At 40.2% G+C, this 72089-nt stretch overlaps 1 protein-coding gene across 1 annotated transcript; it reads left to right on the top strand.

The window, feature by feature from the left end:
- The first annotated feature begins 15218 nt into the window (after positions 1-15218).
- On the top strand, positions 15219-55646 carry LOC124141683 (PR domain zinc finger protein 14-like). The gene is made up of 10 exons (XM_046509731.2): positions 15219-15343; positions 43806-44074; positions 44678-44791; positions 45268-45428; positions 46516-46792; positions 51182-51311; positions 52256-52382; positions 52723-52833; positions 53420-53573; positions 54977-55646. The coding sequence occupies exons 1-10, from the start codon at positions 15285-15287 to the stop codon at positions 55054-55056; spliced, it is 1482 nt and encodes a 493-aa protein (XP_046365687.1). The 5' UTR covers positions 15219-15284; the 3' UTR covers positions 55057-55646.
- The last annotated feature ends 16443 nt before the right edge of the window (positions 55647-72089 follow it).

Below are 72089 nucleotides of genomic sequence, written 5' to 3'. Positions count from 1 at the left end.
CTGCAACGCAGCAAACGCCAGGCCCTATTCAGGTATGTCAATGAGGTCTGCAGCTCAATAATTAATACGAATCTCTAGCTAATAGATGATGCCCGCATACCAAAATACGGAAAAACACTTTCAGGCGATTATAGTTGCAGTTTGGTATCAAAACATGTGGATTGTATTTCGACTAGATTTTCTATGTTTTATATAGCTTTTGATATCAAATATATGAACACGAGTCGATAAAAGTTTAAAACTGCGAGATTTTAAAACTTTTATCAATGAGCGTTGATGTATACTACTCAAAAGAAGTTAAGGATCACCTGATTCTTTCATATAACAATAGTTAATCTCTCATGCCATGACAGATTAACATTACCAATATGAAAGAATCGGGTGAGAAGAGAAGATCCGAGTGTGAGATTCTATTTATCACCCAACACCATCCCTCAAACCTGTTCAGTTTGCAAACAGCATCAGTCTCACTTTCGGCTATTTACGTCAAGTCTGGTTGTGCCAGCGCCCTCTGTTGGCTGACTGGAACACTGCTTGTTTTCGATTTCCTAACCCTGGACGACCAAGGTGAACCCAAGTTAACCCTGGTTCATCAACGTAAGCTTATATTAACTGAGTAACGTCAGACTTCGGTTGACCTAAGATGCTCATTTGTGACCAACTCGTGTTATTCCGGGACAAGCCGATAGTGACTCGTGCCCATCACGTGGCCATTTTTGCGACCGGGACTCGTCTAAGCGCAAATGGCCATAACTAAAAGAATTGTGACCTCATTGCGTAATGATTCACGTATATTCCCCCATATATTAAATATATTTCAGATGCAATTTAAAGCACATCGGGACATGCGGTATTATACAGTATGGCTGAACACATTTAACTGTATCTTGGGTATATTTTTAGATGCAAGACATATGTAGAATTAACATTATACCTGAGTGATTCTTTGACCGAAGAACTTGAAGTCAAACGCGCATTTGGATTGGTTTGTCGTATTTTCACACATAACATTTATCGATAGATCGATAGGGGGACGGGACGTCTTGTAGGTTACGGAAAGGGGCGAGTGGTGACGAATGCTAAGTTGCTCATACCGACTGAACCCTTGGGGTGCGATACTCTGGTTAGGAGCCTCCAAGTGACTTCATCGTGACGTCATCGTTAAAACTAATTAAATTCATAATTTTATACTGATTCAATCATGAATATAAACATTTTAATGAATAAAATTAACCAGGTATTGATAGCATGTATGTTTTCTGATATGCGTCCGGAAGGTTAACTTTCGATTGTTGATATAAATACTTTAAAATCAATAACAGAAGATAGGTGACTATTTTGCATCTCGTTTTACATCTGTTTAATTGAAATGGTACAAATGACAGCTTTGTCAAGCAATGAAACACGTTTTAACGTCCCTGCTATGTTATAGTAGGGAAACTGTACAAAGATACATCTTGTCTACGCAGACTCCTTTGTTGACATTATCATAACCAAGGTTGCATTTTATGCGTTTTATTTCTGGTACTGCCATAAGTTATCCTTGATTATGACTGGTCAACTCAGGTCACACAAAAATTAAATAATCGAACGCATGTATCCCCCCTTCCCCCTCCCCCATGTATTGAATATGTTACATATCACCCTTCCCCTCTACCCCGTGTTTTGAATATGTTACATATCACCCTTCGCTTCTCCATCGTGTATTGAATATGTTACATATCACCCTTCCCCTCTACCCCATGTTTTGAATATGTTACATATCACCCTTCACTTCTCCATCATGTATTGAATATGTTACATATCACCCTTCCCCCCTCCCCCATGTATTGAATATGTTACATATCACCCTTCCCCTCTACCCCGTGTTTTGAATATGTTACATATCACCCTTCACTTCTCCATCATGTATTGAATATGTTACATATCACCCTTCCCCTCTACCCCGTGTTTTGAATATGTTACATATCACCCTTCACTTCTCCATCGTGTATTGAATATGTTACATATCACCCTTCCCCTCTCCCCCATGTATTGAATATGTTACATATCACCCTTCCCCTCTCCCCCGTGTATTGAATATGTTACACATCACCCTTCCCCTCTCTCCCGTGTATTGAATATGTTACATATCACCCTTCCCCTCTCCCCCGTGTATTGAATATGTTACATATCACCCTTCCCCTCTCCCCCCGTGTATTGAATATGTTACATATCACCCTTCCCCTCTCCCTCGTGTATTGAATATGTTACATATCACCCTTCCCCTCTCCCCCGTGTATTGAATATGTTACATATCACCCTTCCCCTCTCCCCCGTGTATTGAATATGTTACATACTATAATAATAATAATAATGATGATGATGATGATGATGATGATGATAATAATAATAATAATAATACAAGGTTTTTTGCATCTTTACTTCTTCAGCGTCTACTACTCCAACCGCACCCACTTCAACTACGTGTACTGCATCTACCACCCCACCTACAACTACAACAAAACTACCACACATCTTTGATCTGAATCAGATCTTATTTCCATATCATATCCATAATTGCATTCCAACTAAAGTTAAGAATGTTTTTAAATTCTTCAAATTCTTGAATACTTTTACAAAAACAATCTTTGCAACGAAAGAATGTATAACCCATATTTTCACGCCTGTTTTAAGCTAAAAATGCCTATCAGCAGACCTGTTTTATCTTATTTGCATCTATTAGTCGCTATTTCTATTATATTTCCTTGTACATTCTACTACCTATTCACGTTATCTCTGTACGCGTCTTAATATTGAGGGGGACATATACATAACTCTCCTGAAATATGGCTCTTACACTTTGATTCAGTACTGATATAGTTAACAAGCTTAGTGAATATTTAACAAATCATTCAAAATTCAGTTCTTAATGTTTGTCACTATCAATTCCCCCCCAAAAAAACTAAATAATATCTAGAACTGTCAGAACTATATGTTGTAAATATAGTTGATCTAAGGATGGACCTATTTAAATAAATATTGACAACTTTCAGATATTTGATATTAATCCATTGATTAGAACCTGCCTGGAGATAAGGGAATATAGTTTGCAATTGTTGTTTTGTTAAATAAAAAAATCTATTAAGATATATTTAGGGTGATGTACATGATTGTCATGCCGCACCGAGGAGGGGGGGGGGGGGGGGGGGGGGGGGGTTGGGCTAGTGATTCCTAACGCGTTATTATGACATCGTCGAACTCGTATTGAAACGATTATTGAAAGGGTTTTGACTTTTTTATATTATGCCTGGTTAAGTGTTTTAGACGGGTTTAATTTTAAGAGGGTCTACGGTTCATATCAGTGTACGCCGCAGGGGTATCATGTCACAACAGGGCAGCCAGGCTTTGAAGTCATGTCATTAAGATTAACATCAGTATTCATTATAGAATTGCAGTTTTCCGCCATTTCTGTTGGCGGTCATGTGTCATTCGACAGATAGTCTTTAAAAATAGAATGGAAATTACCCAACCTTAGCCTCAGCCAAACCTCCTTCCGTTATGGTAGCTAACAAAGATTGATATGCTGAATCTGAGTGAGTGAGTGAGTCAGCCAGTTAGTGAGCTGTGATTAACGCCGTTTTGAACATTAATCCTGTTCTATCACGACAGCGTGATGTGGGAGGAACGCAAGAAGTGATACAGGTCTCAGACGTCGGTCAAACCCACGATAACGGTATGGTGCTGACCAAGCAATAATCATAATCAACCCTAATCCAGGATTCGAACCCACGTTCATAGGATCCGGGCACGCTGTAATGACGCAAATTAAGGCTTCATGGACTACTTCATACCACGGCAGCCTTGGGTCGGTGACTTGGCTGTCTGCGAGTCGTTCTACCCTGGCGGCGTGGGAGGTTGATCATTATCACTGGATTGTCTGGTCCAGACGGGAGGCACGGGTGGCCCAGTCGTCTAAGGCGCCGCGATTCGCTGTGCAGAGTTGCGTCCCTTGTTCACACCAGAAACATATGATTGTGGGTTCGAATCCCGGTTCGCCCCGATTATGTTTCTAGGTTTGTCAGCACCATACCCGAGTGGTAAACGTCTGACCTGCATCACTTCGGGCTTTCCTCCCACATTAAGCTAACACGCCCTGATATAACTGGAATACTGTTAAAAGCGGCGTTAAACCCAACGCACTCACTCACTCTGGTCCAGACTTACAGACCGCCGTCATATACCTGGACCATTGCTGAGTGAACATAAAATACTATTGAAGTCTATGCAACTTTTAGGTATAAATATGGAACATATTTTTTCTGCAAGGCCCTTGTAGCCGTACATACACCAGCAGAAATATACACATGAATAACACACACAGAGAATCTCAACCTCGTGTTTACTTCAAACATCTGAACGTTTTAAACTCCGAGGCTTACCGACAAAAATTGATAAATGTGATCTCGGAAGACAAGAGGATGAGATTATATTCATCTTCTAAAATCATTCTTCCATTTTTCAAGTTTTCATTTTGTTATCAGTAATAACTAGTGTCTTGGGAGTAAAAAGTAGAGTTTTATCAAACTGTATTGACGAGTGCTGGTATATTTTGAGTGAGCAAATAGTGCGTAAAGCACATCAACTATTCGCGGCTATGATATATTTGATATCAAACGACACGAGGGTAAGATTCTATTTATCATCCAAAATCATCTTTTCGACAAATTCCGAAATAAACGACGACTGAGAGTTATTTGTCGTACAATAAAACACTGCAGGGAGAATAAACCATGAGGGGCGTGGTTTTCACGAAATGATTTCTAAAAACGAAACAAAGATTTGACAAGGAATCGACACCTATAGAAAAATCTAAATTTAAGTTTACATCTACTATATGGACTGCAATAAAGCTAATGCGTTGCAAGCAATTCAGCTACAACTAAACTGTATGATACTATCGATTTATACTACTCAAAAGAAATTTGTTTTTTCATGTGACTATTGTTCATTTGTCATGCCATAAAGAGTTAACTATAATTATGTGAAAGTATCGATGTCCTTTAACTCTTTTGAGTAGTATACATATAGTGTTGAAGTAAGATCACTAAAAGTAAAACACATAATATAGACAAAAAAGTTAAATTTGAAGATGCTTTGCATAAAAATTAACGAAAATCGAAAATAACACAAACAATGTTTTATCTCCAAATAAAGGGCTTCTCAATCACATTATCATTAAGTGGGGTTCAGTCCGTTTCTTTCTGTTCTCACTTATCACCTTTCCCGAATATCAATTGTGTACAATTAGTAAATAAAGGTAGTAAACATCCCAAAGCCTTTTGCATATTCCAGCAAGAACATTTCTTAATGACTTCATCAATCTAATGACCAACCTCTCACGAGAATAAGCCATCAAGGCGAGATTTGTATCGTCTGTTCTTCGCCCGATCTGTCATCGTCTAGTTGGTTCAGCAGTCACGTGACCATGGCTGCGCCTTTCGGCGCCTCGTTATTACGTTTATACTAACTTTATGGGCAAACAAGGAAATTAAGTAGGATTTAATAGAGTCAAGTGGCCAAATACTGAGACCGTACACTCTTATCGGGGTGATATCAGTTACCATGTTTGATAGCGTTCCATGCTCGTTGTTGTTGAGAGCTCACCACACGGTGATATGCTGATAATATTGTTATGCGCCACGCTATGATATTAGTCCATATGCTTCCAAATATGGCCCAGAGAAGGCGTTATCTCCCCTTTTCGAGTTAACTTGGTGCACGTTTGATCCCTCGATGTCGATTCAACGATGTCAGTTATGCGATCTAAGTGTTGAATTACAACACCTCAGGTGAGGTGACGTTAAACAGGGGCTTAACGTCGTGCTCAAGATTATAATGCAACGTTCATGCACAATTGAAAGAGTGTTGCTTGTTTACAGTGCTAGCCCACTGAGATACCCTCGCGCAGGTTTAAACGCATTGGGAAAAAACAAGTACTATCTTTTAACGTATTTTGGGATGACTCGGCCGGGGATCGAACTCCGGCCTTCCGCTCTCGTGGCACACATTCTGTCCACTAGACCACGGAGGCCGCCAAACAACATTTTAGTCTACCGTCTACAGGAAGATGGTGGCATAAATTCACTAACTCAGTCTAATATCTAGGAGTTAATTACCGACGGGGCGGATTGGGCCGAGCGACACCCATCATGTCTTTTCGCCTGTGTGCTTGATCTTTGTTGAAGCGTGTGATGCAACTTCAGGTTCAGCTGAAAATCGTCTTAAAATTATCTCCCCTTTCTCGAACCAACCTAATATTAATATATGTCTCTTCCCCTCACCTCACCTATCTCGAATCCGTGAAGATCTGGGTTAGAATAGAACTCCAGCAACCAGTGTTTGTCCAAAGTGTCGACTAACGGGATCGGTGGTCAGGCTCGCTGACTTGGTTGATGCATGTCATCGTAGTCCGATCGCGTAGATCGATGCTCATGATGTCAATCAGTGACTTGTCTGATCCAGACCAGATTATTTACAAACCGCCGTCATATATGCTGAATATTGCTGAGGGTGGCGTTAAACAACAAACAAACAAACAAACAAATCACCTCGAACCCACATCGTGATTCACTCTGTGTTTTCACCTTACCCGTAAGTCAACCGGAGACGGGGTTCACGTCTTATGCTCCGGGAATCGAACCGGAGTAGGAGGTGCTACTGGCGAACACAGCAACCACTCGCCTTCCTCGCTGCCGATACCAACCCTGTTAACAATGAGTCATGTTTTGTCACACAAAAAGTCAATATATTTCAAACTAAATTTGTTTTTCCAAGTATTTTCATTATTTACAACATATTCCCTGTTCACTTTTCGTCTTTTATGACCTTTGTGTAGTTTCATGCAAACTGCATACATCTTCTGGGCCAGTAACTCAAAATTAAATATTTATTTTTGGTAGATTGTTAAGTTTACACACGGGTAAAAGTGTAGCTGCAGTGTATGTATTCTGGAAGCACGTTATAATGTCCACCAGACTGTAACGATCTTCTTCCTCCGGCGAGATATATTCGAGTACTTACTCAGAATAGCACAGAAAAAGATAACATGAATCTTATCAAAGTGTCACGCTTTGCGTGTTCATGAATAAAAAACAATTCTGGTCTTGGAAGGCTTAGGAAACACATATTAAAAGAGGTAACGAAGAAAAGATTTCAATAAAAATAATAAAGCAATTGGATTCGGGGGTTGTACATCTTCTAGACTTTACATTGTGCAAGAGACCTTTTATTGATATTAATTCTTATGTCACGAAATTTAATTGGCTGAATATGCATACATTACATGTGATTAATATTTATGAGACAAGTTTGTATTCACATGTACATGTAGTAGTTTTTTGTTTGCATAATTCTGTTTAACATTCTGATGCTATCTTTATGGCAGTTGTACCAGTCAGATTGACGTCACGGATGTTGAACAGTTATTTGAATACACGTACACATTTTTATCATATAATGGGTAGGTTTCTCGACAGGATAAAGCCAACGGATAAAAACGATATCGTTTGGGGGTCACATGCGGATAGAGATGCAAATATCAAAGGTCAAGTAGGGACTGCTTTCAGTGTTTGTAAACAAACATGGCGTCGCCCTTGTCATTCGACGATCGAGTCAGAAATAGCCATCGGGAATTTGGATAAACTACAGGGATAATTGCTATCATCATTAAAAGAACAGTATAATATACTGAAAATCAGTGTCTAACTGTGACGTAGCTAAGGCATTTTATAAATTTTGGCAACTTTGGAGATATAAATTTCGAAACAATTTTGCGAGGGCACTGGGCCTAGCTTCGCGGGATCAGTAACAATATCTGTGCTTGTAGACCTCTACGGCTTGAAGCATTTTCCACAAATTAAAATCGTTGAATTCTTACCTTGTTTCGTTTTGTCGCTGTGTGTACATCTTACTGCATTTCTAAACGTTATGACAGGACAGGCCGATTGTCAACAACGTCTGAACGTGGCTGTGACGTTTCATAGACTAGGGTTAGAGTAGCTTCCCTTCGACAAAGGACAGTTACTCTAGCAGACAGACCGAAGGATTGCCGCGAGAGGCAAGTAAAAACAATTCGTGTTGGCAATTGTTGTTTTGCGTATATGTTGCTTCCCCACTGTATGAGAAACAGATTTCAGTTGGATCTATATTGGCTACTGTCACTGCCCGACTGACACATCACTTACCCTGTGACGTAATAAATATTAATGCGCGCATTCCAGGAAAACTCGCAATGTTTAGGTAATGTTTGTGAGAGAGGGAAAGCGATTTTCAAGCACAGAATCAAAGCATGACATTATATCATAAAGAGGTTATCACGCTTGTGTGTTTGGGGATGGTAAATATCCTGTATTAGGAATAAACGCTATGTATTTAGCTCGCCAAGGCTCGCTAAATACAGTGTTAATTCCTAATGCAGGATATTTACCATCCCCAAATTTACTCGTGTGGTAACCCCTATCGACGTGTTTAAATACATCATATTCATTACACTGTGGGGGGCACGGGTGGCCCAGTCGTCTAAGGCGCCGCGATTCGCTGTGCACAGTTGCGTCCCTTGGGCACGCCAGAAACCTATGATTGTGGGTTCGAATCCCGGTTCGCCCCGATTATGTTTCTAGGGTTGTCAGCACCATACCCGTGCTCGTGGGTTTCGCCGAAGTGGTAAACGTCTTAGACCTGCATCACTTCGGGCTTTCCTCCCACATTAAGCTGACACGCCGTGATATAACTGGAATACTGTTAAAAGCGGCGTTAAACCCAACTAACTCACTCACTCACTCATTACACTGTGACTAAGACACCGCTTGTGTAAGATCTTGCGAGTTTCCCAATTGTCGTCGATTGTCTCGACTCGCAATGCGGTCAGTGTTGTATATATTACATACGCTATATAAGACACATGGTTATCTCGAACACCTTTGTTCGATATATCGTTATGCAATGTAACCACGAGCCGTCTAAGACAATGCAAGTCTGATCCTAGCCAAATTCGTATCGATACTAATTTCATCATTCCGTTTATCTCGAACTTCTGATAACTCGATAAAGTTAAATTACGAATGTGTATGTGGTGTAACATTGGCTTTAGTTCAAGTGTCTATGAGTCGAAACTGATTCCAACCCTGAATAATACATGTATATAATACGCAGCGTGACTTATGCCCCTGGAAACAGAATCATCATTATGAAAATCAGAGTTAATTTTTTTACTAAGGCGAAACATAAGAAGTTTCTGCAAGTGACATATTCACTATATAAGGCCTCACAATGTGATCAATCGGTGCCATCCTAAACAAACCTCAACAGAAGATAGTGATTGGGTGAAATGAAATTACCTCACTATGCTTCTCTACGTTTGTGACGTCATCGCTGCTACGAAAGCTGGTTAGACGGAAAGTTTAGGAATTTTTTTCAAATTTGGTGTTGGAATTCCCTTGAATGATTCAATACAATACATGACTGCCTGTGTATTATATCCGACTAGCAACACGTAGAGAGGCAGGTGCCTGTTGACGCTGGGATTAGGGATAAGAATATAGTGTATTTGTTAGTATTTAGTATATGTTTTTATGTATGTTCAACTAGTCTTCTTAGATTCTGAGGCACAATAAAAATTACTATTCACATGTTTTTTTCCCTTTCAAGTGCTATACACAACAAGATAATTCACAACAACATTGCATAAGAGTCAAAACCTGTTCGACAGAGTTTGGGTTTGAGATTTTGAATTTATATTTTCCCTTAACCTTTACACACAGGACTACAATATTCCCTGAACCGGTCACACCAAGACCAATATTCCCTGAACAGGTCACACCAAGACCAATATTCCCTGAACTGGCCACACCAAGGCCAATATTCCCTGAACTGGCCACACCAAGACCAATATTCCCTGAACCGGTCACACCAAGACCAATATTCCCTGAACCGGTCACACCAAGACCAATATTCCCTGAACCGGTCACACCAAGACCAATTTTCCCCGAACCGGTCAAACCAACACCAAAATTCCCTGAACCGGTCACACCAAGACCAATATTCCCTGAACTGGTCACACCAAGACCAATATTCCGTGGAACCAATATCTAGCACAGTGTTGTGACACTGTAATGAGATACACCACCTTTTAGTCGATACTTGACCGCCGTCATATAGCTGGCATATTGCTGAGTGCGACGTTAAACAACAAACAAACAAACAAAACGTCTTCGTGTGTGAGTGAATGTAATTTTACGCCGCTTTCAGCAGTATTCCAGCCCTATTGAGGTGACATGGACACACTCGCGTCAAAACGGGCAAACATGTCGTTGGGGGCTCGAGGGACGCCCCACGCCATTGAGGGACGAAGACACGCAGCGTCTGACCCCCCGATCCATTTTAGCCGTCGTTTACAAGCAGAGACTAATGGTGATCCTCACATACCGGAATTTAGATGGAGGTTCAACAACCGTTGATGTGCCAATGTTATATAATTACTCAATTAATAATCATTAGGAGATCGTATCATTTTAAAAGTGAAAATACAATTTTTTTTTAAAAGCATGTAACATTTGGTACGTGTAATGATTTAATTGTAAACCAGAACGTGTTTTTAAAACCACATTGATATTTCTTTCGCATATTTTAATCACGCTTATTATTACAAGAACTAAACAGCTATTATTTATGTCGTTTTGAATAACCTATTCGGTATTTAATAAATGAGAGCATTAAAAAGGTCATTAATATGATAATTTTTATTTTTTCTTAAATATTATAGGACTCCATAACAATTAAATTATCATTTTAAAACTGATATATACTTTAGACTGCCGCACACATCCCTTGTCATGATAGGAAATATATTCCTCATAAGGATTTGTACCTCATGCGTGACTTATTGACTGTACCTGACGTCCCCTTATATCAAAGGGGGGTCGCCATGCCTCAGTAAAGACGCCATGTTTGAAGCAGGTTGGGGATTAATTTGGTCACAGGTGAGTGGTTTCAGGAACAATACTGATATACTACCGGCCGACAACTCCTTGACCTTAGATGGCTGGGTAGACTGGGCACCTATCTCACAGCTGGACTGGTTTTGGTTCATTGCGCCAAAAGTGTCCAATTATGATTGTTATTGGTTAAAGCCTTGTGGTCAGTATTGACCATGACGCATTTACTTAGGCGTGTACTTTAAAACACGTTTGAGGAAAAAAAGAAGAGCGAGATATAGTCATACGTACATTTTACCTGGACTAGAACGCAAGGCACATGCAATGACACGCGAGTTTCAATCGTTCAGGTGAGTAAAGCATGTCCTAAGTGTCTAAGCTTGACCAGTGCCTTAGGTATACTCGTGGTATTCTATACAGGGTTTTTTATAAGCTAGAGTCCGTTTATAGTTTTTTCTCTTCATGCTACTCAATGTTTTTATGAGGGTATTCCATGAAACCCCAGTGAATACTTCTAACATACTCATGAAATATCCCAATGAACAGTGAGTAGTATATCCCTTTCTATACATTAGGTATGACCTCAACGTTATATATCTATTTTAAAGTTTATATATATAAAGTTAGAGTTTAGTACTAGTTGAAATATCCTTTTGAACAGTGTCTCTTGGCGAATAGGTTTTTTTATCTGTAAATGGTTGTGTGTTTTACATTTACGATGCTTGATGAGGGGGCACCAGATATGGGCTTCACACATTGTACCCACGCAAAAATCGAACCCGTCTTCGGCGTGGGGACATTGTGTGTGTAATATATATAATAATATCTCTTGTTAGTGTTAGTGTTAGTCCAGATAAACGGATAACTTTCTACCAGTACGACAGTTGCCCTTGTAAGTACCTACACCGGCCTGCATTTGAACCCTCTGCCACTTAGCAGGAGGTGACAGACAGACATATACAGTGTGTTTCTCCAAGCACAAACAATATATATTTAAATAGTACTGCAAAAGAAAGTATACACTTGAAAATTGCATTTGACCAAAAATTACAAACGTTATCAAAATGTTACCAGGCTGAAAACAGTTGTGGAATCCTTGCAACCGTGAGGTCCAAAATACAACTGTGATACCCATATCAAATACATCACCATCGAATAACCATTTCTTGCGGGGGCACGGGTGGCCCAGTCGTCTAGGGCGCCGCGATTCGCTGTGCACAGTTGCGTCCCTTGGGCACGCCAGAAACCTATGATTGTGGGTTCAAATCCCGGTTCGCCCCGATTATGTTTCTAGGTTTGTCAGCACCATACCCGTGCTCGTGGGTTTCACCGAAGTGGTAAACGTCTGAGACCTACATCACTTAGGGCTTTCCTCCCACATTAAGCTGACACGCCGCGATATAACTGGAATATTGTTAAAAGCGGCGTTAAACCCAACTCACTCCCTCACTCACACCATTTCTTGTTTGTTTCATTTTAAGCCACCATCAAACATGGATGTATAGTTTCAAGTGTCCGGCAGTTTATATCATATATTCTTAGTATAGTTTCATTCATTACATGCAAATTCACATTTAAACAGAATTATGTAAATTTCAAATAATATTTATACACATTTATATAATTAAGATGATACCGTTTATAGGCTAGTAAACGTTTCATGATACAGTACGCAATGTGTTGTTATTCATATATCTTAGCATGGCCACAAGATGACTGTGAGATATATTAGTTCAATTATTTTCCAACTGATTATATTCTAATGCAGCGGGCACGGATGGCCACGTGGTCTTTGGTGTCAGCTCCGGGGGCTGTCTCGTCCTGGGTTTGAATCCAAGGTTCTCCCCATTACGTCCTTGGGACTGTAGGCACAACAATAGATAGTTTTGTTGCATTTTATCAAAATAATCAGACGTTTTATAACACTTCAAGGTATAACCGTGATCTTATACACAAACGCTAACGTCAGATATAGTTTGATTTCTAGTTTATTATATGCTCTCCAAGAAAGATTCCATATTGCACTGCTGCATTGTACTGTCACAATATAGTCTTCATTACTGATGCCATGCTCCCCAACAAGTTGTATTGATTTTGAGAGAGTTGGCGTCGAGTATCTTGGACATTTGCATTATTTCTTTGCTTGGAAAACTGAAAACCAGTGAAATTTGTTTCTTGGGCAAGTTTGTGACACATGTCGTTTTACAAATCATTCAGTTTTGGATCTTGAAAATCGTCATGTCAAGACTCAATAAGAACGCGAGAGAGGACGCTGCCCAGAGCACAATTTCCCGACTCGCTGAATGAGATAGTGATTTAACGCCGCTTTCAACACTATTTCAATTACATCACGGAGAAAAGTTTCCTATATAACGACAAAGTGTCTACTGCCCATATAACACTTCAGTGTCTAACTCCCATATACAATCACAGTGTCTAACTCCCATATAAAATCACAGTTTCTAACTCCCATAAAGACACAATCACAGGACCCGTGAAGATCCGGGTAGGAATATGACTTCAGCAACCCATGCTTGCCGTAAAAGGCGATTATGCTTGTCGTAAGAGGCGACTAACAGGATTGGGTGGTCAGGCTCGCTGATTTGGTTGCATGTCATCGTATCCCAATTGAGTAGATCGATGCTCATGATATCAATCACTGGATTGTCTGGTCCGGATTCAATTATTATTGCTATTGTATTCCTGAGTGCGGCGTTAAACTACAAACAAACACAGTCACATATTTGACTTAACACAGTAGAGACAAGGGATGGTATTTCAAAGGAAAGAAATAACTTTAATACAAACTTTAAAAGTGCTAAAATAATTCCATTGGTACCAAACATAGAAAACGCATAAAAACCAACAAACTGTAAAGTAACATACTATAAAATATGATGTTTTGTTGAGAGACATTCAGAAAACGGTACATTTCGATTGGACTATTTTCTCCAATGAATATTTCTCCTGATATTTGATACAAGCCCGGCAAGATTACGGTTACTGTCCCAGCAGCCGTCGCCTGTTATCAGATGTCAAATCCAGATTACACAGCCCTTTGTGTTAGATATGTTTCCTCAATAAATAAGAAATGTACAAGTTACAAAACGCAGTCAAGCGGAACCTGCGTGTACAAAAAATCTTGTATTTTAATAATTGAACTGACGTACGTTGTATATGTTCTCCCAGGGCTGTCGCGTACTAGACGAGTATTCTTCCATGATGGTGATTTACGAGTTTAAAAACAACACATTTAAAAAAAACTAAACCTAAAACTAAAACATGCAACAGTAAAACAGTAAAACAACACTAGCCTGACTTGTAAACTTCTGATATTCTTATTTTAGTATCAATAAAACCGTTGTAATTGCATTATTTTCAAAACCGAAAATTGTTTTATCATTTACACTAAATGGAATCTGTTTCGGCAGATAATCGAGACTGGTGATACTCTGGCGTTGCCGTTTTATATTAAAGTTTGGTTATCAGTATATAACGGATATAAATGTTAATAATTCCTGGACAGAATAGACCCCAAGTACCGATGTTATATCATACAATAAAAGCTATTCCAGTGTGTAACCATGTGTCTATATCATACGCCTATTAATCTATATTTGGAAAATCCCTTTGAAGATATATAATATTACAATAAACTCTTATCAATTACGTACACTTTGTCTGTGAGTTTATTCCAGATTGTATCTCTGCATTCGAACTAGAACAAAAATACTGATATTTCTCTCGTGTTTGAATTATGAAATCTTACCAAACAATTCCATATCTTCCCCGTTTCTACTAAGCTAATCTCTATCGTAAAAAAATACCACCGTAATCGCAGAAAAAATCCTATCTTAAACTAACCATCGATTTTTCCTTTATCTATTATTCTGTGAATTTACTTCTATCAACTTTCTTCTACCACAAGATAAGCATAAAGGACTGATATGACGCTATCAAAATTAAATTATCACCTCTGTTCTTCGAAACGCTATCTAGTCATGAAAGGATTGAATAATTCTTCTTAAAGGTGATACCCGTACGTCAACACATAATCCTACACCCATACCGCGCTGCTGTGGGGCGGCTCCAGTGTCGATATCATCACCAGATATGCCTCAACGGCAGCTACTGTCCTGTGGCTCTCAGCTCCTCCCCTTGAAAAATGTAACCAATATCAAAGAGGCATTGCGCATGCGCGTGGCGAGGAACGGGCGCGATATAAACATGGGAAGTTAATTTTTGATTCGATGTCGCTTAAAGCAGTGCCATTTGTGATCAGTGGCGCTACTGAGTATTTCATCGCACAGCATGGAAACTTGGCGACCGACCCTCGTACCCCGACCCCCTCCATTCGTAGGCTTCCAGGGGTAAGTGAATTTACATCTTTAATTTAAAATATGTATTATTGATTTTTTTAAACAATCGTGTAAAAACAGATTTATTAGCCATAATCATGATTGAGCTTTGTTATTATAATTTTCAAATTTTCACGCGCGTTTTTTTTATAATTTAAATTGAGGAGGGATAAAATCTAGACGTTTAGCTTATGTTGAGATGGTGAAGCGGTAGCGCTAACACCGACGGCACGTGCATGGCACGCGACAATCCGCGCGCAGCATGACTGAGAAGAGGCGTGGAGGGGGCTGTGTGCTGTGCGATTGTCACAACCAACAGCTATCAAAACGTCACATACTCATTTCCAAAACATTTTTTTACCCTGTAATATCCTGAATAATTACGAATCAAGGAGAATATTTGATGTGTATTCTCTTGATAAACACCCTATTCAATAACCGTATTTAACAGGTATATATGCTGCTGGATCATGTGCTGCCCTGATAACTACAGAAATACCGCATTGTGTTCTGGAGATTATGTCCTATTTTTTATATTTTTAATAATAGTAATAATAATAACCCTTTTGACAGTAATGTGATTGACATGATTGAGGAAAAAACATGGCAAATCGCTTCTGAAATGTCACGCTTGCATCCCAAGTACCAAGTTGTCCGACTCCCCATTGTTCTTGGTGCCTTAGGTTTGGTACCTCCCACTCTGTTGACTGACATTGGGAGACTACCCGGGTTTGCTACCAGGAATACAGCCCTTATGACAATCTGGGTAATGCAGACGGCTGCAGTGTTGGGGAGTCTTTACATTCTTCGAAAAGTTCTGGGTGGGTTTGACAAGGCAGCGCTTCCTGGGAGAAGTCCAATTCACTGCCTGGGCTGCGTGTAGAGGGGGCGAGGACCCTGAGCTGATGATGAGCCTAACCAGCCTGACTGTGCCAGGATCACCCAAACCCTCTTTGCTGCATATGTTTTTTTTATCTGTAAATAATAATAATGATAATAATAATAGGACCATTTATATTGCGCTTAATCCATGGTTTTGAAACATCCATTGTCAATTAGCGATGTATGTGTGAACATGTTTTTGTGTCGACATTATTTAAAACGGTTGTCATCGTGTGTATATCAAAGAAATTAACATCTACAACAGTTAAATGTTCATAGTAGTTTTTGTAGTAGTAGTAGCAGCAGCAGTAGTACTAATAACAGTAGTAGTAGTAGTAGTTCTGGTGGTGGTGGTGGTAGTAGTAGTAGTAGTAGTAGTAGTAGTAGTAGTGGTTATTCCATCTCTAACAACCGCACACATACTTCATACTTGTGAATGTACGGCAACTGTGCAGCTGTTGAAGCATAAGTTGTGGTTGTAGTTCTATATTTGTTCAATCTGCAGCAGAAGGTACTTTAACTTTTAACTTACACATATCCCCACGATTCTTCGTGAATTACGTTCAAACTATTAAAAGGAGACATCTTGGTGTGAAGTTATACATGATAAACGCTCAGCGTTTGTGTTAGTTCAACATCCTGCTTCCATCAACGCCGGCCGAGAAATGTCCTCTCTGGGAATACGTGGTACTCTTTAACAGAAGATAAATTCATGTATTGTTCCATGAGGCGTTATTGGTTCTTTAGCATGATCAATATGCTTCAAGATATAACCGGCCCACAAGTTGCGACTTTGTGATATTATTACGTATATATGATATGTTTTGTGAGGGTTAGGACGTGAACAAACTTTGCTAATCATCACAAATATTGTTGCTGGAATTCTGCTGATTTAAAATCAACACAGCAAAAATGAGAAATATAATGTTATATTTGTTACAACCTTAATTTTTTAGGTGAAATAATCGAATTCACTGATTATTCCTATTCCTATTACAATTAAATCAAGATTAATATGTTTTATTAGATACAAAATCGTTTATGATTTGATAAAATGATATATCATAACATTGAAGTAAATACGTTCCACGTCATTATATTGAGAAGTATACGGTACATTATTTTTTTTCAAATAAAAAGATTTATATAACAAGATTCGAAATGAAATACAATAAAATAATAATTATATCTAAATAACAATACTGTCAGAAGACAAAATATGTATGTATGAAACGTTTTATGTGATTAGAATGGAATTGAAATACAAAAATATAATAAATATATTCTATATAATAATAGCGAAAGAATACAAGATATTTATGTTGCAATAAAAAGGTCCAAATGAAATAAACCGAGAATACATGGCACTGTACAAACATTGAAGAATACATATCCAAATGCTATTAATGATGGAATAGTGGAGAGGTTTATCTTGTTAAAGAGTGGGGAGAAGTGTTTAATACCTTGCCCCAGCTGCTGCGGGTGTTTGTAATGCCTTCATGCATAATACATCCTTGTATCCCCACGTTACACGCGAGTACCTGGTCCTCGTATCCCAGTGTTACACGCGAGTACTCTACAGCACATGCAGTAGGGGCTTTGTGCTTCTCTAAATTGCCATCATATCAAGTTTCATGTTAGGCCCACTATTGTCAAACAAGAATTGTATTACATTACCTAAGTGCATTTGATCGTGGTTAAAAGTCGTACATTGACATATCGGAAAACAAGTATTCAGATAATCTTAAATTCTCAAAGCAAACAATGGGGGTATTACATGTATAGAGGAGATAGAGACACGAGATGTTTGTGCCGGTATGTCACTGAGATAGAGACACGAGATGTTTGTGCTGGTATGTCACTGAGATGGAGACACGAGATGTTTGTGCTGGGTATGTCACTGAGATGGAGACACGAGATGTTTGTGCAGGGCATGTCACTCAGATGGAGACACGAGATGTTTGTGCTGGGCATGTCACTGAGATGGAGACACGAGATGTTTGTGCTGGGCATGTCACTGAGATGGAGACACGAGATGTTTGTGCTGGGCATGTCACTCAGATGGAGACACGAGATGTTTGTGCTGGGCATGTCACTGAGATAGAGACACGAGATGTTTGTGCTGGGTATGTCACTCAGATGGAGACACGAGATGTTTGTGCTGGGTATGTCACTGAGATAGAGACATGCGATTGTGTGCTGGGTATGTCACTGAGATAGAGACACGAGACGTTTGTGCTGGGTATGTCACTGAGATAGAGACACGAGACGTTTGTGCTGGGTATGTCACTGAGATAGAGACACGAGATGTTTGTGCTGGGTATGTCACTGAGATAGAGACATGCGATTGTGTGCTGGGTATGTCACTGAGATAGAGACACGAGATGTTTGTGCTGGGTATGTCACTGAGATAGAGACATGCGATTGTGTGCTGGGTATGTCACTGAGATAGAGACACGAGATGTTTGTGCTGGGTATGTCACTGAGATAGAGACACGAGATGTTTGTGCTGGGTATGTCACTGAGATAGAGACACGACATGTTTGTGCTGGGCAAGTCACTCAGATGGAGACACGAGATGTTTGTGCTTGGTATGTCACTGAGATAGAGACACGAGATTATGTGCTTGGTATGTCACTGAGATAGAGGAGATAGAGACATGAGATGTTTGTTCTGGGTATGTCACTGAGATAGAGACACGAGACGTTTGTGCTGGGTATGTCACTGAGATAGAGACACGAGATTGTGTGCTTGGTATGTCACTGAGATAGAGGAGATAGAGACACGAGATTGTGTCCTGGGTATGTCACTGAGATAGAGACACGAGATGTTTGTGCTGGGTATGTAACTGAGATAGAGTCACAAGATATTTGTTCAGGGTATGTCACTGAGATAGATACACGAGACGTTTGTGCTGGGTATGTCCCTGAGATAGAGACACGAGATGTTTGTGCTGGGTATGTCACTGAGATAGGGGAGATAGAGACACGAGATATTTTTACTGGGTATGTCACTGAGATAGAGGATATAGAGACACGAGATGTTTGTGCTGGGTATGTCACTGAGATAGTGAAACGAGATATTTGTGCAGGGTATGTCACTGAGATAGAGACACGAGATGTTTATGCTGGGTATGTCACTGAGATAGAGACATGCGATTGTGTGCTGGGTATGTCACTGAGATAGAGACACGAGACGTTTGTGCTGGGTATGTCACTGAGATAGATACACGAGATGTTTGTGCTGGGTATGTCACTGAGATGGAGACACGAGATGTTTGTGCTGGGTATGTCACTGAGATAGAGACATGCGATTGTGTGCTGGGTATGTCACTGAGATAGAGACACGAGACGTTTGTGCTGGGTATGTCACTGAGATAGAGACACGAGATGTTTGTGCTGGGTATGTCACTGAGATAGAGACATGCGATTGTGTGCTGGGTATGTCACTGAGATAGAGACACGAGATTGTGTGCTGGGTTTGTCACTGAGATAGAGGAGATAGAGACACGAGATGTTTGTGCTAGGTAAGTCACTGAGATAGAGGAGATATTTCGTCTCAATAGGTATGCATCCTGTGATGAATGTGTAGGAGAGATTGATTTCCTGATATATCGTGAACATACATACATTTATATCTGATAATTTCTGTAAACAGTAACATCTATATATATACATAAAATGTGCATCGTAGCGTAAATTGTTTAGATGATTTCAAAGTGTTTTGACCTTAGAGGTATTTTAACTCTCTCATGCAAACCCGAGAGCATATATATTTCTTAATAAGAAACGTCACCACTATTCCTTCTTGTCAGCTCTAGCGTCCCATTCTAACCCCCTTGTCTTCTCTAGAGTCCCATTCCAACCCCCTTGTCTTCTCTAGCGTCCCATTCCAACCCCCTTGTCTTCTCTGACATCCCATTCTAACCCCCTTGTCTTCTCTAGCGTCCAATTCTAACCCCCTTGTCTTCTCTAGCGTCCCATTCTAACCCCCTTGTCTTCTCTGACATCCCATTCTAACCCCCTTGTCTTCTCTAGCGTCCCATTCTAACCCCCTTGTCTTCTCTAGCGTCCTATTCTAACCCCCTTGTCTTCTCTAGCGTCCCATTCTAACCCCCTTGTCTTCTCTAGCGTCCCATTCTAACCCCCTTGTCTTCTCTAGCGTCCCATTCTAACCCCCTTGACTTTCTTTGGGAGACTTAAGGATCCTTTATACTCCAGGGATCCTGTATCGAACTATTTATATTTTATACAAGATTTTGATTTCGGGGGTGATCTGTTACACCGATTGGTTCCCCCGCCATAAGAAATGATGACTCAGCTTAATGAGGCCGACATTTAATTACAATTGTCTAGAAAAACCCGGTTTAAATGTGTTTGTGATTTTTCTTAACGTGTGTTTGTGAATTTGACCTAAAACTTTCTAAAAGAAATAGTTTATTTCGTGTCTACATATATTTGAACTCTTATTTCAATGTGTCATTTGTAAAGGAAAAGATGTCATGTTTATCAACACACCTTTTAAATGGTTCTTTTCGAGCGGCATGTCGACATATGAAGACAACAGATTGGATTTCTGTAAATACCAAAACAAATTCTGTCAAATTGGTACAATTTACAAATTTAACTACGCGTAACGGTCCCTAATTGATGACCTTTCATACACTTCACACTCGTAAGGTCGGTGATTAAATCATTCATCTCCCCGCTAGTTACAAGTCAACTCAAGTCAGTTGAAAACACCGCTGAAGCCAGTGTTCATTATGTGCAATGGCGACGGTCGTTGATGCTCGCAAGGAAGGCAGTGAAACAAACGGGCTCCTGTTTAAGGGGATAATGTGAAATGTAACGTAGCATGCATAATCCCATTTATATCTTCATATCTTCTCGAAATAGGCATTTAATATTATAACAATTGGATAATTATTCACAGTTTTCGTGATTTTTGTCAGATACATTGTATATCATTTCTTTATTTATACTAATATAATGAGAATTGTTTCATATGACGTTTATCAAACATTTCATAAATGATATAAACTACGCGCTGTTTTCAATGAAGATTTGATATTGTTTAAAACATGCTTCAAGTACAGTAAGAACTATCATCTAGAATGGAGACTGAATATCATCGTGTTCAATTATATCCTGAATATGTGGGCTTGAGGATACTTTATTAATTATATTAATCACATTTTATTTAGGCAATGGCGTCTGAACTGCGTAGATTTTTGGTGACAAGTCACTATTCCTTTCTCTTTAAATACTTTCTGCAGAAAAGGGCTGACAGATGAATTAATCAGTAAAGATTACATGTTGCGAGACGTAAAACCAGCGACACAATAAAATCTGACAAATGCTACCAAATAGAGAATGACTTGAAAAGCAGACATTAATTTGGTCTCGTTATGTACCTAATCATAAGCCTAAAATACAGTACCGTACAGTTGGGAGGTTCAAGCATCGCTGATGTTGGGACAGATGCTAGGGATGCTTATATTCATGCTTCAGTTATTGCGTCATCGACCATATCTAATACCTTGTGTTTGGTTAAGCTGCATCAAGAACAAATATGACCCTCTTGCTTTTGATAACAGTTTCAGAAGGTGCTGCGTTAGTATAATATTTTAATGGGACTAAACTGTATAAACAAACGCTATAAAACCCTTCAAAAAAAGCAACGTGATATCAAGTGCAAGGGGAATCGTTGCAAAACGTTGTCATGACAACCTAATTTTTTATTCCACAAAAAGGGCAATAGTTGTCATGATGGTTTATCGGATGCGTGACTTGGTCCAATGTTCCATTAGGTATAGTGTTTATCATGAAATATAATACTCACACTTGAGTAAATGTTTAAACTTTTATACTTTGAATTACCGGTTTGTAAAATTCACTAACTTTAAATGTCGCTTTTTACAAAGTTTCATACATACACCGCCCTTGTCAGCTCAGTTAAACAATCAAATACCACTTTTCATTTTATTTTATCATAATCAGCACCATTAGTGTGTTTGAATTCTCTCACATCATATATTTGTGGTTTGTTTATGCTAAACGATTCATTGAAGACCTACGGGTACATCTGCCTCTGCTATGTAGTCTTTAAACTTCCAACCAGTGGCCGTCTACTCGATGTTCTCTCCTTTACTTAGGCCAATGTCGCATTAATTATCTATCAGTGACGTATATAATTCAGTACATTACAAACCTGTTTCATTTTGAAATTAATTTATAGTGACCACATTCCATTTTAAAATGTTCTTATTTTGTTAAGTAATCTATACCCCTGATCAGATTCTATTTGAAATCGTCCTTATTTTGTAAAGTTATTTATACCACTGATCACATTGCATTTGAAATCGTCCTTATTTTGTAAAGTTATTTATACCACTGATCACATTGCATTTGAAATCGTCCTTATTTTGTAAAGTTATTTATACCACTGCTAATATTCCATTTGAAATCGTCCTTATTTTGTAAATTTATTTTTCCCCTGCCCATATTCCATTTGAAATCGTCCTTTTCTAAAAAAGATTATTTATACTGACCACATTTTTTAAGTAATTTATACCACTGATCACATTGCATTTGAAATCGTCCTTTGGACTTTGGACTTTAATATTCCTTACTCTTTACAGCCATTATACCACTGACCAAAATCCATTTGAAATCGTCTTTATTTTGTAAAGTAATTTATACCACTGATCACATTGCATTTGAAATTGTCCTTATTTTGTAAAGTTATTTATACCCCTAATCACATTGCATTTGAAATTGTCCTTTTTTTGTAAAGTTGTTATGGTATACACTGCCTATATTCCATTTGAAATCGTCCTTTTCTAAAAAAGATTATTTATGTAAAGTAATTTATACCACTGATCACATTGCATTTGAAATTGTCCTTATTTTGTAAAGTTAATTATACCCTTACTCACATTGGATTTGAAATTGTCCTTTTTTTGTAAAGTTGTTATGGTATACACTGATCACTTTGGATTTTAATTGCCCTTACTCTTAATGCCACTATACTACTTACCAAAATGCATTTGAAATCGTCCTTATTTTTTAAAGTAATTTAACCCACTGAAAACATTCCATTTGCAATTGTCCTTATTTTTTAAAGTCGTTTGCAAATCGAATATGATCAGTCGTATAACTTATTTTCTAGAATGTATTTCATTTTATTACAAAAAATAAACTTGTATGGCTTGTTTAAAGGAATTTATGATTTATTATGTCTGTTTTGCCATCAGAACACCGCCGTAGAATTTTCTTCATTCCTTAACATCATTATATTAGCTGTCCATGTGCTTTACATAACGCTGAATATTTCTCTGCCTTTGACTTCTGTGATGAGTGACTTAGCAGGCTGCTAATGGCAACAGCATCGCCATAACCCGCGGGAGCACACCAGAATCGAACCCCGGACTTGAGAGTACATTTGTAACTAGCCAACGCTTTAACACTAAGCTACCCCGTCCTTCCCTACCCTTGACCATATGGTTTGTCCACACAATAACCAATTCTAACTGTTCTCAAGTTTATAACTCACAATTCACTCAAGCCGAGATACACACCTAGTTGACGCTCCTTTGATCCTATTGTTCTATTAAGTTTGTGGTTAGCATAGTTGGCCAAAATCATCAATATTTGAGACCAAGAAACAACTTGGGCGTTCATTCAGGTACATCCCCCATATTACAACCCCCTCTACTTTAGCCGGTCGTACATTAAACACCTGTAATGAATGATGCGTTTTAACACCTGGAATATATAATAATGAAAGGGGTAGTATTTTCATAGTCACCCGGTCTCACCCCTACCTTTACTGTTAGGGTATCGGGGATGAGAAGCGAATGAATAATTCTATCAGATTAAGATTTTCGGATATTGTTCGGGTGTGTCCAAAGTTAACACAAAGATATTATTCTGATCGTCTCGAGCCACGCGAGTTGGTCACGTGTTCACAACGCGCAACGCAGATCCCTATTACCCACCTGCGATGCGCTTCACATGAACGCGCGCGAACCTCGCCACGCTGAGTGAGTCCATTTGTCCACATTGATGTGGTTTACACGCTGTGTCTAAGACTTTGACAAATCCTTGCGTTATTCATAATCTTTGTATAACTGACCCACCACTTAGATCTACCCCCCTGATCGATGTATTACGAGATAACGCATGACTATATTCGTAAACTCTGCCTTTCTTTTGTCGGAAACAGAAACAGGCAGTTCTCTTTAAACCACGAGAGTACGGATAAATATTTCATTGCAAATTTAGTAAACTAAAATGACAGTTTGACATGTCACTTTGTCGTCCTCCACAGAGAGCACTGAATATCGTTAATACGATTTTAGATATTTTAAACCCTTTGTATAATGAGTCGTTTTAGACTGAAAAGATTAAGCTATATGTGCCATCGCCAATATATATATATTTTGTCAACTTTGCATTGCGTAATTACATAAAGATAGGTATTACTTCTTTAACGAAGGGCAAACTCGGTATAAATATTTCAGGAACGTTTAAGCAACAATGCTACAAAAAAAATCGCCACTGAGCAAAACTCCATGCACTGACATTGGAGAACAGATATGCTTGAAATTTGAGCTCATATTTTCCCAAACAGCGGTACTTTCGTAAAATGAAGACGGAAAGTATAATAAAGATAATAATAACGTGCATCTAAATGGTTACACTTTATTGGTAAGTTGAACTATGAAACGTGTAATTTTTTTCAAGTCTCCATTTTTGTTAAAAGATAACGCTTAATTTTATTCAAACAGTTTTAGACACTTATGATATATATTCGGTTCACATTTACTTTTCTTCTGGAGAAGAGCTGCACATAATCGTCTCCTTCACAGTGTGCGTTTGCCATTGACCAATCAGAAAAGGCCGCCGTGCGATAGATGAAATATTCTTGACTGCGGCGTTAAACAATATTCACCAACTCATTGACTATTCATGTTACGAAATTTTGATGTACAATGTAACCTCGTTTGTCCGGACTGTAATAAATGTCCGGATAAGCGATTCACATGATTATGGGTATTGTTTTATTAAACATATAGTTTTTACACCGTGTCCGGGTATACGGGGCGTGCGGTTTAACGGGGTCGGGGTCCGGAATAATGAGGTTTCATTGTATTGCGACAGAGAGATATTGTTTTCTAATAAAAGTATTTAATCCAAACGCAAAAAAAATGTTATCAAACTAAATATCGATCAGACATGTGTACAGAAACAGTTTTTCCCCCAAACCACAAATGAGTACAAGGGAGAGTATAATACTAAACTTACAAAACAGACCAGAATGACAACGCTATAGGTGTGTTAATTATATTAAACGATGTCTGTTTGCCCACTGCTTTATGCCTATCAATAACATGCGCCAACGCGAGCGTAAGACCGCAATCATTTCATCCGTTCTGATCGAACGAATTTCTATTGTGACGATATACATGATATTAAATGTATAATCACCTGCTGATGTAATTTAACTTATAGATTATTTTGATGTTGTAACGTCACAGCTGACGGAAGGTATTTCATCCAGAAACAACACCAGTTACAATTGTTTTAACATTTTTATATGTACTAAAAACGCCTAAAGCACGACAATATGATACGTTACACGCTTTTAATGAGCGCTGGTGTGTCACGCGTGCCTTCCGCCAACAAGCGCCGCACAAGACTGCTGGACAGCAATGTTTCACGCTTAACGCAACAGTCTCCGCTAGTTAATTGAAATATTATAATTTTAAACCCGCAGTATTCATAACTAACACATGTTGCATTGCAATGTTCATACTACGATTTAATAGAAATCCTTTATATTAAAATAAATGTTTAATCTCTGAGTGATAGTCAGTAAATTAAAAAATACATGCAAACTTGGCCACAGCGTGAAACATCACGGTACATTTAGCCTAACTTCTATCTTTCATTGGTGGCCATTGAGTCGTGTCTAGCGCATTATAACATATATTACAAACTAATTATTTTACATGTTAACAATTAGAAAAAAATGTAAACAAACCGCGTTCTTTTAACGATTTGTTCAGGAGTAGCAGCGATGAAATATATAGCTGCAAAGTTTGCACGGGGCGGATTGTGATGATCTCTTTTGTAACAATATAAAAAAATTCTCAAATTGTCGATACTGTGTTATTGTTGTGTGCATGATATATGATTTTATTCCCCAGTTTGATTAGCATACAATTGCAAATATTCTAATTTTGCCCACAAAGTAAAATATTTCTCATTATTAGAATACCTTATAATGTTTGAATACATTAAAATTTAAACAAAGCACATAATTTTACATCTCCGCGATCAGCTGTCGATGGTCGTGGTGATATGTAATAAGCGGCAGAGTCCGAGGTATTTCAGGCGAGCACCTTCATGCTAGTTGACTGTGCACGGACTTCGCAGTGAGAAGTTTGATTTAAATCAAAACAGTTTTCATGAATTAATAACCGGATTGTATCCATATTTGAAGAGGTATTGGTAAAACAATATTCCTTTATAGAAAACTTCTTCAATTTTTTAAGTAACACGAATGTTTGTTCCTCCTAATTAATAGGATATCAATAGGTGGTCGCGAGAAACATGGCGCCTTGCATCGTGGCTAAATCCCCAGCTACTGGGTGTCGAGTTGATGTATAGGCATACTGGCTGGATACGCGAAAACTTTGGCATTAGACTGAATGCACGCAACTCTTTAAAACCCATATTGGCCGATTGGTCCGTGCGTTATGCTCCCATAATGCATATTTAAAATTTTGTTTCTTAAATGCGACAGGTAATGCCTCTAAGGAAAGGATCACATTTATTAAGGAAATATCCGAAAAACACAAATTGTTCTTTCATCTGTTGCTGTGGGTAGAAGCACAGATGGGATATGTTAGATGGATAATATTAACGACCTTTCCATGAAATATTTGGCTACCGATGTTCAACATATTTCTTAGTTATATACTGATGGCCAGGGTATATCATGGCTTTGCGCATTAAAAAAATGTCATCATTTTCAACCAATACTGCATATTTTACAAAGTCTCTGGTGTCTTGGAATAAATACGTACTTCTGTCTATCAGTCTCAAAAGTTTGAGCTGTAGCGAAATAATGACATAGCATATTTGAAAAACGTTTTTAAAATGATGGTATTGGATATTTATGACTTTGCTCCGTCGGTTCCATTTGGAAGGTCCAGCAGCGAATACTCACTAGTGGTCGACAATCTGAAACCATGTACTGTTGCTTTAAGTTAAATGTTTACATGAAAACATTCAGACATATATTCAATATATACCTTGTCCGTTATTCTCAACGCATATCGCGCTCCTGAGGTAAATGCAAAAATGTGAAATAGTTTAATTTATCATCCAAAACTGTGGATTCCACGAGAGTTATCGCTTGGGTGAGCGTTCAGAGAAATTGATCACAATGCTTTGCAGACCATTGTGACGTCATCGCTACCATGACGTCACAATCTAATGTCATCACTAATCACTCTGCCACTGAAGATGGTTAGCTGTACGTTTTGCTCTAATGGCACCGATTATTGCTGTATGTAAGATGGTTTAAAGTGTGGTTTATTTCACGATAAAACATTGTTCTATCATGACGTCATTTCTGGAGGTTCGAAAATGCGGCCGCAACTTGATGATGTCATATATTGGACGACGTTATTTTTTAGAGGGAAGTGTCTAATGAGTTGTTCCCCAAAGATGTAGCTAGGCAACGCAGATAAACGCAATAGCCGAACGATCACATCCATAAGTGGGAGAGATATGACAATCGGTATTAGGAGAAAAGGTACAGGTAATCGACGTGAGGATTGTGAGAATATGCGGGAAATACCCTACTTCACCCACCTGTTTGTAAAATGGACTTGTCCGACATTTCGGAGGTCGGATCCTTTTCAGGGAGTCATCCTTATTAAAATTTAGGTATATATTTTTAAATGCTTGTTCATTTTATCATCATCCTCAAAGATGCTCTGCAGGGAGAATAAACCACTCGGAGCTGCACCCCTCAAAGTTTATTCTCCCTGAAGTGATTTATTGTACGATAACAACTCCCAATCGTCGTTTATTTCGTAATTACAAACAGAAAAACAGTAGGAAGAATGATTTTGGACGATAAATAGAATCTCACTCTGCCTCGGAGTTTCAAACATTTATCGACTCGTGTTGATATACTTAGGTGAGATAATATATAAAGGTAGTATATATTGAATACGATTTGGAGGAACCATGGCTAAACATTCAGCTATTGGGAATATATTGTGTTATATTCATATATAGGAAGGGAATTCTAATGTTGCCAAAAGCGTCGCAAAACCCATCTCACTCACAAAGTCTAACACTTTGAACAGCCATTGGAATTCGGAATTGCCATTGGAAATATATGTCATTGGGAAAAAATAAAATATATTTTGTACGGGTACCGAATGGTTAATGGGATTTTTTTTGGAGAGTGAATGCCTGGAACTAAACATGTTTAGTATCTCTGATATTCTCTTATTGAATAATACTGTTTCGATGACACGGAAGTAATAAACTGGTTCGGATGTTACACGATCACAGTACTATATTATATAGCGTGTGATATGTACGACGGACCATCTCTCTCTCTCTCTCTCTCTCTCTCTCTCTCTCTCTCTCTCTCTCTCTCTCTCTGTATGACATCCCAAGTAAGATTACTTCAAACTTTTTTTCTGTAACCTCTAATTTGTGTATGTATCAAACTGGCAGTAAATGAGCATCCTAATTAGACATTTTCCTCAGTGTGACACAAGTCCGTACTACCTAAATTGACGACGGACCGTGGAGAATAGACAGAATCTGGGTCGAGAAGGAAGCAAAGATATTTGCTTTGATGGTTTGTCCGGCACTCTGTGGATGCGCTTGAGTTGTTTTCCTACTGATGAGGCGCGCGTTGTGCCAAGGGTTGGATTACTATGTCCTTCGTACAGTTTACGCGATTCAACAATCATGTCGGGACGGGAAGTTGGCGAGGGGTGGCAGGCAGCACACTAAATGGGCCTTTAATTCGATTATAGGCGAGAAGAGGACCATTTGTATTGTATAATAGCTCTTAATCCGAACACCGACTGAGAGGGCTGCAGCGCTGATGGCAATTACAACGCAGGCATTGCGAATTGCAATACAATTTATGATTCCACTTGGCGCAAATGTTGCGCTGCAGGCACGGAAATTGCTTTATCTTCGATGAGGGCCCTATTACCTGTACACGGACCCTGAACAGGGATTTTCATCACGTAGGGCGGGGACTTTTAAGCTGAGAGATCCATTCGCCAACAGGTGCAGTATGGAGTAGATTTGATAGCATGAATAAAAGATGAGGCACGAACTAAATAATACTCATCTGAATTCAGAACGGAACGCGATATTTTCAAGAAAAATATAAAAAATCAGAAATTCAGAATCTATGAGATATACGATTTTTATAAAAGGTTCATTCAATTATGATGTTTGGAATGTTATTTTATTCATAATGAGAAAATCCCCGTTTATAATTCACCACCTACTAATATCTTTTATATGCAATCGTCTTAAAATTAATATATTTGTTCATTGCCACAGACTGTTGAAAATAACATGATTTCACAACTATCGTCCCTACTATTAATTTATGATAACATGAAATTGTTTCAATATAAGTATAAGTATAATTAACGTATGGCGTCATGAATACAACACATAAATGATAATATTCGACATGACATTTCCTTGTTTCTCACAATCCAGCTGTCCGGATTTTATTTCAATTTTATTACCTGGATCAAATAGCCAGGTCATGACCAGTTATGATCAGATGTGGCCTATCCAATATTGACTGATAATTTCTATTATATATCAACTCATATCCACGACATTCCTACTATATATCAACTTATATCCACGACATTCCTACTATATATCAACTTATATCCACGACATTCCTACTATATATCAACTTATATCCACGACATTCCTACTATATATCAACTTATATCCACGACATTCCTACTATATATCAACTTATATCCACGACATTCCTACTATATATCAACTTATATCCACGACATTCCTACTATAAATCAACTTATATCCACGACATTCCTACTATATATCAACTCATATCCACGACATTCCTACTATATATCAACTTATATCCACGACATTCCTACTATATATCAACTTATATCCACGACATTCCTACTATTTCAGCATTGCAATCTGCCATCAGACTAGTCACGCCTGTCTCAGACTAACACACGCCTTTGCCAGAATTATCAGGAATCTTAGCGAACATTCTCGAAGCCCCAATAATGTAACAGGAGAACACGTCAGAAATCAACAACTAAATCAGCTGATATCGCCCTCGTGAAATAAGGCGCCTTTAGTGAGCGGATGATATATACAGGCAATCCTTATCTCCTAGTTAGTCGATAAAGACTGATAAGATGTTTTCGAAAAGATAAGCTTGATGTGAATGTTTTTTTAAGAAATACATCAGAGAGTATTTATAATGAATTCATCGAATGTAGATATGATTTGATGAAATTCTTATGATTATTTCTGAAATAGTTATATTCCACTAATACAGATTTAATGTGGTATACATTGTGCAAACCAGACACGACATTTTCGAGTGTTGCTGATGCTGACGATAGTGATAGTCAAAGATAAGTGAAATTGTATTACCATCAAATAGAAATTATTTTACACGATTTGTATTTCATAAAATGACGATAGAAAGGTTTGATTTTAAAGTTATTCTTACAAAGAAAACATTCACCCTTGACATATGTCATGTTTATGGATTAAAGATATGTACACTAATCTTTTAAGTGAAGGTTGGAAGGTTATGAAGCAAACTATGAATGCTTCGCGTATAGAAATACTTTGATTATTGTTCAACGCAAATATAGATACGTATATATGCCTATCTGTAAGACTGCCCTCCCCATCATATAGACCAGTATCTCTTAGCACTCTAAAGGAAATAGTAAATAAATTACGCCCGTTTGTGTATGAAGCATAAAAGGTGTTGACAGTGAGCTTCTAATATAACCAGTCGACTCATATTTATTGAAAATAGTTTCTTTCGACTTAAATACCATTGGCGGGTAGGTTTCACTTCAAATGTTAAATTGGAAAACGAGCCAGTGTATAAACTATTGGCCTGGTAATGACAACAGTGTCCGATTTCCTTTAACTCGGTTATGTGCATAATTTTGCAATGAGTATTATGATGAAGAATAGGCTGAGAGGAGATATAAAATAATAATGAACATCATTTGTGTTGTGAACGTGCTGCGGGTATGCCGAGGATCGCGTGCGGAGGGGGAGTAAAACAGTTTTGGGGGTGCGTGCTAACAGACAGCATTTACCACGTAAAGAGATCCGTCAAGGTTTAGGGATATTCGAGCTTTTGAATGGAGCCACTTAGTGGGGAAAACGTACTTTACAGATGAAGGATGGATCCTGTCCGGAAGTCTCTACTTCTTGGGATGATGCACAAGAATATCTATGCAAGTTGAGGTTTGCTGGTGGGCACTAGTTAATACCGTAGTATTTTGAAAGAATGATGAAGACAAATAATTGTAATGCCCAAAAAATTTATGAAATTTAAAAAAGCATAATTAAAAATATATTGTATTTAGAAATGTTGAAACAGTAATACTACTTTATAATAATAATAATTATGCTTCGCCATGCTTGTGGTTTTGACACAGAGGTCCATCCATGGTACGACCCGGAATATGTAGAGGGCGTCATGGAAAGTGATAAATACAAAATTCTTTGGAATAGGCCCGTTTACAGCCTCAGACGTATCCAGGCCTACAAACCTGATCTTGTCCTTTTTGATAAATCTAATGAAATCATTTATATTATTGAATTTTCTGTCCATTTGACACCAATGTGATTGACAAGATTCAGGAAAAACATGGGCTGCGTGTAGAGGGGGCAAGGGCCCTGAGCTGATGATGAGCCTAACCAGCCTGACTGTGCCAGGATCACCCAAACCCTCTTTGCTGCATTTTTTATTTTCATATAATAATAATTATAATTATAATAAAAATAACAACAATAATAATAAAAATAATAATAATAATAAAAATAATAATGATGATGATAATAATAATAATAATAATAATAATAATAATAATAATAATAATAATTTGAATTTTTTTATTAATTAAGTTCGTTATAGTCCAATAAATTTTACGACAAACAAATTATTTAAATAATTTTATTATGGACTTATTAACTACTACTATATGTGTTCAAGTCGTAAATTTAGCTTGTTTATCTAAATGAAAATATAAAAGACATTACTTAGAATGCGACGTAATAACTGTATAAACATGACCCATTCGAAATAATTTAATTTAAATTAAAAGTTATTCAATGGTGAAACGACTGGATTAATGATAGCAGTTGACGTTGATGTGAATAATAGCGACACTGCCTTTTCGTTAATCTTAAGAAATCAGGTGATCGCTAAAGTCCTGTTCGCCTTGCTCACACAGTATTAATTTTTATAAACCCTTGCAATCTCCCACGCCGACCTTTGGTGCTGAACACGATCCGCAACAGGTCTCAGGACATTAAGGGCGGAATCTAGGAACTACATTTTCTCACGGCATTGGATTCTCGGGTAGATTTCCGATTTGCCGGATCGAGGTCGAATCAACACCGAAGTAGGACCTCCTTAGCATGGGGTTGCCGCTATGCATGAACTTGTGACAGCGCACTTAACTCCGGAAATGCATATTCATGCATAATTTACTATCTTAATGTAGAAATGCTTAGGCACACAGACTTAATATCCTTGGGGCTTTCAGTGTATTCCTAGAACAAGCTGACTTTTTACAGAACACACATCACTTATAATACATGCCGCGGTAGAGCCATTCCCTGGCTGTGAGTATAGAACTGCTGTGTGCGGAATCAAGCCCTACGTATACTGCACTCTATGGCAGTTAAACATTAATAGAGAAGCATCTTGAGGTTTGTCCTCATGTTAAACTACATGTACTCCCTGTTTATGTAAACTTAACATGAAGGCTCTGCTTTGGTGCCATCACATGTTTGGATGTATATTTGATGCGATTGCGTGAAACTATTTGCGTCTGTTCGTCTTTGAATGCAAGATTCGGTCGATCGTACTTGTTTGTACAGAGAGAACTTGGCCTTAAACTTATCTCTTAAAGAGGCATTCGGCATAGTAGCTGTGACTCTGTATCCCGCATCATTAGATGGTAGTATACAGCCCCAACTGAACTACAATAAACTACGGTTATAACTCAAAGGGACTACTAATTTTAGTTCGTGATAACCGTAGTTCCTTTTAAGCATATATACAGCATTTATACAGCAAATGGCCTGGACTAAGAAATCAGTTCGTTATATCGGTCAGTTCGTTATATGCGTGTTCGTTATAAACGTAGTTTACTGTACATGTAAACTATTAGATAGCATACACATACATGGGGCGTTCCTGTAACGGGGAGACACATTGAGATATGAACTAAATGTCAACAGCGTAAGAGACACATTGAACTATACATGGAACCTACCTATAAGAGACAGATTCATATATATATACATTGAATCTGCCCGTGAAATTCCGGTTAAAAAACATCTATCAGTGTGTGCGATATTGAACTATACAAGGATTCTACTGTGAATGTGAGTTTGCAATATTAATGGAATCTTTCTGTAAGAGTCAGACTGAAATATACAAGAATCTAACCGCGAAAGTCAGATTGAAATATACAAGACTATACCCGTGAAAGTCAGACTGAAATATACAAGACTATACCCGTGAAAGTCAGACTGAAATATACAAGACTATACCCGTGAAAGTCAGACTGAAATATACAAGACTATACCCGTGAAAGTCAGACTGAATTATACAAGACTATACCCGTGAAAGTCAGACTGAATTATACAAGACTATACCCGTGAAAGTCAGACTGAAATATACAAGACTATACCCGTGAAAGTCAGACTGAAATATACAAGACTATACCCGTGAAAGTCAGACTGAAATATACAAGACTATACCCGTGAAAGTCAGACTGAATTATACAAGACTATACCCGTGAAAGTCAGACTGAAATATACAAGACTATACCCGTGAAAGTCAGATTGAAATATACAAGACTATACCCGTGAAAGTCAGACTGAAATATACAAGACTATACCCGTGAAAGTCAGACTGAAATATACAAGACTATACCCGTGAAAGTCAGATTGAAATATACAAGACTATACCCGTGAAAGTCAGACTGAAATATATATGAAATCTACCCGAGTCAACACTGAACTCATTGATTACTTTCGTGAAGACGTAATTACACTACAATCAGACTACGTTTATTATTTGGTGTACTGGGTGTATTATCTCGTTAACAATATGTGGGGAAAAATAGAATCACTAGCATATACAGAAATTTCAAATTACGTTTTTTTTGTTCTTCATAAAGTTATCTGACTATTTTGCCATGTACGCAATGTTAGTAAGCGTGTTTTATAAAGTTGACCTTTTGTAATCTACAGTGTTACGGTATAACCCATGGTATGTGCACTGTTTGGTGGTGAACGCAAAGTTTGCTTTCAGTGGAATAATTGAAACAGAGCTTTTCATACAAAAAAAAAGTTTTTTTAAACGACGGAATTCGTAAACAAATTAAACAAACCCTCGCCTTTATGAAAAAAAAATAGACAAAAAGCGAGTGGTCGCGTATGTCTTGAAGCCGCTTGTACCAATAGCCAAGCGGGTGACACCACTAATGGGATTTGCAACTTGTATCCATGAAAAACGAACCGGAACTGATCTACTCAGAAGTGAACGGGGACTGTAGCCACTGGGCCACCCAGCCTACCCTTACAAAACACATCTCCCACCCCGTGAAGGTCCGAGGAAGAATAGGTCTTCAGCAACCCATGCTTGTCATAAGAGGCGCCTATGCTAGCTGATTTGTAGGACGCGACTAACGGGATCGGGTTCTCGGGTTAGCTAACTTGGTTGAAACATGTCGACGTCATCGTATCCCAATTGTGCCAATAGATGCTCATGATGTCAATCACTGGATAGTCTGGCCCAGACTCGATTATTTCAATACCGCCGTAGTATAGCTGAAAAACTGCTAAGAGCGGTGTTAAACAACAACAAAAAAATACAAAACTTCAAGACACACAGGCGATTGACAATGGTTTAATAAAAACATATTTGCATACATTAGGTAGTCAGACACAGAGATAGGTACACATTAGATATATAGATTAGGAGATAAATACATTTGTACAAAGTAAAAGATGTATAGAAATATAAGTACTAGCAAGATAGACCAGATAACCAGCTATACTGATTGGTGGGAAGATCACAAGCTATAATTTAATTAATTAATACAACTGCAGTTCTTGTTTCCTTACAACAGGAATAATTGAATTAAAAATCCACCTGATCATGGCGATAAGGATCCACACTGTTTTTCCCAAAGTACTATGATTATTGTAACATGATCTCGCCATGCCCCGCCTCCGGAGAGATCCATGCGAGATAATCAGAAATATCAACCTACTGTTAAGAATTTCACATCTTTGAAAGATTAATAATGTGATTGTTGAGGCATTCCGTTGAACGATAGAAGCACCCAAAATAACACGCTTTCGCTCTCGTTTTTGTATGCAGTAGATAATCGGTGTGGCAGATCAATATCTCGCCCAAACCATCCCCTTCATTTGACTGAAGCATTAGTTAACTGTTGCGTTCTTAATTTCAGATTGAAGATAACCTTTACGCTTTAATGTTAGATGTTCAATGAAGTCTCACTCTTTACTGTCCGTCGCCCTGTGGAAATGTGTGATTGTATTAGCGGAAGGTGGGAGAAGCTCGTTTCGGTGAGGGACGTTATCTGGGTTTGAAATTCGAAACCAAAACATGTATCACAGTAGAAACGTGAGAGCTGAGGAAAGTTTTTTTACATCGCGATGTTGGCTTTACCCATAACTAATACATGCGAATGATTTAGGCAAATAGCTTCAAGTCTATATGTTTTCTTTTCTGTTTTGATCATTCTTTCTGAACTAGATCCTAGGAACAGAGGATGGTCTTGCTCTTGCAGCATGTTGAAACGTATTTTTTTCTGTTTTCTGTAGCGTGGTGAAGCCTATTTTCTGTTTTTTCGCAGCATGGTGAAATGTGTTTTTCTGTTTTCTACAACATGGTGATACGTGGGATTGTTTTGCTTTCTGCAGCATGGCGAAAAGTTGTTTTTTCTGTTTTCTGGAACTAGGCGAAACGTGCTTTTCTGTCTTCTGCAGGATGTTGAAAAGGTTTTTTTCTGTTTTCAACAACATGGTTTTGATTTGTTTGCTTGTTTGTTTAACGGGATCGGGTGGTCAGGCTCGCTGACTTGGTTGATGCATGTCATCATATCCCAACTGCGTGGATCGATGCTCATGAAGTCAATCACTGGATTGTCTGGTCTAGACTCGATTATGTACAGACCGCCGTCATATAGCAGGAATATTGCTAGTGGTGGTGGTGATGATGATGTATAAAGCAACCCAGTGTGTGGCAAGTCTGTCCCGACTGGGATATATATATACTTAGGAATGTCAATGTATACACAAGAAGTGGATATAAGCCTCCCATATATCATTCCATGAGGTTTCTGTAAATTGTTAAAGTGAATAGTTGTCTGCTACTCATGCAGATCTGTCACGACGACCTCAGCTCACACAACGTGGCATAATCACGTCAGTGTTCGCAGACAGATGGGGAAACTTTAGAAATAGTTTCACAAAACATTTTTATCAAGTACATGCATGGCAGCCAGGGCTGTATGATTGTATCAGGGAGGCCATACAGCGATATATAGACTCCCTGGTTGTATGGTTGAATAACCAGTGATGTGCCTTAGGAAAAACCCAATTAAAAAAAAGCCACCTTGGTGTCCATCTTAATGACACTTGTGCATCATTTGGTGCATGTTCTCTTGAACCACCAGTGGGGATTTTATGGAGAAATAAAAGTTGAAAAGTATGAATTTAAGGTTAGCTGCGTTTTGTCCAGAGCTTCACGTAACTTCTAAAATATTTTTTTTGGAATTTTTAAAAATATTTTATGAATTTCCTTTTTATCTCAATATCACTATTGCTGCCAAGCCATGTATTCCCGATGTTGTACAAGTTATCTCACGACCTCACAGATGGCATGTGTGTCACCTCCAGTAACATGACAGTATATCTACTTTCCTGTGTGTGTTAACTTCACACCGCGACCCGTGAACATCCGGGGTAGAATAGGTGTTCAGCAACCCATGTTTGCCGTAAGGGGCGACGATGCTTGTCGTAAGAGGCGACTAACGGGATCTGGTGGTCAGGCTCGCTGACCTGATTGAGGCATGTCATCGTATCCCAATTGCTCATGATGTCAATCACTGGAATGTCTTGTCCAAACTTGATTATTTACAAATCACTGTCATGTTACTGGAATATTGCTGCTGAGTGCGGTGTTAACAAACAAACAAATAAACAAATACTTTACACCCCAGTCAGCAATATCGCGGCAGCTTGTACATAATCGAGTGTGGTCTAGTACACCAGACATTCTTATAATTATTTTCGACTTTAATAACCTAATAAAGAAAATACACACCCAGACAGACTGAAAATGGACTTGGAAAGAGCGAGTGGTTTTTAAAAGACAAATATGGTATTTCGTCAATAGATGAAAGACTCTTTCATTGTGTGCAACGGAACAACTTTCCTCCCGTTCCAAGTCAGTGTTACCATTTCAGAAGCTAAATTCAGATTGCCACCGCTAAATATCCCGATCACATTTGGATCACATGGCCTCCATTGTAACCGAGCTAGTTTATGTGATAAATATATACTCATTGGTTCCCGTGTTATATATATAACATGTTATCTTATTAAGCCAATGACCTTCATGCAATACTGTTCCAACCGTTTGTGCATCCAGCTTGGTTGTGAGATAGCCCTAGTCTTGCTTGACAACGGTATCAGGATCTATACCGAAACGTTGCTATTACAGTATAATAAAGAAGTTGTTATCCAGAGATTGGGTCTACTTTGTCATCCGTCGACATCGGAGAAGTAGCCCAGACTTCACCTTGCTCTACATCACTTGCCTGATGAGGCCGTGGGTTTCTTTACCGACACGTCACCACAAGTGTAATAAAGAAGTTGTTTATCCATAAGAGCGTGTCTTTGTTTATCTCATCACGTGTCCTTGTTTATCTCATCACATGTCCGTGTTTATCTCATTACGTGTCCGTGTTTATCTCATCACGTGTCCTTGTTTATCTCATCACGTGTCCTTGTTTATCTCATCAAATGACCGTGTTTATCTCATCACGTGTCCGTGTTTATTTCATCACATGTCCGTGTTTATCTCATCAAATGTCCGTGTTTATCTCATAACATGTCCTTATTTAGCTCATCACGTGTCCGTGTTTATCTCATCACGTGTCCGTATTTATCTCATCAAATGTCCGTGTTTATCTCATCAAATGTCCGTGTTTATCTCATCACCTGTCCTTGTTTATCTCATCACGTGTCCGTGTTTATCTCATCACGTGTCCTTGTTTATCTCATCACGTGTCCTTGTTTATCTCATCAAATGTCCGTGCTTATCTCATCGCGTGTCCTTGTTTATCTCGTCACATGTCCTTGTTTATCTCATCACGTGTCCTTCATTTATCTCATCACGTGTCCTTGTTTATCTCATCACGTGTCCTTGTTTATCTCATCACGTGTCCGTGTTTATCTCATCACGTGTCTTTGTTTATCTCATCAAATGTCCGTGTTTATCTCATCACGCGTCCGTGTTTATTTCATCAAATGTCCGTGTTTATCTCATCACGTGTCCGTGTTTATCTCATCACGTGTCCGTGTTCATCTCATCACGTGTCCGTGTTTATCTCATCACGTGTCCGTGTTTATCTCATCACGTGTCCTTGTTTATCTCATCAAATGTCCGTGTTTATCTCATCACGTGTCTTTGTTTATCTCACCAAATGTCCGTGTTTATCTCATCACGTGTCCTTATTTAGCTCATCACGTGTCCGTGTTTATCTCATCACGTGTCCGTGTTTATCTCATCACATGTCCGTGTTTATCTTATCACGTGTCCTTATTTAGCTCATCACGTGTCCGTGTTTATCTCATCACGTGTCCGTGTTTATCTCATCACATGTCCGTGTTTATCTCATTCATTCAATCAACCACCTACCCACTCACTCACTCACCCATTCGACCCTTGAAGATCCGGGGTAGAATAGGTCTTCAGCAACTCATGCTTGCCGTAAAAGATCGGGTGGTCAGACTCACTGACTTGGTTGATGCATGTCATCGTATCCCAATTGCGTGGCTCGCTGCTCATGAGACTCGATTATTTACAGACCGCCGTCATATGGATGGAATATTGCTGAGTGCGGCGTTAAACAACAAACAAACAACCAAACATTCACCCATTCCCACTCACCCACTCACTGTTATTGTTAGTGGAGTGGAGCATCCCCCTTGCAGCTTCCGGGTCACGTGGTGATGCGCGACCGTACATCCCCTCGGTGTTTAACATGTAACTTTCTCTGTGAGAACCCCCCTCACACACATTTCACAGATTCTCTATCTTATTCATTTAAACAACACTGCACTTCGAAATTCCAATCGTCAGTTAAGCGTTTGTCCGTTCGTGTGATACAATAAGTTCGAAGATTCACGGGTGGCACGGTCCGATTACCCGTATCTTGGAACTATTGGCAGTGATATCTACTGAAGATATCACCCGATATCAGATATTTGTCCGCGTGCCAGGCATGCGTGGAAGCGAGAATAGAAAACCAGATCGAATATCAAAATGGCAGCCTGGATGGCGCCTTGTTGTTTAAACTCCATCAAACTTTCACAAGATCACCGACTCTACGTTCTACCATTACACGTGGCTTTCTATTTTGTGGCAAGATGGCGTGATATCCGGGAACTTATCCATCTCACCACGGTTTTACTTGCAGTTGATTCCCTGTGGGAATATTAATCTCAATGTCACATCGCTTTGTGCATTCCATTGGTTTGACGGGGCTCTGTTACACTGACGGCGCATAGTTCTACTGATATATTCAGATTCACAGGTGGTAATGGATTATACTTTAGAATACCAACTTGTCCCATGTGTCTAATACTGGTGTGATGTGAATGGATTTTGTTGCTCACACACCATACTCCGGTGTCTGATGAGATCGTCCAAATCAGCAGTCAGGTGATGTAAAGATATATGCTCATAGGCAAAAGAAACTCAACATGTTCTCATTCACCATTTATATGATTACATATATATATATGTGTGTGTGTGTGTGTGTGTGTGTGTGTGTGTGTGTGTGTGTGTGTGTGTGTGTGTGTGTGTGTGTGTGTGTGTGTGTGTATCTGGCGAGAAACACCTCGTGGAGTATTAAATGAGCCTGAAGATTGACACCGTAGCTTTCTAAAGTTTATAATTCAATGAGATTAAAATTTAAACAATTAAATATTTTGCTTGTTAAGACGTGTTTGTGTTCTTTAAACAGGTTGAATTAAACAATATTGTTATTGTCATTTCCCATGAGATGTGTACTCAAATCTGAAAGAGAAACCCATTGTCCGTTTGTTTACATAATTGTGCGAAATACAACAAGCTATCCAGGCCTGTCTTAACAATTATACGTTGTTAATTGTACAGACAGTTTAAAGAGTCAACAAATGTTATATTTCGGATAACACAATATCTTATTAAATTACAAATTCTAGTACTTTGACGGGATTCGAACCCACACTCTCAGAGTGAGGCACTTAATCGCCGGCACACAAAGTCAGCGAGCGATCTAACCCGCTCAGCCAACTATTGATAAATCTGCAAATTTGAAACCTCGTTAATCCGGACGATGCCGCCCCTAAAGACAACGTCTCGGTGAATGAATGTCCGGATAAACGAGTCTTTATTTCTGAGGAATGACCTTTGAATACATACAGACAATCCGACCATAGTGGCCGGACGTCGGGGTGTCCGGATAAAGGAGGTTCGGACTGCTCTGGATGCATTGCATATATATATATATTGATCGTTAGCGAGGAGCATACCACACGCATGTTAAATGTTACGGTGTGATAGTTATCGTGTGGGGATGGTTGAGATCCGCGATGTATTTTTTATCCTTTACATGAAAATTTAACAATTAAAACACTTCTTCATTCACAGAACTCATAGTTATTAAAGTTTAAGCTTAAGGTTTTCTGTTTTTCGAGAGTATACAATGTAAGTATGTGATACTTTATTGTTATTTATACGCCGTGTGTATTGCACTGACTCCTTTATGGAACACGTTGCAGCAATACCTGCTTCAAATTAAGAATTGTTTTGGATGTGTGAAACTTGGACCATGTTGGCACTATTATAGCTTATTACTTTCTAAAAATAAGAAGGAGACTAAAGAGTGTTGAATCAATAAATGTTTAATTAAAGCTCGAAAAGTTTTTCTTGTATTAGGTTTCTGTGACAAGGGTCTGAATGTAAGTCGTTATGTTAAGTTGTTCGGGCGCGGCTGGCACAGTCGTCTAAGGCGCCGCAATTAGCTGTACAGAGTTGCGTCCCTTAGTCGAGGTAGACATTTATGAGTGAGTGAGTGAGTTGGGTTTAACGCCGCTTTTAACAGTATTCTAGTTATATCACGGCGTGTCAGCTTAATGTGGGAGGAAAGCCCGAAGTGATGCAGGTCTCCGACGTTTACCACTTCGGTGAAACCCACGAGCACGGGTATGGTGCTGACAAACCTAGAAACATAATCAGGCCGAACCGGGATTCGAACCCACAATCATAGGTTTCTGGCGTGCCCAAGGGACGCAACTCCGCACAGCGAAAGACATTTATGACCGTGGGTACTGGCAGGGTTATATTTCCAGGTTTGTCAGCAGGTTTGTCAGCAGGTTGGTCAGCAGGTTTGTCAGCAGGTTTGCCAGCAGGTTTGTCAGCAGGTTTGTCAGCAGGTTGGTCAGCAGGTTTGTCAGCAGGTTTGTCAACAGGTTTGTCAGCAGGTTGGTCAGCAGGTTTGTCAGCAGGTTTGCCAGCAGGTTTGTCAGCAGGTTGGTCAGCAGGTTGGTCAGCAGGTTGGTCAGCACTAAACTTCGCAGCACTTCGGACTTTCTCCAACACGAAACTGACACGACCTGATATAACTTGGACATGCATGAACCAAACTCACTCACTCCGTTAAGGACCCGTGAAGATCCGGTTTAGAATAGGTCTTCAGCAATCCATGCTTGCCGTAACAGGTTACTATGCTTGTCGTAAGAGGCGACTAACAGGATTGGCTGGGTAATGCATGTCATCGAATCCCAATTGAGTAGATCGATGCTCATGATGTCAATCACTGGATTGTCTGGTCGACTCGATTATTTACAGACCGCCGTCATATAGCTTGAATATTGCTGAGTGCGGGGTTGTCTAATGCAATACTTCTGATGCAATGTGAAATAAGAACGCCCTGACTGACTGACTGACTGACTGAGTGACTGTTACTTGTGGGTCGAAGTAAGAACTGTAGCTGGTTCATAACTCATCAATGATGGACGCTGTATCCGGTGATGGATGTTATCAGGCGATGCTTTAAGCTGTGTACCTGCAGAATTTAACACGACAAGGTGGCAGGAGATGGGACGGAGCGTTTTAGATAATCTTGTCGTCTTATATACCAGCGTGAAATTTGGTTAAGAAACTGTTGAAATGAATACCTGTTGTTGTTTTTGTTTTTTGTTTTAGATGAAATGATAAATTTGAATAAGTCTGAAAAAAGGATTTTTACATGAAACCGTTTCTAAACATTTATATCTTAATATTTATCATGCTTATACATTTTTTAATGAATGCGGGTTTTGTACGCCGGTTTCTAGCACTATTTCGAAAATACGACTAAAATTGGATTTAAAAATGTTGAGCAATTGTATAGATGAAACCATGAAAAACGAGGATTATTTTAACGTTGCCAAGTTTCAAACTGTCAAAGGAGAAAACACCATGTTGCAATTCTGAAACTCGATAACCCTTTTGTATGAAAGCCGTGTGTAGCTCATGGTAACATATGCTTTTCTAATTCGGTCAATGACAGTGATACTAACAAATGACATATTTGTGATAACACTTTCTTAGTAAAGTACAGATTCTAACACTTTTTTAGCTGTCGTCCATAGGAGCCGTGCCAATTTACACTTGTCAGAGGGGTACACAACGTATGTGATCGAGACAATCAAATGTCGGACTTTCATTTTAGTGCCTCGGTGGCTCAGTGGATTAGATCGCTGACTTATTAGGTGCCTCACTCTGGCAGTGTAGGTTCGAATCCTGGATGGGACTCAACCCCCAAAAGTACAAGAATCTGTACTTTACTAAGAAATTGTTATCCCAAAAAAAACATTAGTCACATTTGACCACTTTCTAAATGGCATTGTGTATTGAGAGTGCTACAGTTTATTATATGGATGTTTGGTTCTTTGTGTTGCAGATTGGTCCCACGCAGTGACGTCACAGGGCCCGAGACCCTCGCCTCCTGCCTCCCCCCGATCAGGCCCCCCATGATGTCCCCCCGACTCCACCCCGACATCACCAACAGACTCCTTCTCTGTCCCCCCGTGCCTCCGCAGAACGTCTTCTACTTCACACAGGATGACCTTGACTTTGCTCTCTACGGGTACACGCCTGCCCACAATGCACCAGTGCCGTGTTCGCATGCTCTTAGTGGCATCAAGTCTGGAGCGATGAACAGTAAGTATTGTAAGTATAACACTATTCCAGCCTTGTACACTGACGTTATGCATTACACTCATGAAATCAGCTTTTTAGAATACGTAATATTCATAAATTCATGAACATAAGGTTTTGTAAGATAGGACTAAAATTTAGATTGCTTGGTCTCATTAAGTGTTGGTTTGTTCTTTAACGCCGCACTCAGCAATATTCCAGCTATAATGACGGCGGTCTGTAAATAATCGCGTCTGGACCAGACAATCCAGTGATTGACATCATGAGCATCGATCTACGCAATTAGGTTACAATGACATGCATCAACCAAGTCAGCGAACCTATTCTACCCCGGATCTTCACGTGTCGTCTCATCAACTGTTGACTGATCCCAACTTAGTGCGGACCTCATATTTCGGGATATTGTCTTTATTTTTCTCATTTCTCCATAGTCGGGAATTTCATTCGCCCACCTACGCCTTTGAATCGAAACAGTTTAGGATAGTGAGCATAGCATTCAGTGGAAGATATAATAAGTTATATTCAAACACGTGTGACATAAAGACTGCCAACTTAAACAAAATTCAATAGTTTTTCGGTTCAAGATGAAATAACTGAAATAATTTAATTTTCTAGGTTTTGGTGGCATGGAAAAGATGTTGACGACATCAGGGGAGCTAACCACATCTGTCCCCTTCACTGGGTGGAGAGGTTACAGGTCAGATCCGCCGGTTCACGATCTTCCTCAAGGTAAGTTATTTTTTTACATATTTTTTATCATTTTGCATTCAAGTAAACACATTTAATAACGCCAGTATATATTGGGGTCGCTGGGCGCTGGTTCGAATCCCATATTCTCCCCGATTATGATTCTTGGTTTATCAGTACCATACCAAAGCGTGATGGTTTGATGTGAGCTTTCCTGTCATATTAGTGAGTGAGTGAGTTGGATTTAACGCCGCTTTAAACAGAATTCTAGTTATATCACGGCGTGTCAGCTTGATGTGGGAGGAAGTTCCAAGGTGATGCAGGCCTCAGACGTTTACCACTTTGGTGAAACCCAGAGCACGGGCAGGTGCTGTCAAAACTAGAAACATAATCGGGGCGACCCGTGAATCGAACCCACTATAAGAAGATTCTGGCGTAACAAAGGGATGTTACTCCAGATTCTATGTAAGTTCTCCCATGTTTGCACACGGCTTCAATAGACACCTGATTTCTTGCAGAGCTATGTCTATCCCAAACGAATATCGGGGGAGTACCTCACTTTGGGGTCTTCTGCCGGAAGGACTTGGTCAAGAAGGGGTCAAAGTTCGGGCCATTCAAGGGCAAGGTCGTCAACACCAGCGAGATTAAGACATTCGACGGCAACAGTTTTATGTGGGAGGCAAGTGTACATGTGTTGTATTGTTATCAGGAACTGCAAGAGAAAGACTTGGATGGACCGAAATCGGACATCACGTTTATAATATGTAACGCAGTCAATATTATTGATTTCTCAACAATGATTGCGTGTATACCAAATTTCATATGTTGTAACATTGAATAGGGTATTTTCTCGGTTCCCTCCCATCAAGTTCGAATCAGCTCCTTCAAAGTGATTCCAGATATTGATAAAACTGCCGTGCAAAAGAAAGTATGATGGTGGCTAAAATGAAACAAACAAGAACTGGTTATTCCATGGTGGCGTATTTGATACAGGTATCATAGTTGTGTTTTGGACCTAACGTTTTGCAATGTATCTGCAACTGTTTTCAGAGTGGTCACGTTTTGATTGGTCAAATACAATTTTCAAGTGTATACTTTCTTTTGCCCATTTTGTTAACTTGGCAACATCAATGAAGCCTACGCTCTTAAACTCTGGCCATATGCGTTTTGGGGGCAGGCAGTTGGGATTTACCTCAGGGTTTCTTTCACGTGTAGAACAAAGGCGTAATTATTTATTTCAACAACAATAGGCCGGAAAATATCCTCCTTTTCAGCGTTTCAATAACATCTCTTGTATGAATAATATTAACCAGTTGTAAATATCCGAAATTTAAGAAAAGATTTAGCGTAATTTCGATTTGATTACGATGATCTGATGCATAATTCAACTTACTGATAAAAAAAGTTAGTGGTCATGAATATTTAGGGATATCGTTAGGAAATTGTGGGATCGTCACTACAAAAATATATCCTAAAAAATACACATGATCCCTAACTTTTCTTGTTCAGTATATGTTTCACGCCACCGACTGTAGATAGTGTGAAAGTGATAACACTGGAGATGAATACCATTTCCTAAAAATATAATAAACATCTGATATGAGCTATTATTAACTCCTTAACCAGTTAGAAAGCAAATTAAATAAGTACAAAGTTTGCTTGTTTTTGGTAAGATTTAAAATTGTGATTTTTTTATAAGCCCCCGGTGTGGATCTTGTTTTCAGTTACAATATGCATGTTATAATAAATTAATCTGACATCCTCAGATTTTTAAAGACGGACGACTGAGCCATTTCATTGACGGAAGAGGCGCCGCCGGAAACTGGATGTCGTACGTGAACTGCGCACGTCACGCAGGAGAGCAGAACCTGTTTGTGGTCCAGGAAGGCGATGACCTGTTCTACGAGGCTACGCGGGACATCTGCCCTGGGGCCGAGCTGCTGGTGTGGTACGGAGAGATGTACGTACAGATCATGGGCATCCCCGTCACCATGAAGGAGGAAGTCGTCGAGGGGGCGCTGGAAACACCCAAAGAGATAGAAAGTAATTTTCTAATTGATGTATAATTTTTCTATGATTTAATTTACTGATCATTTTTACAATTTGAGTGAGTATGGTTTTTGGTCGCTTTTAACAATATTCCAGCAATATCACGGCGGGGAACACCAGAAATGGGCTTCACACATTGTACCCATGTCGGGAATCGAACCCGGGTGCTCGGCGTGACGAGTGAACTCTTAACTTTTTACAATTTGAAGACAAATTCCGACCCATTGCCTGCAGATTGGGGCTGCGGGTAGCGTAATCTTGAAGTAGTAGGACGGGAACGATATCCAGCTGGAGACCAATGTGTAAATTGTTTGTTTGTTTGTTTGTTGTTTAACGCCGCAATATGATGCGTATGATGGTGGTCAGTGATGTGAGGTGAGGTGAAATTGCGTTTAACGTCGCGTCCAACATTACTGCATTTGTATAGCGACGTGCATGGACGTGTATGTGTAGCTGCTTGTACTAGTCCGGACTGATGCCGATTTATAGTGCTAGCTTACTGAGATACCATGCCGCAGTTTAACATGAATACCCCACTCAGACACAGTATACTGACGGCGAGCCGACCATTCCTTGTTTTAGCCCCTTAATGCTGAGCGCCAGACAGGGTAACAACAAGTACCATATTTTAACGTCTTTTGGTATGACGCGGCCGGGGATCGAATCCCGGACCTTCCGCTCTCCGGTCGGACGCTCTACCACTAGACCACAGAGGCAGTCTGATGGCGGTCAGTAAATAACTGAGTCTGGATCCAGTGATTAACATCATGAGCATCGATCTACGCAAATGGGTTTCGATGACATGCATCAACCAAATCAGTGAGCCTGACCACCCGATCCCGTTAGTCGCCTCTTACGACAGGCATGGGTTGCTGAAGACCTATTCTACCCCTGATCTTCACAGGTCTGAAGCGGAAAAGATACTGACAACGGCGAGGAACTATGCTCACGAACGAACTTCCGAGGGGATTCGGGGGTTAAACTAGGTCTCTTGTATCCAATGCTTGTGAGCCCAATAAACGGGTAGTCAGGCACGGTCACATTCTGGTTTTCGCGTTATCGTACCCTGAGCTCATAACCTCAGTCACTGCTGCTGGTGTGTCTAATCCAGACTCAATTATTTACACGTCGTCGTGGCTGGAGTAATACCGAATGCCGCGTTAAAAAGCAAGCAAACAAACAAACACACAAACACTCATTTATTGACACGCAGCAATATTTCACAAGGATTTTATCTTCCGTTGTTCCAGTGTAAAAAATGCTGTCTTCACTCTGTAAAACGTGCCGTGGGAAGATGTTCTAAATAGTTTGTTCTAAAATATGCCAAGATGAATAGTCTGTAAAACTATAGGGAAAAGAATGATTTTTTTTGTGGAAAATTTCCAAACCTCCCAACAAAATGTGATAATCGTGAAAATGAATAGGGGTAAAATAGCCATCGATCATCGGATCACGTAGCCTAGCAACTGTTAGGCAGCGTCGCTGCTGTTGGCAATTCGGGTAGCCACGTGGTCACAGATTCAGGTTCGATTCCACACGTGGTACAAACTGTGACGACCACCCTTGACTCGTGCTGGCCTGATGTTGTCGGATATTGCCAAGAGTCTGGCTAAGCTCATTCCACTCACTCACTCTAGAATAATGCTGTGCTCTATTTAAAATGACCATTTATCAACTAAAACTATGTATAGTGTCTTCTGAGCGTGTCCCAAGGATACATAATATATATTAAATAATTTTATTTTTATAAAAGTAACCACAATTTCGACACTGTTTTGGTGGAACAGCTGAGCCTAATTTGAAGGATCTAAAACAATAATTAACACCCCGAATAAACCCATGCGCGCAAAAACCGTCACTTCTCAAATGCAATGCACATTTTTGTAACACGAGCCTCAATTTCGGCCTTTTGCTTAGATTTCGGTTTAAGAGCTTTATTTGTGTTATATAGCCGTGTTAATTGTAGCTCTCATGTGTTGAAGTGAGATCGAATACCGTCTGACTCGCATGTCTCTAATCCGCACAATGCAATTCAGCAATGGAAACAGGAAATGTCGCCGTTTTACGGCAAGTCGTAAAAAACGGGGTACGATCCAAAGCACCGCACTGGTCACACGGGATTGTTCTGTTTATCGTCATTTGTGGAGAAGGGTTTAGGTAAAGCTCTCTCTAATAAGCCAGGCAAGGAGGCATCTGACGGACGTCATTTTTTGTTGTGCCATAAACTGGTCTAATCCTAACAGTTGAGTTCCGTGTCCGAATCTAATGAGAACCCGTGTTGACTGAGACATCGAAATGGCCAATTTGAAGACGGGGCGAGGTCCTCGGGGAGCCGTCAAGGGGAGATAATCCACGTATATACAATTGTAATTCTTGCCCAACCTGATTGAGTGGTCATCATTAGAGAGGTATGGAGGAAAGACGCAGACAAAGTGCGGCGTGATACGGTTTTATTGTGAATGACATTTATTATAGTATTACGATAAGTCGGGGTTATGTGTCGGGGATTTCCAAAGAATGAAATTTGCGAGGTCGTGAAAACAACACCATAGTCTGGAATGTTCTCAACTTGTCCTTGCTTATAATTAATCTTCAATGTCAAACGTCATCCTCATTAAAGCGGTGCGTAGTTTTTCGCAACGGCATTCGAATCACTTACTTTTAACGTAACCATGTACGATATTGTGGTATGTGTATGAACCAATTAATGTTATGTATTAGACCCGATTTTAAATCGGATTAACAACGTATTCAATTGAACACAGGGTGGGTGTTTAGTTTGATGTTTAGTTAATCTGTTATCAAGAACCACAGCTTACCGTAAGCTTTAACGTTTCTAAGATATACTGTTCAAACGAAGTTAGGGACAACCTATTATTTCATATTGTTATAGTTTATCTGTCATGCCATCTTCTTCTTTTCTTAGTACATAATGGTTCTAGTGTAGTGGAGTATAACTAATTATCATGTATGCGGTTGTTAGAACGTACATACCCTATTACCTTTATATATTGAGACAGCTCAAAGCGGCTTTAAACCAAATTCACTCACTCACTCACCCGACTGCGCTAACGCCCTCCTTGTACGCCCCGAGAGGTGTATACGGTCATTCAACTCGTATAATCAACGAATGTATAAATTGGACTTCATCAATTACGTTTAGGTGCGTTTATATTCTTTGAAATACAGTAAACTACGGTTATAACGAACACGCTTATAACGAACTGACCGATATAACGAACTTATTTTTAGTCCCGGCCATTTGTTGTATATATGCTGTGTATATGCTTATAACGAACTACGGTTATAACGAACTAAAATAAGTGGTCTCTTTGAGTTCGTTATAACCGTAGTTTACTGTATATTTTGTGTAGCAACTCGAGGCATCTTATTGCTGGATTCAAGTCTGTTGTGATTGAATAAATGAATATAAAACGTCAATGCCTGAGAATAACCAGTCTCAATTAGCCAATGAGCCAAAACAGATTTCATTGGGCGTAAAAGGCAAAATAGCGGTGAAAATTGTATGAATTGATCCCTGGAACTCAGTAATGACACCAGGTGTTCGCGAAAAGGGTAAGCATGCCCTGCCTACCGGGAGCATCCGCGACTCACACAGTTTGCATATAACAGTAAACTTGTAACTTGACGGCCCACAGCTGTTCTCCTGCCATCCGACGGCGGCCTGTAGACACACCACACAATCAAGCGATGGACCTGAAATTCCAGTGACAAGATAGCGCACGAGATGTTAGTGTTGCCGTGTACATGTGCAGATTTTCTGCAGCTTGTAATAAAAGTGAATAAAAAATATGTTCGCTTTGCAATACAGTGGGGGGCAGTTTTAAGTCATATCAAATTACACAGCCCTGTCGATTTGGGTCTTAAAGGTGATCATCGCCCGCACATTCAAAGGGCTGCTTATTCCAACGAGGCTTAAGTCATAGGGGCATTGTTAGCGTCACTTGTTTTTTTGCACAAGTCCTAAGTGGTTGTACAACACCAATGTGTGCTGAAAAGGAAAAAATCAATTGCTACGTATGTAAATCTTCCAGCCTTTGGGTATCGATCGATGTCTTCCTACAACAACATGGCGACAAATCTGATTGCTTAGTTGCAAATCTGATTGCTATTGGTACGTTGCATGGTAAACGGGGGAGGTGGAGTAGCCTAGAGGTTAAAGCGTTTGCTACGTCACGCCGAAGACCCGGGTTCGATTCCCGACATGGGGAACAATGTGTGAAGGCCAATCCTGGTGTCCCCCGCCGCGACCTTGCTGGAATATTGCTAAAAGCGGCGTAAAACCATACTCACTCACTGAATGGTTAATATATTTGTTGTTGGCGTTATTTCCAATACTTATAAAATGGTTTATCCTTCCAGACACTGAAGGCTACCAGTGCGAGCGGTGCGGGAAAGTATTCGCCTACAAATATTACCGAGACAAGCATCTGAAGTACACTAAGTGCGTGGACCAGGGCGACCGGAAGTTCCCTTGTCACCTGTGCAGCAGGTATGAACGCTCACTGACTGTCTCAAATAAGGGACCGACACTATTATACTACTCAAAAGATGTTAAAGAACGCATGGCACTTTTTCGTAGGACTGTTGTTAATCTGTCGTCTCATTCATCTTTTTATCTATACATATCGGGTATTCCTTAACTTCATTTGAGTAATATATATTCATTGGGGTTTGGGATGGTTTTTAAAAGTAATGTTGAAGACTATGCTGAAAAAAAATAATTTTGCCTCAGATTTTTGTACATGAACAGAACAAAGAAAGAATCATAAATATTTTGGGGGATATTTTTTTGCATTGAAGAGACACAATTTCATAAAAATATCCAAAAATATTTTCATGATTCCGAACTTGTTTGCTCAGTGTATAAAATATTCAAAAAATATTTGCTGAATAATCATGATAAACAGTTGTTCTACTCGTCTGTGTAGAGCTACTTTAATGTCTTGAAGCGGTGAAAGAGAAAATACAAGGCCCGGTCTAAAACACAGACATTGTTCGTCTATACCCGACTATTTGATATTGGTGGGATGGAGGTGTGGCTGGGTGTGCTGGGGTGGGGGTGGAGGTGAGGGTTGGGGTGTCACAATTCAAAATTCCAGCAAAATGGTTTAAGCAGAATTCCTGCACGTTGAATATTTAACCAGTGTAAATGGTACCGATTTCACACAGAATTCCTGCACGTTGGATTTACTCAGTGTAAATAGTACTGGTTTTATCAGCGTCAGTACAGCAGTACTACGACACTGAGGTCAATTGTAGTACTAAGTTTACGAATATTAATCCGGGTAGGATTCTATATATGCATGGTCAAAACAGGGTCACCACCCCCGGGCATCTAAATGACCGATCCCTCACAAAAACACGCACGCCGACAATATCGATGTGATTTCCCTACCTTCGTTCTGTACTGATCGCCGTGTTTTGTTTTCCCAGATCGTTTGAGAAGCGTGATCGTCTGCGGATCCACGTGCTGCACGTGCACGAGAAGCACCGCCCCCACAAGTGCGCTGTGTGCGGCAAGAGCTTCAGTCAGAGTTCAAGTCTCAACAAACACATGAGGGTGAGATATTCATATGTTGGCCCCCGTTTGTTTGTTTGTTTTCACTAGTGTGTATGGTTGCTTGCTTAATTGTTTGTTGTTTTACGCCGCACTCAGCAATATTAAGCTATATGACTGCGATCTGTAAATAATCGAGTCTGGACAATACGGATACGATGACATGCATCAACCAAGTCAGCGAGCCTGACTAGGCGATCCCGTTAGTCGACAAGCATTGTCGCCTATTACGCCAAGCAAGACCTATTCTACCCCTGATCTTCACGGATCGGCATCATGTAGAAATCGTATAGCCACAATTGGGATATTATCATTTGGTTTATGCTGAGTTTGGGTGTTCCAGGTTCACAGCGGGGAGCGGCCGTACAAGTGTGTCTACTGCAGCAAGTCCTTCACAGCCTCAAGCATACTGCGCACGCACATCCGTCAACACTCCGGGGAAAGGCCATTTAAGGTTAGGGTCAATGCTACGCGCCGTAACTCACCGTTGAGCGCCGTAACTAACTTTTGAAAAGTTCTGATGACAAATGATACCTTGATTCCAGATGAGTCTAATATGTCAATAATGTTATTCTGTGATTGAGTGAGTGAGTGAGTTAGGTTGAGCGTCTGTGAAAAGATATTCTACATATATGAGCTGGTGTCAGCTGGTGATGTCCACGACCCTGGTATGGTGTGGACAAACCAAGTATCATAATCAGGAGTGAGTGAGTGAGTTAATATGGTTTTACCCCGCTTTTAGCAATATTCCAGCAATATCACGGCAGGGGGAGACACCAGAAATGGGCTTCACACATTGTACCCATGTCGGGAATTTGAACCCGGCTCTTCGGCGTGACAAGCGAACGCTTTGACCACTAGGCTACCCGACCGCCACTCATAATCAGGAAGAATCTAGGATTCGAACCCCCGGTCACATGATACTGGCACGCTTAAGGGACGTAACTCTGCACAGCCAATCGCGGCGCCTTAGATTATATCAGGACAATGGGTATGAAAATCAAATCGTCAAAACTAATGAGTCATTTTTTTCTTTGCAGTGTAAATTCTGTGGCAAGGCATTCGCATCACACGCCGCCCATGACAGTCACGTGAGACGCACGCATGCGCGCGAGAAGCCCTTCGGTTGTAAAGTGTGTGGGCAGGAATTCGCTCATCAGTTTGACCTTAAAATCCATCTTCAGTCACACATAGGTATGTTATATAGACCAGTACTTGCATCTTTTGACAAATACGGAACAAAACAAGTTGGGGAGCATGAATATTTCTGGAGATATTTTTATGAAATTGTATAGCCAGTGTTCGCTACCAAAATATTTCCAAAATATTCATGATTGCTTGCTCCGGTACAATGGGACCCGTTAAGATTCTGGGGTAGAACAGGTCTTCAGCAACCCATACTTGCCGTAAAAGGCGACTATGCTTGTCGTAAAAGGCGACTAACGGGATCGGGTGGTCAGGCTCGCTGACTTGGTTGATACATGTCATCGATCCCAATTGCGTGGATCGATGCTCATGATGTCAATCACTGGATTGTCTGGTCCAGACTCGATTTTTTTACAGACCGCCGTCATATAGCTGGAATATTGCTGAGTGCGGCGTTAAACAACAAACAAACAAACGGTACAATGGTGCACCGGTACAATGGTAGAGTGGTACATCATCAAACACTATTCATACCCTCTATCCATCTCTTATCAGTGAGTGAGTAAATTAATATTTAACGTCACATCGGCAATATTTGAGCAATATCGTGACACTTATCATTTCTAATGGAGCTTTCATCCATTTCAACAATTGTCAAATAATAACTCAGTGTGTGAATGTTCTTTAACGCCGCAATCAGAAATATTGTTACTTTGTGGTGGCAGCCTGTAAATAATGGAGCCTGGACCAGGAAAACTAGTGAATGAAAAGAAAGCAACGCCCTCTGTTGGGGGACGATGACACGCAATCAGCAGGGTCACGGAATCTGACGCCCGATTCCCATATGGGGCAGCTCTTGCGACAAGCATGGCGTACTCGCGAGCTTGTCTGACCTGGCCCCGTTCCACAAAGCGATCGTAGCACTACGACTGTCGTCAGTCTATGTTAAAGTATGGGAGTTACGATCGTCCTAGTGTGTCGATGGCTTTGTGGAACGCGGCCCCTGGAATCTCCACAGGATCGTATTATACGAGCTACCGAGGCGTGTTTGAATTTTGACTGCTTGAGATATTTCCGTAACAGGGATAACTTGGTGTTCAAAATGAATGTTTTTGTCAATATTGTGATTGGCCCGTGAAGATCCGGGGTAGAATAGGTCTTCAGCAACCCATGATTGCCGTTAAAAGCGACTATGCTTGTCGTAAGAGGCGACTAACGGGATCCGGTGGTCAAGCTCGCTGACTTGGTTGATGCATGTGATCGTATCTCAATTGCGTAGTTGATGCTCATGATGTCAATCACTGGATTGTCTGATCCAGACTCGATTGTTTACAGACCGCCATCATATAGCTGGAATATTGCTAAGTGCGGCGTAAACAACAAACAAACAAACAATATTGTGATGACACAAGTAGACAAAGTTATAACGATGCATATTTTACTTCCTTCAGATTCCACACACCCCAGTTGGTCCGCTTCACCATCGGACGACACACCAGTCAGCATGGTTCCCATGCCAACGAATCCATGACGCCGCCATGACGTCACCACAGAACCTCTGCCGACTCTGCAGAACCACTGTAGGCTGTACTGCCAGAATAAGAACACATCAACTGCAAATGGAATACAATCGATTACGTCATGACATTTTCTCCGATGACGTCATACTCCATGACGTCACGGATGGTGGCACAATGCAGTATGGTGTCCCAGTATGGTGAACCTAGTCATTGATCACATGCAGATCTTCCACAGTGAAGAAGACTTAACACAGACAGTCAGTCGCCTAGCAACAGTGTGAATATACCTTGGTGTCTCCATGTGAATACCTCTTTTCTTCCCATCTTCAATAGAACGGGCTATAGACATATCACATGTCATCGTTTGTAAATCAATTTTTACTTTAAAACTGGTGGCGATACATGTTGTTAAATCGGACAAGTGAGATGTGTGGAGAGTTGTATACAGACGTTGATAACGTTTCGTTCGTCCACGAAACGGCAAGGGTCGATTCTCCACATTGGCATCATATTCCCGATGTCCCCTATCGTGATATTCCTGACAATATCGACAGGAGTACTAGAGAGGAACATGGCGTCCCTGGGGCCACCCGAATGTACAATGTATATTAAATTAATTAATATTCAAAATGGTTTTGTTTTCTTTGCACCATGAAGAAATCAACCACCAAATATGTCAACAAAGAGCATTGTATCGGAACTTAAACCTCACTTTCCTTACAGCAATTGGTGTCTGACATCAACACAGTACTGTTGTACTAGACACCAACATGACATTGCTGTCCTAGACATCAACACCGTACTGTTACACCAGACACCAACATGACACTGCTGTCCTAGACATCAACACAGTACTGTTGTACCAGACATCAACATGACACTGCTGTCCTAGACATCAACACAGTACTGTTGTACCAGACACCAACATGACACTGCTGTCCTAGACATCAACACAGTACTGTTGTACCAGACACCAACATGACACTGCTGTCCTAGACATCAACACAGTACTGTTACACCAGACACCAACATGACACTGCTGTCCTAGACATCAACACAGTACTGTTGTACCAGACATCAACATGACACTGCTGTCCTAGACATCAACACAGTACTGTTACACCAGACACCAACATGACACTGCTGTCCTAGACATCAACACAGTACTGTTACACCAGACACAAACATGACACTGCTGTCCTAGACATCAACACAGTACTATTGTACCAGACATCAACATGACACTGCTGTCCTAGACGTCAACACAGTACTGTTGTACCAGACACCAACATGACACTGCTGTCCTAGACGTCAACACAGTACTGTTGTACCAGACACCAACATGACACTGCTGTCCTAGACATCAACACAGTACTGTTGTACCAGACACCAGCATGACACTGCTGTCCTAGACATCAACACAGTACTGTTGTACCAGACACCAACATGACACTGCTGTCCTAGACATCAACACAGTACTGTTGTACCTGACATCAACACAGTACTGTTGTACCAGACACCAACATGACACTGCTGTCCTAGACATCAACAGTACTGTTGTACCAGACACCAACACGACACTGCTGTCCTAGACGTCAACACAGTACTGTTGTACCAGACACCAACATGACAGTTGAAACAGTTGACAGTACTGTGAGTAGACAGTACTATCAGTAGAAACAGTTGACATTACAGTGAGTAGACAGTTGACAGTGCTATCAGTAGAAACAGTTGACAGTGATATCAGTAGAAACAGTTGACAATATTGTGAGTAGACAGTTGACAGTTTTATCAGTAGAAACAGTTGACAGTACTGTGAGTTGACAGACGACGGTGCTATCAGTAGAAACAGTTGACAGTACTGTGAGTAGACAGTGCTATCAGTAGAAACAGTTGACAGTGATATCAGTAGAAACAGTTGACAATATTGTGAGTAGACAGTTGACAGTTTTATCAGTAGAAACAGTTGACAGTACTGTGAGTTGACAGACGACGGTGCTATCAGTAGAAACAGTTGACAGTACTGTGAGTAGACAGTGCTATCAGTAGAAACAGTTGACAGTAATATTAGTAGAAACAGTTGACAATACTGTGAGTAGACAGTTGAAAGTACTATCAGTAGAAACAGTTGACAGTACTGTGAGTTGACAGACGACGGTGCTATCAGTAGAAACAGTTGACAGTACTGTGAGTAGACAGTACTATCAGTAGAAACAGTTGACATTACAGTGAGTAGACAGTTGACAGTGTTATCAGTAGAAACAGTTGACAGTAATATCAGTGGAAACAGTTGACAATACTGTGAGTAGACAGTTGCCAGTACTATCAGTAGAAACAGTTGCAACACTTCTAGTGGACAGTTGACAGTACTGTGAGTAGACAGATGACAGTACTGTGAGTAGACAGATGACAGTACTGTGAGTAGACAGTTGACAGCAATGTGAGTAGACAGTTGAGAGGACTGTTGGTAGACAGTTGACAGGACTGTGTGTAGACAGTTGACAGTACTATCAGTGGAAACATGTGCAGCACTTCTAGTGGACAGTTGACAGTACTGTGGGTAGACAGTTGACAGTACTGTGTGTAGACAGTTGACAGTACTATCAGTGGAAAAAGTTGCAGCACTTCTAGTGGACAGTTGACAGTACTGTGGGTAGACAGTTGACAGTACTGTGTGTAGACAGTTGACAGTACTATCAGTGGAAACAGTTGCAGCACTTCTAGTGGACAGTTGACAGTACTGTGGGTAGACAGTTGACAGTACTATCAGTGGAAACAGTTGCAGCACTTCTAGTGGACAGTTGACAGTGCTGTGGGTAGACAGTTGACAGTACTGTGGGTAGACAGTTGACAGTACTATCAGTAGAAACAGTTGCAGCACTTCTAGTGGACAGTTGACAGTACTGTGTGTAGACAGTTGACAGTACTGTGAATAGACAGTTGACAGAACTACGAGGAGACAGTTGACAGTACTGTGGGTAGACAGTTGACAGTACTGTGAATAGACAGTTGACAGAACTACGAGGAGACAGTTGACAGTACTGTGAATAGACAGTTGACAGAACTACGAGGAGACAGTTGACAGTATTGTGGGTAGACAGTTGACGGTACTGTGAACAGACAGTTTACAGTAGTGTGAGTTGACAGTTTACAGTACTGTGGGGAGACAGTTGAGAGTACTGTGAGTAGACAATTGACAGTACTCTGTGAGTAGACAGATGACAGTACTAGCGGTAAAAACAGTTGCCAGTACTGTGAGTAGACAGTTGCCAGTACTGTGAGTAAACAGATGACAGTAACGTGAGTAGACAGTTGAGAGTACTGTGAGTAGACAATTGACAGTACTCTGTGAGTAGACAGATGACAGTACTAGCAGTAGAAACAGTTGACAGAACTGTGAGTAGACAGTTGACAGTACTGTGAGTAGACAGTTGACAGTACTGTGGGTAGACAGTTGACAGTACTGTGGATAGACAGTTGAAAGCACCGTGAGTAGACAGTTGACAGTACTGTGAGTAGACAATTGACAGTATTCTAAGTAGACAGTTGACAGTACTATCAGTAGAAACAAATGACAAGACTGTGGGTAGACAGTTGACAGTACTGTGAGTAGACAGTTGACAGGACTGTGGGTAGACAATTGACAGTACTGTGGGTAGACAGTTGACAGTACTGTGAGTAGACAGTTGAGAGTACTAGCAGTAGAAACAGTTGCCAGTACTGTGGGTAGACAGTTGACAGTACTGTGAGTAGAAAGTTGACAGTACTAGCAGTAGAAACAGTTGACAGTACTGTGAGTAGACAGTTGACAGTACTGTGGGTAGACAGTTGACAGTACTGTGAGTAGACAGTTGACAGTACTGTGAGTAGACAATTGACAGTACTGTGAATAGAAAGTTGACAGTACTAGCAGTAGAAACAGTTGAGAGTACTAGCAGTAGAAACAAATGACAAGACTGTGGGTAGACAGTTGACTGTACTGTGAGTAGACAGTTGACAGTACTGTGAGTAGACAATTGACAGTACTGTGAATAGAAAGTTGGCAGTACTAGCAGTAGAAACAGTTGAGAGTACTAGCAGTAGAAACAGTTGCCAGTACTGTGGGTAGACAGTTGACAGTACTGTGAGTAGAAAGTTGACAGTACTAGCAGTAGAAACAGTTGACAGTACTGTGATTAGACAGTTGACAGAACTACGAGGAGACAGTTGACAGTACTGTGGGTAGACAGTTGACAGTATTGTGGGTAGACAGTTGACGGTACTGTGAACAGACAGTTTACAGTAGTGTGAGTTGACAGTTGACAGTACTGTGGGGAGATAGTTGAGAGTACTGTGAGTAGACAATTGACAGTACTCTGTGAGTAGACAGATGACAGTACTAGCAGTAAAAATAGTTGCCAGTACTGTGAGTAGACAGTTGCCAGTACTGTGAGTAGACAGATGACAGTAACGTGAGTAGACAGTTGAGAGTACTGTGAGTAGACAATTGACAGTACTCTGTGAGTAGACAGATGACAGTACTAGCAGAAGAAACAGTTGACAGGACTGTGAGTAGACAGTTGACAGTACTGTGAGTAGACAGTTGACAGTACTGTGAGTAGACAGTTGAAAGCACCGTGAGTAGACAGTTGAGAGTACTGTGTGTGGACAGTTGACAGCACTGTGAGTAGACAGTTGACAGTACTGTGAGTAGACAATTGACATTATTCTAAGTAGACAGTTGACAGTACTATCAGTAGAAACAAATGACAAGACTGTGGGAAGACAGTTGACAATACTGTGAGTAGACAGTTGACAGGACTGTTGGTAGACAATTGACAGTACTGTGGGTAGACAGTTGACAGTACTGTGAGTAGACAGTTGAGAGTACTAGCAGTAGAAACAGTTGCCAGTACTGTGGGTAGACAGTTGACAGTACTGTGAGTAGAAAGTTGACAGTACTAGCAGTAGAAACAGTTGACAGTACTGTGAGTAGACAGTTGACAGTACTGTGGGTAGACAGTTGACAGTACTGTGAGTAGACAGTTGACAGTACTGTGAATAGAAAGTTGGCAGTACTGTGAATAGAAAGTTGGCAGTACTAGCAGTAGAAACAGTTGAGAGTACTAGCAGTAGAAACAAATGACAAGACTGTGGGTAGACAGTTGACTGTACTGTGAGTAGACAGTTGACAGTACTGTGAGTAGACAATTGACAGTACTGTGAATAGAAAGTTGGCAGTACTAGCAGTAGAAACAGTTGAGAGTACTAGCAGTAGAAACAGTTGCCAGTACTGTGGGTAGACAGTTGACAGTACTGTGAGTAGAAAGTTGACAGTACTAGCAGTAGAAACAGTTGACAGTACTGTGAATAGACAGTTGACAGAACTACGAGGAGACAGTTGACAGTACTGTGGGTAGACAGTTGACAGTATTGTGGGTAGACAGTTGACGGTACTGTGAACAGACAGTTTACAGTAGTGTGAGTTGACAGTTGACAGTACTGTGGGGAGATAGTTGAGAGTACTGTGAGTAGACAATTGACAGTACTCTGTGAGTAGACAGATGACAGTACTAGCAGTAAAAATAGTTGCCAGTACTGTGAGTAGACAGTTGACAGTACTGTGGGTAGACAGTTGACTGTACTGTGAGTAGACAGTTGACAGTACTGTGAGTAGACAATTGACAGTACTGTGAATAGAAAGTTGGCAGTACTAGCAGTAGAAACAGTTGACAGTACTGTGAGTAGACAATTGATAGTTAACTGTGAGTAGACAATTGATAGTTAACTGTGAGTAGACAGATGACAGTACTGTTGGTAGACAGTTGACAGTACTGTGGGTAGAGAGTTGACAGTACTGTGAGTAGACAATTGACAGTACTGTGGGTAGAAAGTTGACAGTACTAGCAGTAGAAACATTTGCCAGTACTGTGAGTAGACAGTTGACAGTACTGTGGGTAGACAGTTGACAGTACTGTGGGTAGACAGTTGACAGTACTGTGAGAAGACAATTGACAGTTAACATTGAGTAGACAGTTGAGAGTACTTTGTGTAGACAGTTGACAGTACTGTGAGTAGACAGTTGACAGTACTGTGAGTAGACAATTTACAGTACTCGGGTAGACACTTGAAAGTACAGTGAGGAGACAATTGGCAGTACTTCGAGTAGACAGATGACAGTACTGTGAGTAGACAGTTGACAGAACTGTGAGTAGACAGTTGAGAGTACTGTGAGTAGACAATTGACAGTACTTTTCATAGACATAGTTGACTTATGCAAGGGACCGACCGTTTGATTTTCGGGGGTGGAGTTTTGTAGAAAAAAACCTTCAACAATGTGGCAATGTGGTAGGCAAATTTCTTTTTTACAACAGTCTGGAGCATAATTTTTATTCATAGGATAATTAATTTTTGTCGATAACTACTGTAAATAGTGAGTGAGTTAGTATGGTTTTACGCCACTTTTAGCAATATTCCCGCAACATCACGGCAGGGGACACCCCAAATGGGCTTTACACATCGAACCCACGTCGGGAATCGAACCCGGGTCTTCGGAGTGACGAGCGAACACTTTAACCACAAGGCTACCCGACCGCCCTACTGTAAATAAACACAATTAACAATGCAATAAAAAGACACAGTGAACTACCATAAATAAAGTTGACAGTTCTATAAACAGACAGTTAACTCCTATTAATAGTTAACAATACCAGAAGTAGACACGTTTGACAGTACTATAAATAGACACAGTTAACAATACTATAAATAGCCACAGTTAACAGTTCTTTAAATAGACACAGTTAACAGCACAATGTAATCTGATGACTTCGCTGGCAATGTTAGTATTGTATACCCTTGACTATCGACTACTTCTACATATTGTAGACACAGAATACGAGTAGAAAGCAAATTTATTTTACTGAGTAAATGAGTTTTGAGCTGACACGTCTTTACAATTTAAATGGGGTGATTTAACTACTTCTGAAATATAAGACAAAACAAATACATTTAAGAGGGTGCATCAATATCTAATTGAGAGCATTTACCGTTCTCTCGCGTGCCGAGCTTCAGTGAGTGAGGCGGTGGAAGTCGGCTGCATGAAAACAAAGCTTACACACGATGGAGCTTCACAAATGGCTTATTTCATAATTCATATTCATAACAATTCTAAATTTCCTTCTATCTCTTCATCTGGAAGACTGGCGACAAAAAAAAGACTAGCGCTCGGGAGAAAAGTTTTGCACGTGCTTACTGTGTTTCTGCACGTGGGTCTAAATTATTCACATTGCCACGGTCCATAAAGTAGACATTTATAAACGGCAAATGGCTCTGGAAATTGAAATATTTACACAATTGGGCATTTCTTTAGAATTCTATAGTTGGCAATACACTCAGTAGAGCTCGTTGTTGGATTTTTTTTTCTAAAACAACTTCAGTGAATTAGCTTGGTTGCTTCGTTTCAGGATCGAGTTTCGATTTTTGATTGCCCAGACACTGTGCTATCATTCGAAGAGATATTTAGTTGAGTTGTTTTTATTTGCTTAATCGAAATATTCAACAAATGTGAAGATCAAACATTATCGGGTGCAAAATATCATTGTCAGACACGTCCCCTCTTGCACTACAATAGCATATAAAATTCAGCATTTTTCTAAAACAATTTAGTTCTCCAATTCGATGTGCAGAGTTGCGTCCCTTGGACACGCCAGAAACCTATGATTGTGGGTTCGAATCCCGGTTCGTTTTTCGCCCCGATTATGTTTCTAGGTTTGTCAGCACCCTACCCGTGCTCGCACCAAAGATATAAACATCTAAGACCTGCATTACTTAATGGTTTCCTCCAATATTAAGCTGACACGCCGTGATATAAGTTATATAATGTTCAAGTGGCGTAAACCTACTCACGCACTCTATGAAATATTGCTAGGTTATAAGACCTGAATTTACATTGATTGTGTCAATTTAAGGTCGTTCACTGACGTCGTTAAATCCCGCAGTAAACAATGTTCCAGGCACGACAGCCAGTAAATAATAGAGTTTCGATGGGCCAAGCAAACAATTGGTTTGCAACAAATCAACGATCAACGCCAGGATACGATGACACACAATCAACGAAGAGGTAGAGAGTGACTTAGGCCGCTTTGATGACCGAAGAATTGTCCTCAGATGATCAGGCATACGGGTCAACGGGTCAACACAACGTCACGTTGCAAACGTCTTTGGTGTTAGCCAAAGTGTGATCAGCAGGGCATGGAATCGATACCAGACGTTTAGGTCAGGTCCCCAGCGACACGCAGGTGCTCGTCAGCGTTCCACCACACAGTGGGATTGCAGGAAGGCGTCATCAATTCGTGACTGCCACCAAACTCAGAAATAATCTGAGTGCATGAATTCGCATACTACCGACTCACAGGCAGGGACGTTTGGATTTGGCTGAAGATCATACCAGCCTTGGTCTCTTGCGCATTGAACTGATGAATCGAGTTACTGTCTAGACTTCACAGATCGTCGTGGATTTTTAGTATTTTTACTAGTATATTTTTCCAATCATTCACACACTGAAAGATTAATAGATGTTAATAGCATAAATACCATATCATCAAAATTATTATAACGTCAGTTAACTATAAATTTATATAACTAGTCAGACTACGGCTGAATACTGCTGACTTGACTGTATATGTAGCTTTCACGCCCCCTTCTATCATCGGGGCGGTCGAGTAGCCTTGTGGTTAAAGCGTTCACTCGTCACGCCGAAGACCCGGGTTCGATTCCCGACATGGGTACAATGTGTGAAGCCCATTTCTGGTGTCCCCCGCCGTGATATTGCTGGAATATTGCTAAAAGCGGCGTAAAACAATACTCACTCACTCCCTTCTATCATCACCGTTACTTTCGCCCCTGAGTATATCTTGGTAGTAAACAAAAGCGCAACGCCAAATGGTCCAGGAAGTACAATCGTACAATATATGTAAGGTTGCCATGTTCTGCCTCTCGTTTAATTGTTTCCATCACAAACTCTGAACTGAAATAAATTGAGAATGGCAATGTGTGAAGCCCATTTCTGGTGTCCCCCGTCGTGATATTGCTGGAATATTGCTAAAAGCGGCATGAAACCAAAACTCATTCACTTAGGCGATATCTCCTGTAGAGGCCATGACCAGTTTGGGATATTAAATGTACATATGGAGTCTTAACTGTAGTTATACTGTATGCCACATAAACGCGCTCTGGTCTTAATAAAATGCATTGTAAGTACAGTAAAATATGTTTATAACGAACACGCTTATAACGAACTGACGGATATTACGAACTTAATTTTTGGTCCCGGCCATTTGTTGTATCGATGTTGTATGTATGCTTATGACGAACTACGGTTATAACGAACTATAATTAGTGGTCCATTTGAGTTCGTTATAACCGTAGTTTACTGTATATGGGTTTCCCAGTTTCAGCAACTAGTCCCGTCCTATCACATGAGTAAAGAAACGAAACGATTCACAGATTAAAACCATGTAGGAATATTAATCAAAACCCGGTTTTTAGTGTGAGGCGCGGTTGGTTAGCCTAGTGGTTAAAGTGTTCGTTCGACACGCCGAAGGCTCGCGTTTGATTCCCTACATGGATACACACTGTGTGGAGCATATTGTCCGTGTCCCCCGCCATGACATTGCCGGTACGGTGTTACAAGCGGCGTAAAAATCAACTCACTCACACTGAAGTGACAAGCAAACGTTTCATCCACTACCCCACAGCCTTCGAGAAAATGCAGAAATATATTTGGATCTATTTTCTTACATACTTGAATGTGACAAACCCATTTGAGATATTCAAATATATGTGTGAAGTCAAAATCCAGATCGGTGATAAATTGCTCTAAAGTGATGATCTAAGGTCAGATTATGATGGACTACTTTCCTGATGGTAATTTATTGATAAATAGCTCGTGCTTCAGTCGAATTCTTAAGGTTTTTAAGTGTTTAATAAATGTTCTTTGATCGTATCTAGTTTGCATTGCAATCATCGCCTTGATAATCCACAGATATGGCGGGAACTATTTTGTGGAGGGTCACACACTGGGTATGGGTAGTAAGCAGTAAGCCGGATGACGTCATTCGTGACCGTTGTGTTATGTATTAATGCGCCACTGCGATCATGAGCATAGTCAAAATATGCATCGATCATATGCAAAATGGTGCGATTTTAGGGTGTGTAATGAACATATAACCATTCATATCATTTACCTTACAACTCGTTGTTTCAAAACGTTTCTTTCGCTCGGGTAGGTATATTTTTTTAAAAACTCGTCATTAGACAAATGGTGCAGCCACTCGTGAAGCAACGTCTCTTCCAGGACAGAATCAAACACAAATGTGGAATTCATTATTACTTTGAGACACGCTTAAGAACTGTACCCTACGTGAATTTTCAAAGGGGCAAGAATGCAGTACACGGGACACCTTCCGCCATGTTGGTAAGGGATGTGCACGAGCTCATTCCTTAGTTACGGTTTCTATGTTTTTGAGACGCCATTTTTGTAGCCTTGCTAAAACAAGCGGGGTCATTTTTTCTGCTTATTTTGAGCTTTATCATCCAAGTTTTCAAATAGTGATGCTGTCACGTGCGGCTTTATTAATAGCATCAAACTAACATGGCGGATCGGTGTCCGGTATATTGCACGTGTACGTTTCAATGTTGTAAATTGGACGAAGCGGCTTCCTATTGTAACTGAGAGATGAGAGTCGTGTCTCCACCGCACTGACAGACTCTCATGTTACTCCTCCAGGCAGACAAAGTAATAGATGCGGGGAAACAATTCCTTAATGTATTAAAGAGGTGTTTTGTTTTCATTATACCTGTGTTCGACCTTATCCAAGATCCCATGGGACAATTGGAACACTTGTTTCATTCCAACCTACGGACTTAAACGAATGGTTCCGAATGCCCCCGAGGTGTGCGGAGACTCCGCACGTGATGGTGTCCATGCAACTTGTTACACTCGAGATGTCACGCGCTGCCGTGAGCTGTGACTGGTGATGCGTTGTTTTAAAAGGGAAATATCAGTTATTGGCAATGTAAGGGGTCTACTATAGATTTCCTGTTTTGAGGCTGAATGTCAGTAAAATCCATTTATCAGACCGTTTCTATTGTCTAATTAACTAAAAGCGCAGATTATTGTGATGATGGGTACGGTTATTATTTGAATAATTATATTTAATATAATTGTCTCTTTGCTCGTTTATACCTTTGTCTAGAACGGGAAATCCTTTTACCCGGACGGCATCGCTTTCAGTGGAATGTCCTATAAATCTGTGGAATTATATCAATTTGGTTCGTTCTAGTATCATCATCATCATTATTATAATTATTACTTTTCAACATAATGACAGTGAGTGAGTGAGCTGGGTTTAACGCCGCTTTTAACATTATTACAGTTATATCGCGAGGTATCAGTTTAATGTCGGAGAAAAGCCCGAAGTGATGCAGGTCTCAGACGTTTACAACTTCGGTGAAACCCACGAGCACGGGTATGGTGCTGACAAACCTAGAAACATAATCGGGGCGAACCGGGATTCGAACTCACAATTATAGGTTTCTGGCGTGCCCAAAGGACGCAACTTTGCACAGCGAATCGCCACCCGTGCCCCCCAACATTGTGACCGACACATCAGGAATGGCTATGCCATCCATGCACAGTTAGGCTGGATTCACTCTTCTAACGCTCATTTAGTGGGATTCGTAATGAACTGATATTTCGTGAACGTATATGCGAGGTCGTTTTCATTTACGATGAACGTGATTAAAATCAAGTCTTTGAATGGCATTTAGAAGTGATGCACATGAGGAAGAGAATTCATACTTACTCCTTCATCGGGTCACATGGTGAAGGAGGAAGCATATACTCCGAAAGGTTCCTCATAAAAACGTAGTTGACATCCATAACTTCTCTTCCTTGTGACTGAGAGCAGACAGACACACACGCAAGACATATACCTTACCAAGGACAATACTTGTCTTGTACAGAAGAAATATTATATATATATATAATGTAAGAATAATAATGAATGTACAAAGAAAATACATACAATGTATAGAACCCATGACACTACAAGTACACACTTGAAAATTGTATTTGACCAAAACATCACAAACGTTATCAAAACGTTACTAGGCTGAAAACAAGCCCCGAAACATTGCAAAGTCCAAACAACAACTATGACCCCCATATCATATAGATCCCCATCGAACAGCCATTTCTCCTTTGTTTCAGTTTTAGCCACCATCAAACATTGGTGTATACTTTCTTATCACTCTCTTTTCAGTTATATTGATATTGCGCAAACAATACACACACAAATACCCTCACAGACATCTACACACATGCGGGGGCACGGGTGGCCCAGTCGTCTAAGGCGCCGCGATTCGCTGTGCAGAGTTGCGTCCCTTGGGCACGCCAGAAACCTATGATTGTGGGTTCGAAATCCGGCTCGCCCCAATTATGTTTCTAGGTTTGTTAGCACCATACCCGTGCTCGTGGGTTTCACCGAAGTTGTAAACGTCTTAGACCTGCGTCGCTTCGGGCTTTCCTCCCACATTAAGCTGACACGCCGTGATATAACTGGAATAATGTTAAAAGCGGCGTTAAACCCAACTTACTCACTCACTCTACACACATGCACTTTGGGATGACCCTACCGTAGTAAGAAATATGACGTCAAGATTGGAATTCCCATGCCATTTCATCCGAGATACGTCAAAACTGGCTGCAGCACCGATTTTCAACGTGTTGGATAGTATCGCATGCAAAATTCGCTCGCAGAGTGTTTGGCTGCGTGGTTTTTTTCGGCAGCCAACTGTATAGTACAAATCCTACATCAGGAATAGAACTAGTATTATGCGAGCCATTGTTATAATCCATATTGTTTTTACAAGACACAAGGGTGTGTCATGGATATATAAATGTGAGCTTGCGTTCCCATCCAGGTACTACCTTTATTGGAGTGATTTAACATTTAAACAATATTGAAGAAGAAGAAGAAGTGTTTTATTTTTACTAAGGCCACAGGCCCATTTACAATACATACATACATACATGAAAAAAGTTAATGTCAGGTACAAATGTACAGTTTTACATTCTTTTCACAATTACGTCTTCTTTCATAGCTGTATTACAGGTATTTACATAGTTTTCCAAGTTATTGTTTACACGAGGATGGCAGCAGCGTTTTAAATTTATGAATATTTGGATTATGACAAAAAGTTGTTGGTAAATACAATTGTCTAATATCGTTGTAATATTCACATTCTAAAGTAAAATGATATTCAGTCTCTATACTTGTTTCACATATGGGGCAGAGCCGTAAACGTAAATCAATATCAGCCCATCTACCTTCGTTTACCTTAAGTCTTAGTAGCCCGGCTCTAAGCCTTATCATAACATTTCGATACTTTATTTCAGTAATAATGGAAAGGTATTTTTCTGGTTCCAGGAGATTTTAAAACTCTTTATACAGGATGTACCTAGAACTAGCCTTGATAGTACTATTCCATGATTGGTAGAACATATTTATCAAAACGTTTTTAAAACTATTAATGAATGATGGTTTGTCGCCAACAGCTTGACTGAGCCAAACTACTCCAATCCGTGCGAAAATAATATGGAACGTATTGCATCTACATGGACTGTCTGTTTTGTTGTGGGATGGTGGGGTAGCCTAGTGGTTAATGCGTGCACTCGACACGCTGAAGACCCGAGTTCGATTCCCAACATGGGCAAAATGTGTGCAGCACACTTCTGGGGTCCCCCGCCGTGATACTGCGGGAATATTGCTAAAAGCGGCGTAAAACCATACTCACTCACTCTGTCTCGTAGTGTGACACACAAGCGTCATTCATCGTTGTTTCTTTGTTTCGTGGCCAAAGTGGACAGACTTTTCGAAAATATTTTTATAATAACAAAACCCCCTTCCTAACAAAATGATAAAAACCTAATACGATTATTAAGTAATAAATAGCTATATAGTGGACCTCTAATTGTCAACGCCACCCGCTATATTTTACCTTTGACCCCGCAACCAAGACTTGACTCCAATCATTAACCCGCCCAGATTACAGCCTCTGTTCTCGTAACGAGAATTGCTTCCCTGGTGTTGTACAGAGTTTGCGAAGGGCGGTCAGTCGCACATGTGGCGCAGGGCTTAATCGCCTTAATTGAGACAATCTGCAGAAAATCAAGTTCATAAAAATCGGCAGAGAAAACAAGAATTGGAATGGAACTCTCACGGGTCGACTTAAGTTTGCCTTGCCGTGGGCCGTAATTGCCAGCTCTTTATGTCCGCGACTTGGCATTAAAACCACTGCTAAATAGTTTGTCTGGTTGTGAAATCAAGGGTTTAATTTCCTCTTTATTGCACGAGGCGACATCATAAACCGTCTTGCATCTCAAGAACTCAGCCTTAACTGGTCCAGCCCGTTACTATCTTCGGCTTCCGGTTACTGCTATTGCCACTTCCGCCCCTAGGGACCGGTCCGTACTCTTTGTGTTCTGATTTCTCAATTTGATTGTAATTAAACGCGTTGACAAAGAGAAATAATGATCGATCCCCATTTGGGCATGAATACAAGATAGAGCTTGAGACACAACCTGAGCCGGTCATCTATCAAGGAACTATTTACTTCCGCGGACGAACGCCGGTCTTTTTACACTGTCCTAAGTTTGAGTATTGCTATCACGTTCGACCGTCTTATCGCCGTGTGCCATTACGATGCAATGTCGGTGATTTGAGCTGGAAAAATTGTGGTGATTGTCGCCGGGTGAAAACAAAACGGACGCGAGGCGACTGTAATCAAGTGAAGGTGTAAGCAGGAGAGAAGATTAGTGAGTGAAACTGAGCGGGCTGGACAATGATGGATGTTCTGCTTGGCGTTCATTAAAATGAATGCATGCTTAGAACACTAGAGGTAGGAGCCATTAGGGAGGGTTGTATTAACAGCACCGCCGAGGCACTCCTGCCAGACTAAAAACATATTTAATATAATTTCAAACCAACTTGTGCGCGTTGTTTGCGATCTTGCGGGACGGGCTATTTGTCAAAATTTACCTCAAGTAATCACTGCCCCTCTCGTCTATCATGTCTAATTTGATAAAACTTTCATATTTCATCCGAGTTTTAGTTTTATTCCGATTTTATTACACCTGAACCTGACGTGAAATCCCTATCTCAAACGCAATCAATCAATAACGAATAGAGGAAACTCAACCGACTAAATAGGTTGTGCATTTATAAATACAATTTAAAAAAACATTTTGGTTTCATATTTCAAATTCACTCACAAATTCTATTTGGTCTAAAACAAATTTACAAAAATGGTTTAAACGGTTTATAATTAGCAAAAAGCGAAACAAATCCAACTTAGACCTTTACGGAACGTCGGCACTGAAGACAAGACTGCGGCTTGCCTATAAATATTGACGAACGCGACGAGTAACGTACTCCACACTCCATAAAGACGTGTCACTCCAGTGACGGCGGTATTTTGTCACCTTCGGCCTTTTCTAACTTGTAGTGTCGCTGCTAGATGAGACTTATCGCGATGACGATGGCGTCTAAGTGGAACCTCGTTGTCAGAAACGTTGCCAAGCGTAAAGTCGTCGCTGTCCCAAGAATGCCGTCAATCATACCGGGCATACGTACTTGACAGCATACCGCATCACTTGACTGGTGTCCGACTCATACTTGGTTGACTTCGGTATGCAGAATTGTACACCCACTGAGCAAATGACCATTAAACTTGAAATTTCAAAAAAATATTTTTTACATTTTGAAATTGATACACACCTGTCAGTCTGGTATTTGTTTTTTGAAATATTACGCAGTTTCGTACGAATGTTGAGTTTCTTTTCCATTTCGATAAAATATGGGAAATAATTGTTCAGAAATTTGTAAAATAACAGGTTTTCTTGCATTCGTATAAAGAGATTTGCGACACGGGAATACACGGTTATTAATTTCCTCTATCTTGAAACTCCCCCTTCGTTAGAGCTAAGAGAGGTGGGGTAGCCTAGTGGTTAAAGCGCTCCCTCGTCACACCGAACACCCGGGTTCGATTCCCTACATCGGTACAAAGTGTAAAGCCCATTTCTGGTGTTCCCCGCTTTTATATTGCTGGAATATTGCTAAAAGCGGCGTAAACCCATACTCACTCACTCGTGAGAGCTGGCGATAGAAGGTAGTCCAGTGGAACGAGTGCTCGCACACCCGTTCTTCATGTCCCAATATTATTGCTATGCTCAAACATTGTTTTCATGCACAACTTAGATGTATCGTTTATTTTAAGCGATAACTGGGCTCAAACAGAGCAGACAAGACGTTAAAGTTGAACTCGCTCGTGCTTGGTGCCGTGCTATGGCTGGACTATATTAATACTGGTAAAATCAACTTAAAGACCATGCTCAATGTCCTTGTCAGATAAACTCAAAGATATCGAGGTGAGTATTGTTTTACGCCACTTTAGGCGATAGTCACGCCATGTCACAAAGGGGGAGACACCAGATTCACACCACACCATAGGCGGGGGGGGGGGGGGGGGGGGGGGGGGGGTCCAGGGTGAAACAGTTCCGTTAACATACGTACTCTCGAGGTGAGGTGAGGTGAGGTGAGGTGAGGTGAGGTGAAATGGGGTTTAACATCGGATTATAGTACTCCTAAGATAGGTAGGTGTTTGCGTGTATGTGTGCGTGTGTGTATGTGTGCGTGCGTGCGTGTACCAAACTATCAGGTAAAAGAAAGAATACACTGGAAAATTGGATTTGATCAAAAAGTAACAAACGTGACAAGGCTGGAAACAGCCGCCGACACACAACGGTGGTACCAGTATCAAATACAAGGTTACGACAAGTACCATCTATTCCATTAACGTCTTTTGGTATAACGCGGCCGGGTATCGAACCACAGACCTTCCTCTCCCCAGACGCTCTATCCACTGTACCACGGAGGCGGTTTAATGTACTCTTGCTATGTCAAACACAACCATTTCACGGCCTTTTGAACTATCTCTTGAAAAC

Source organism: Haliotis rufescens, unplaced genomic scaffold, assembly GCF_023055435.1.
Source record: "Haliotis rufescens isolate VD_foot unplaced genomic scaffold, xgHalRufe1.0.p SCAF_21, whole genome shotgun sequence".
Taxonomy (NCBI): domain Eukaryota; kingdom Metazoa; phylum Mollusca; class Gastropoda; order Lepetellida; family Haliotidae; genus Haliotis; species Haliotis rufescens.
This window is presented reverse-complemented; position numbering and strand designations above follow the sequence as displayed.

Bases quoted from the DNA above. Each gene is read 5' to 3' on its own strand.
- LOC124141683 (XM_046509731.2), top strand. From the start codon at position 15,285: ATGGAAACTTGGCGACCGACCCTCGTACCCCGACCCCCTCCATTCGTA. The intron at 44,075-44,677 runs GTAAGTATAACA...TTAATTTTCTAG, and splicing joins AGCGATGAACAGTAAGTATT to GTTTTGGTGGCATGGAAAAG. The intron at 44,792-45,267 runs GTAAGTTATTTT...GATTTCTTGCAG, and splicing joins GGTTCACGATCTTCCTCAAG to AGCTATGTCTATCCCAAACG.